General features: G+C 38.3%; 1 protein-coding gene across 1 annotated transcript; it reads right to left on the minus strand.

Moving 5' to 3' along the window:
• Positions 1 to 26,660: 26,660 nt before the first annotated feature.
• On the minus strand, positions 26,661 to 44,771 carry LOC107808091 (glucosidase 2 subunit beta). Its single transcript, XM_075237394.1, has 15 exons — positions 44,463 to 44,771; positions 34,556 to 34,678; positions 34,356 to 34,451; positions 31,976 to 32,215; positions 31,199 to 31,389; positions 30,420 to 30,515; positions 28,906 to 29,221; positions 28,721 to 28,825; positions 28,541 to 28,642; positions 28,403 to 28,460; positions 28,226 to 28,294; positions 27,643 to 27,730; positions 27,466 to 27,527; positions 27,318 to 27,369; positions 26,661 to 27,144 (listed from the first exon to the last, which is right to left on the minus strand). Exons 1-15 carry the CDS (start codon positions 44,566 to 44,568, stop codon positions 27,082 to 27,084), a joined length of 1,767 nt encoding a protein of 588 aa, XP_075093495.1. The 5' UTR covers positions 44,569 to 44,771; the 3' UTR covers positions 26,661 to 27,081.
• Between the last annotated feature and the right edge of the window lie 27,318 nt (positions 44,772 to 72,089).

A 72,089-nucleotide genomic window follows, 5' to 3' on the forward strand; every position in this document is an offset into this window, starting at 1 on the left:
CATAAAGGAGTTAAATTTGTACAAGTTCAAAGCTAAGATAAAAGCGCTTCGTGAAGAAAAAGAGCGGCCGCGGAAGGTCCACCGCTAGAGCGGCCACAATTACGTTGTCCGCGAAATTGAGATTCAGAGAAGGTATTTTTGGTACATCAGATACCGCTGACCGCAGTGAAATAGCGCGGCAATGGAATACCTGACGCGGCCGCGGTGCAAATTCCGCTGAGAGCGTCGATTAAAGTTCAGAGACCCTGCAAACCAAGCCTAATTGAGGAGTACGATCCACATCCAAATTGCGTGGGCGCGATTGATACTAATGCTAAGGCGGTACTTTTTACGCTCCCCGTGAAATCAAGTCTAGACCAAGCACAAAAGAGAAGAAACGTGGTCCGCGCCTGCTTTTGCGTGGCCACGAAAGTCAATGTGCTGAGGCGCCCATTATTTCACTGACAGCGCAAACTTCGTAGAGGTATTTTTGTCCAGTAATTTCAGTACAAATTAGTACAAATTTGTACTAGGCGGTTATACAGCTGTCCCAATAAGCTCCTTATTGTAAATAGAAATGTACCTTATTTAGGGTTCCCCTATTATATAAAGGGGACCCCAATCATTTGTAAAGATCATCTAATCATTGGTAAAGAATATACTCTCTTACTTTTCTTGCTCATTGTTCATCAGAATTGTCCTTTAGCTTTATTATTCTTGACCAATCTCGAGGTCACTTGGGCTCGAGGTTGAAGCTGGCTTATCTATTGGTTTGGTCTTGCTTATTTCTTTCATCTATACTTCAGATTTCTTGATTATTAATTAGTATTGAACTAAATCACGTATCTTTAAAACCACATGTTAAATTTAATTGTTACTCGTATTTTCGAGGTAAACAAATATATTATAACATAACATAAAAATTGGTTCCGAAAATGCTTGGCATTTATAGTGAATTACTGTTATATAAGGATGCTGTTATAGAGAGGTCTCCTTGGTGAATAAATAATGGAGCAGAAGAAAATAAATAATTAGAATTTGTAAGGTACAAATTGAAAGAAGGAAACATCGACTGCAGCTATATATAGAGACATTCGATCTTCACCCATTTCATGATCTTCTTCTCTCGAGCTTATTGTAAAGCTAAAATGGCTAAGTTTACAAAAGTACTATACATCATTAAAGAAAATTGTTGCACTTATTTGGCTACATAAGCCAACACTTCATTTAGAATTTCACAACCAAACTTGCCAAAGCTTGAGCTACGGAAATTGCAGGGAGATCACATTGCTGACATCAGAGGCGGACCTACACTGTGGTTTGAGGGGTCACGGACCCGTTAACCTCGGTAAAAACGCGGTATATATATCTTGTATAACACTGTACATATTGCTGGGACCTTAAATATTTTATTTCTGCCCCCAAGACAGAAAATCTGTATGGGAGAACTGGTTGTATGGGTCTCTTAAAATTGCTCCTTTGTTTTGGTGACTTGTGTTCGAAATCCTCGTCCAACGTTTCACATAATTTCTATTTTACGCTTTTTTACTTTTATCTTTGAATTTAATTTTATTCTTTTTTAAATTCCTCCTATAATAGTCAACTTAATTAATTTTATTTTTTTCTAAATCCCTCCCTTTTAAAAGCCTCAAGTTGCAACTTATTGCTCCTCAAATAAAAAAATACAAATCTTTCTCACAACCTTCTTCAACAATCACTTTGATAAAGTAGCATATATCTGTCAACTTCGACTCGGTAATGGCAATTAGTGTTAAAGATTTTTCTTCAGTTCTTTGACTATTAGCACACCCTTAATCATGATTTCTTCATTATGTTTTTATTATTTTTGAAGTTTGAATACCCCTTTGATTACTGGCCCTTTTTTATTTGAGAAAAAAATTAGAAACTTTAAAGTTTGAAACATGCTTAAACCAAACACCTTCTCTTTTCGTAGTACCCATTTTGAGAAGAAATATCTCTATGTTCGGTACTTTCTCTTTCTTTAGAACTTTATATTTATACTTGGATAATAAGGCATCATAATCATTAAGTATTCAAAGAGTTGTACGTCTAATTTTATCGATAGTAATTAACATACAGTGATGCTCCCGTCGTGCTCAAATGCCTCTGGCTGACATGCACCTAGAGCAATAAACATTCACATAGGCTACATTCACATAGCCCATAGCACAAAGACACCGGCTTTTTTGCAGCGATATAGCAATTAGTCCAAAGTCTGCAAAAGCACACTAATAATTTAGGGGTTACAAATTCTTGCCTGCCCTGAATACAAGTCATGTTTAAACCAGTACCTAAAATAGCATCACAAAGATAATATCTTTCGTGAAGCGAGCTTCTTTTTATATATTCTAACGTTTAGCGAACTGAAGAGGAATTCTCATATTAACATGTTTGTTGATCTTAGGTTAGAGTTTGTTGAGATCCTGAATTGGTATCAAAAGATATGAGTTAGCATCTGAATGAAACATCAGTAACTAAAATATGGTGGAGCAACTTAAAACAATGATTAAGAATTTCTAAAATTTACTTTATTTGAATTTATTCACCAAATGTTTTTGTGTAACATATAAAACATACCTTGTTTTGTGATTAAGAGCTCATTTGGATTAGCTGATTGTAAGTAGTTGATAAGCTTGAAGTGTTGAAAAGCATTTTTAAGTGTTGAAACTGATTTTTAAAATAAGCATTTACGTGTTTGCCTAGAAGTGCTGAAACTGATAATAAGCAGTTGATGTGTTTAGTAAAAAAAAAGTATTGATAAGCTATTCTTTTGCTAAAATGGCTAAATACCCTTGAAATTTTTTCAAAAGATTATAAATTAAAAAATTTCTTTGTGAAGAAAAAAATTAACGAGTATGGAATGAAGAGAAAGTCAAAAAATTTATTTTGGAAAAAGTATTTTGTGAACTAGAAAATATTATTAAGGATAAACTAGTAAAAGTATTGGTCAAACTAAAAGTGCTTATAAGTTGAAAAATCATAAGTTGGGGGTCACCAACTTATTACTTATGGCTGATTTTAGCTTATAAACAGTTTGGGTGTTTACCAAATGCGCAGATAAGCCAAAATATGTTTATAAGCCAATTTGACTAGCTTATAAGCTCAGCGAAACATCTGCTAAAAGGTGCATTCACTTTGAGCTCTTATTCCAAGTGTCGTGTGCTTTTTCCAACTGTGTAGAATAAACAGAGTTCGTTAGTACACACATTCACCTTAAAACTGACCATAACTGACGTAAAAAAAACCAGTAGCCTCACAAATTTAACTTACAAACCAACATAACAAAAAAGTGTGTCATTCTTAGCTCTTCAATTTTGAGGGCTTAACAAACCAATCACTGAGTGAGTCAATGTTGGTGGAATTCTCGCTAGATGATTATTATCCCTCTTTTTTGGAGATGATTAAAGGAGTCAACTTAGAATGCAAGTGTGGATTGAGTTAGAAGACAAGTTTTAACTTTCAGCTTCTCTCTGCATAAGATGAAGGTATGTTTCATACATTCAATTTTTTCACATATTCAATTGAACAAATGAAAATACTATTCTAAATGTTGCAAAACTCCCTGAATAAATAGAAATAGTAGTAGTTTTCTACATTGTTTTCTTATAACATCTTAAGGAAGCAGATGAATTATGACTCAAATGTATATCAGACAACACTGACTCGGCGTGATTTTAGAATAAAAAGAAGTGACATGAATGAGTTCTCCATGTTCTAACATAAGATGGCAATAGTGGCACCCACGTACTCGATTGCAAAGATACTGGAGTGACTTCTGGATTTTCAGTTGCATTTGCTCGCTATTCAACAAGCAAAAGACATAAGTACACCCAAAAACACCTTACCTTAGTCTCTAGCAGACCTTTTTTAAAACCCAAAAAAACAAAACAAGGGCATCTGAAAGCTAAAAAGATAATCTCTACAAGTTTTCTTCGGTGAAAGTTAAAAAAAAAAAAAAAAAAAAAAAAAAAAAAAATTACCGTCAAAATCGACAATAATAGTTGAATAGCCCCATTAGCCAACCTCGACGGGGAGAGAGAGAGAGAGCGCACGGGGTGAGATGAGAAACTGAAGACCGTGCTGGCGCTTACGTGTTGAACAAAAGGGATGTACACGAGAACAACTTTACGCCACTTAGAGGGCAAATTTCCGAAAATAACCCCGAAGGGGTGGATATTTCCAAAATTAAGCCCGAAGTAGGACGACGAAGAGCACCTCAACTCCCCCTTCTAAATAAGTAGAATTTAAGGAAAACAGCAAAAAAATCAAAAAACGTACATATTCAAATGATAGGAGAGGTAACAACTACAACAAAAGCGAATAAAATCCCAAAAGTAGGGTCTCGAAAGGACAGTGCTTACCCAGACCTTATCCCTACCTCGTGAAAGTATAGAGGATATTTCCAATACACCAAATTCAAATGATAGGAGAGGTCAAATGATTATCTATACTGATCGTGAATGATACTCATGAGCCAGATACAAAATAAATATATGAACCAAGAAGTGGAATGAAGATGAAAGTACACGCCAAACTATAAGCAAAATGTGTGGCGTACCATGCACCAACCAATATAACCAAGTTAAACTGGAAACAAAGTCCTCCACACAACGATCGCAGGCTTTAAAATATTACAACCAAGTCGAAAATTATAATGATTTTGCCCTCTTTTCCCTCAAAATTAGAACGATAATTCAATACCACGAAGAAACTTAAAGCACTCATCGTGTGATTTCACAACTTTTTTGTTGTCTTCTTTTCAAATTTTGGCACCTGCATGCACGCCCAATGCATTCAAGAAACTTCACGTCTTCTTTACTTTTCGTTCACTCTTGTTTAGAGCGGGTTTCTGATGAACCACCATCTTGGTTTTGCCCTAACTGCTTTACGCTAGCTTTGGCCTCTGCCAGGAATTTAGGATCAGGTTCATGTTTATCTGAGGGTTCTCGCATTGCCAAGCATATGTAAAATGCAATAACAACATTGACTGATATGACGGCAACAAATCCGCTCAGTAATGTCATAGAATGAGGAGACATGTCAGTTACACCTGCTCCAGATGGACAATGGTTAGTATAGAATCATAATCCCCCTGACTACAAGGGAAAAGAAAGTTCGGCCCAGAAAAGCATAGTAGCATGATATCTTATGAAGATATAAGCACTTTAATTTAAAATGGTCATATAAAAGATATTGATCTTGAGACTAATAGCAAGAAGAATGATAAAAGAACATAGTCTCCAGCACTTGGATCTACATATCGGGGGAATATGACCTTAGCAGTAAATGTAGTTGTGATATCAGATGACACGATTTCAGGACTCAAAAAGGTTTCTCTCTATCTCTCCAGAGCAATACATGCGACATTAAAGCGTTTTGCAAATCTGCCATCTAGGTGAAAATTATGGATTGCATTCACAGGTCGCTTTATGACTGTCCAACACCTGCGGTTAAAGGCCACTTCTATGCCCGGTGCTTATTCTTTACATTTTTCAAAAGAGTATAACCCAAAAAGGTCAGTTGGTCATTCGGATAGGAAAAATTACTTGGTTCTTAAACATGACATCAGAGTTATTTGTGTGACATGCAAAACCATACAACAACAACGACCAAGTAAAGTCCCACTAAGTGGGGTCTGGGGAGGGTAGTGTGTACGCAGACCTTACCCCTACCCCGATAGGGCAGAGAGGCTGTTTCCCATAGACCCTCGGCTCAGGGAGATGGAAATAAAACAAGAAAACAAGAAAAGACAATTCATCAGTAACGTCAACATAACCATAGAAATAATGACAGCATCCTAAAAACCATAAAATAGATGACATGCAATAACAATAACCCGCAACTAAGGTCCAGAGCTATGGAAAACAGTAAGGTTAGTGACATGCAAAACCATACAAGAGGCAAATATTATATAGAGAAACCTTAAAGGTCTGCATAGTTAACCCAAAAATAAAACATAGACTTGAGTTATTGTTGTGGTTAGTAAAGATAAATACAAATTCTGTCATTGACTCTACAGGTTTCAGTCACAAGTAAGTGGCATGCCTTACCTCCTATGCTGCCAATGAGAATTGATTGCGAAATCCAGACAATACTCAACAAATTAACTAGACTATGAGGATACACAACAACAACAACCCAGTGTAATCCCACAAGTGGGGTCTGGGGAGGGTAGTGCGTACGTAGACCTTACCCCTACCTTGTAAAGGTAGAGAGGCTGTTTCCGAAAGACCCTCGGCTTAAGAAATAGTAAACAGGAGGAAGCAACCAACCATAACAACAACAAGAAAAAACAAAGTCATCCGTGTAATAACAAAGATCCAGAAATAAGAAATGCAAGAATAATGCTAACAATACTGGTAAGAATGACACAACATGGAATAACAAAGATCTAGGAACACGAAACAATGACATCATCTGGAGTTGTTTAAAAGGACTTTCTTTAATTTAAGGATGCCCAGAATTCATACGAGGGACCCAATCCCCTAGTTTGGGATCAAGACATAGTTAAATTGATGTTAAACTTCAGCATTTAAGAGAAAAAAACAGCTTGACGATTCATCAGCTTCTAGTTATTCAGCAGATCAGTTGTGGATCTCATGCCACATCTTCTAGAAAACGAAGATCGACAGCTGATCTTGAGATCCCTGAAGAGCTATGCTATGAAATAAATCATCCATGTCATGTCTTGCCCTCTTTAGGAAGAGGGTTATCAAGATCTTGACAATGTTATCTGATCTATCAATTTCTACACTTCATTGATACACCCGATCCACCAAGTGATCCAAAGAACTAGGTGTCAGAGAAATACATAGGTGCAAAAACTCAATTACTAGATAAGGAGACATTTACCAAGGTTTTGCATGGACACCTGCATAAAGGAAAATACTTCGCTGCAATATTTGGTTGATGGATGAGCTTGGACTTTTTCACCCATGGAAGGGGTGAGTCATATTACCAATTTAGTGTAGTCTTTTACTAACGTTTCTTCCCCAAAAGAATAGACTTCCACATTCCACATACCCAAGTCAAAAGGTGAGGACTGAGGACTAGTACGATTCAATTAGAATATAATGTACTTTTCAGGGGTTTACAATTCTAGCTGAATAGTGCAAAGCAATATTCTTGACATAAGCTTTTTATAGTTACCAAATGTTAGAGCTAGTTCAGCAGCATAAACGAGTAAATGACAAAGATGTTTCTCAAACTTCAAGACGTATCTTTGTCCATCAGTTAAAGAGAAGCAGACGTAAACAAACTAAGTCATGGTAGATAATCTGGTCATAAATCCAGAATAAGCAATTGTATGTCAATGTGTCACAGAATCGGAGTGGGTCCAATTTAGTGTACCCATCTAATAGAGTTGGTCTAAATTGGAGAAAAAAGGGAAGATGATTGGGAGTCTGAAAATTTAAAAAAAAAATCTGAAAATTTAAATGTAATTTCCTAGCAAAAATTAAGGGCGTGCAGCCACTAGAAAACGTAAAGAATCACAGAAACAGTAACTTAGTAACCTTAACTCTACACAGAAAGACTAGACAGAAAATATACCAGCTTTCTTGGCTGCACGGAATAAGAGCTCTTCAATAAGATGCTGAACAGGATCCCCATCAGGGAATTTCTCCATGAAATGTTCAACACTAAAGCCTATAATTTTCTTCATGTTCTTAGTTTGATGTACTCATGATGAACAATATAACTTGCTCTTATTTTATGTCGATCCGAAGGCAACGAAAGCCCTAAAATTGTCCTCCATCAATGCTACTAAGTACTCTCTTCTAATTATTCAAATATAACGAACATGTTAAAGTGAATAGGCTATTTCACAGAAGGCTTTAAAAATCTGTAATAGAATAGACAATCTCAAAGGTTTGAAAAAGCAAGTTCAAGCCTGCTATCCCTGCACATGCAGATGAGAAAACTATCACAGGAGGGGCACCAACAAGGAAAAGATTATGAAAAAGTAATTACTTATGGAAGATCAGATATTCTGCAGAAATTGGGAATTAACAGGAGATGGAGCTGAGCCATCTAAACGCTCATATCTTCAACTTAATAATCTAAGATATCAATATGTTATTGTGGTTCCCTTATTCCAGCAGCAAAAATTTTACAAAACCCATCCAAATTCAGAACTTCACTTCAGAATAATTGCAACGAAATTTCCAGTAACTTTTAATTAGTATTATCCAAAAGTACTCCAAACGGTGAAAGGTTCTCTGGTCGACAAAGCATGGATATTACACTTGCCTTTTCCTACTCGTCAAATTGCAAGCTAATGTACCATGCGTTTATTTATTCTTTTTTGATATGTACAAATATCAATGGATAGAAAAGGAATCAGCAAGTATTGGTTGGGCAATCAACCAGATAAGTGTCCTAGAAACTCAGCACAGCTACACATGGCTGCACCAGGAGGCGAACTGGTCACAAATCCGTCATAAGTACCTGCTATAGTTCATCATCTTCCACTCTATCCAAGTTCTGACTTCTGGTCAATTAATACTTTTGAGAAAAAAATTCTGGCGTGCGATTTAATTTAAGACTAAATAAGCAAGGGGCACATTTGAGAGTGCACTCCTACCAAACCTACACCCCCCCCCCCCAGCCAACAAAACAAGAAGTCATCTTTTCTCATTTGAATATTTGAAAAGGGGTAAAAATATAGTAATTAAAATTATCTTCACAATTTCCCTATTTAACCATGACCAACCTCTCCCATTCTCAAGCAGAGCTCGACATCAATATAATCACATAGCAGTCGGCACTGAAAGATGACTACTACTGTCGCCCTCTCCAATATTCCATTAGTTCAAAAGACAGAACATGTTCTGAGGCCAAAACATAATAATTGTCCCAAGAACTCGGATAAAAGCATGAAGAGGGACTTCGGTCCCTGAGAATACATTGACTCAGATGGGTGAGGCAATTAAAATTTCAAGCAGCAAAGACTACAGGGAAGCACATAGTTGAGCAATTAATGGGCACAAATCTGCCACACTTTTCCTTATACTCCACTAACTGAATGTGAATACCGCCTAAATACAACTGTGATCAATTGCAAAAGCAGAAAAAAAGTAGGCAATGTTCTCAGGCATAAAAGTGAGAAAAACAAGGCATCCTCGCGTAGGTTATGAATAATGAGTTAACTAGAAGTAAACACTTCAGTTATCTAAGACCAATCAATGCCTAATTTAGGATCGTCATCAACTTCTGGCGTGTATAATAGCCTAAAATCATTGAAATCTTCTTTTATAAAGTAAAATTTTGTATTGGAAATTAGGGAAAGCTTACCAGGAACAAAGTTGTGGTTGAAGGCATACAAGATTGCAACAGGAGCTGCCCACATAACCAAAGATGTTATAAAGAACTTATTCACGACTCCCGACATATTGCCAGAAACCTGTGAAATAAAACAATAATTCAATTAAAAAGCACCTGAATTGTGGAAAAAAGGGAGTTCATAAAATAATTTTTTGCCGAACAGAACAAAATCTTCCATTGCAGGCTGATATTGCTTCTCCGGAAGCTAATGAATGCCTTACTTGCACCATTAGACAAGAGAAAGGAATATCTTTTGCAAATTGGAAATTTTGGGAAAGCCTATAATCCAGTCAATTGGAGTTTTTTTTGTTTTTTGTTTGACATGTGTCATACAGGCCTTGTAGATTAAAGCTAGTAGTTTCCCTCCAAAATTCCCAATCTTCATCAAAGGAACACCTGAAGAATTTTTCATACATCTAGGGACTAGGGCCCTCGGCAAGGCAACTGAATACCCCCCCCCCCCCACACACACACACACACACAATTCTTTGTTGGTTACGAAAGGCCTAGAGATTCGGATTAAGAAATGATTCGGATTAAGAAACCTCTGATTCAAGAATAATAATATTAGCTTGAAATAAAAACACAAATTTCTTTATTTTTCACAGAATATTTCCTTTACTTTCATCCATCATATGAGCAAATTATTAACCAAGCACAAAAATACTAGTGTGAACTAATACTCAAAATTCTGTTTTTTCTCTGGATTTCTTCCTCTTCTTTTCCTTCATACGTCATTCTCATCATGGATATAGACAGTCTAATGCAATACTGTCACATTTCCTTTTTCCGAGGGAAGGAGCTTTTCCACTTTAAGTGACATTATTGAAATGGGATTAATTATTTTATTATTAGAGTCGCCACTTGGAAGAATTATTAAGCAATTCCAAGTCACCGGTTCATTTTAAAATCTCAATCCAAGGAAAATTTGACTCTGTTAAAGTCTGTGAAACACAGAAGACAGGGTAAAGAATTCTGTTAACCTGGGAGAAGGTGTGAGGCACTCGCAGATTCCGTGATTTTGGCATGGTCGTTTTACAATTACACTTAGCTCGATTATCTGATTATTACATATTTTAAACATATGCGCATTTTATTCTTTACCGCCTTTGATTTTGCATTTCACGCAATTATGAAATTTATTCAAACAAGTTACGATGTCGTACACTTGTCATTTTTGTACACATTGCAAATCGAACACACCCGCGATTTACAACAAGTTTATTTTATTATTACTTTGAAGTTGGGGTCAAGTCACACAAGCGTGCACTCGAATTTGGGGTTACATATCATAGCTATGCCACGGGAACTGTACCCATAGCCATGATAATTTATTTTATTAATCACGCCTAAAGCAAACTGCGATTATTCATAAGTTGTTCATATTCCTAAGATTTGAAATTACTTGTGAGGCCATTGATTATGGATAAGCATTGTGAGAGAAGTATTATGATTGTTAATAATTTGACAACATGCCAACTTGTGTATTCGCTCTAAATACATACTAGCATTCGATATCTATTTGTTACGAAAGAAAAGTAGCCCAGTTCACTTGTTTTTTTTTATACGGGCGCAGTTCCCTTGTTTTAGGCCAAATGTTAATGGCCAAATAAGATGACAAAGGATAAGAATAACCTAAGGCCCAAAAATTATCATTTTCACATTATGCTTGTACGGCACAAAACTAACGCAACTATCATTTCTTCAGTGTTTTTTAGTTGCAGTTTTCAATGTCTAATAATAATCAAATCAAGACCATATGCTTACAAAATAAGAAAAAAGAAGAAAAGAAGAATACGAACACAAGCCTAATTGAGCAAAGCTTACTTGAAATCCCTTCCTTCATTTGGTTCATCAGACATCAACAAACTTATTTTACTAACCAAGAGAACATACAAATTACTTTGATGACTTATATTCCCTTGTTAAATTAAAGCAAACAGTGAATCCCAAAAATCTAGGAGTTCTATATATATATATATATATATATATATATATATTATCATAGCTTTCACAAATGAGCTCCCGGGACATGAACACATACTCAAGCTTTCACAGATCTAAACTAAATAAATGATTAAACTAAAAAAACTGATGCCATACTTTAAATTCAATAAGGGATAAACATCAACGAGAAAGAAAGGAAAAGACAGCGAATCAAGTAACTCAAATAAACTAAAATTATGCCCTCAATCGCACATAGTAATGAAGAGTGAACAAACCAAACATTCAAAATAAAGCTAAGTAACGAAATGGACCTTTGAATCTGAATTTTTTTATAAGAACTTCTGTCAACGCGATGTACAAAGAAATTCGGCAACTACGATTTACCGGAACTAAAATTAAACGAGGACCTTTGAACCGAGCAGAACCAGACGATGATAACCTCTACGACGACCTTGCATCACAGGATCGAGCAATCCGAAATCCAAAACAATTTTGAGAATTGGACGGAATTAACTCTTGTTGGCATTTTGTAGTATTAGAAGAAGATTTTGAAAATCGATCCAAAAATGCAGCTGCTCCCTAAGAAGAAGATTTTTCTTCTGTTTTTTCTTAGATCTGTTTTGCTCCCTCTCTTTTCTCCGGATCTCGTATTTTCCACCCCAGCCCCCTTTTCGTGCTCTCTATCTCTATCTGTTTGGTGAGGTGTGTAATTATATAATGTGTTCTCTAATGTTTTGAAGGGCCCAAGAGAAGAGTGCATGTGAGAGTCTTGTAAGGAGTAAAAAAGTGCAAAAATATATGCAAGATTGTGAGAGTGCCAGGGAGTTAGTTTTGAATAAAAATAAAAATAAGAAATATTAGAAGGGCCCAAGAGAAGAGTGCACGTGAGAGTCTTGTGAGGAGTAAAAAAGTGCAAAAATATATGCAAAATTGTGAGAGTGCCTGGGAGTTAGTTTTGAATAAAACAAAATAAGAAATAGGGATAAGTTTTATTGACTCTTGAGTTTCCTTTATCCTTTCTTTCTTTTTTTTTAGTTAATAAAATAAAAATACTACTCCTATTAAATAAAAAATAACAAAGTAAAATTACTACATACTCAACATTTGATTTGTTGAAAGCATCTAACTTAAAAATTGCATTAAACTAAATAAAACTATATTTTTGGGAACTTTTCTTTCACTTATACTAAAATGCGACTCTTTTATCATTTTCAATTTTCTTAAGTAAGACCTATAAAAAGTGAAACAAAAGTTAAGATCTAAAGATTAAACCTAAAACTATGTAAATACTAAAAAGTTGTGAAAAATCCAAATATGCTCAAAAATTAGGTACTCACAGCATGTCCCTCTTTGCTTGGAAACATGAAGAGTTTTCAGGCAAAGAAAAGGTGAGCTATGTGACTGATTTTTTACCATACCCTTATTCAAAAGGGAAGGAAAAAAAAGTAATTATTGAAATGAGAATAAATATTTTATTTTTAGAGTCGCCATATGGAATAATTATTAAGGTGTCCCAAGTCACCGGTTCATTTTAAAATCCCAATTCAAGGAAAATTTGACTCTGTTTAAGTCTGTAAAACACAGAAGATCGGGCAAGGAATTTTGTTAACCCGAAAGAGGTGTGAGACACTCCTAGATTTCGTGGTTTTAGCATGGTCACTTTACAATTACGCTCGACTTAATTATATGATTATTACATATTTTAAACATATGTGCATTTTAGCCTTTTTCCGCTTTTGTCTTTATATTTTACGCAATTATGGAATTTATTTAAACAAGTTACGATGTCATACACTTGTTGTTTTATACACCACGTGAAACGTACCCGCAATTCGCTACATCTTTATTTTATTATTTGAAGTTGTAAGGTCAAGTCGCGTGAACGCGCACTTGAATTTTGGATTTACGTATCATAGCTATGCCACGGAACCGTACCACATAATCATGATAATTTATTTATTAATCGCGCCTAAAGCAACTAGCGCATTTGAATTATTTTTCTACTTTGAGATTATTGTGAGGCCAAGGGTTTATGGAGATTATTTTATTGCGGAAGAAATACTACTTGGATTTATGATTTTGAGCTCGTCACAATTATGTCTTTTTGGATCATATCATTGAAAACCCAAATCCCTTGGCCCACGGCTGACTCCTCTAACTTACCAACAACATTCGAAGCCCACTCAATTAACTCTAGTTAATGTCCAATTAAAATGAAGTTTTACTCACCCAATTCATCTAATGTGAAACAGGTTTAGCAATTAGTCCCCCAATCAGCATAACTCAATGCAATATACCAACAAATACCAAGGAAAACGAGAAATTCAATTAAGAAAACATGCTAACAGAAAGACAATTACCAAAAATAATCGAGAGTTGCCGATATTAGTCAAACTACAAACACCAAATAAAATAGTAATGAAGAAGAGTAAAGATGGACCTTTAGCAAGCAACACTTTCTTTTATATCAAAGAGAAATTGAACAGCCAAAACAGATCCAGAAGATCCGAACAGACCTCGAACAACAAACGAAACCAACGATCGGTACCTCAACGCTGGCCTGAAACTCAAACTTTGGAGCTGCTGTTTTTGTGCGAAAAGGGCTGTTATTTTCTTCGCATCTTCGGGTGGTTTAGTGGCTATTTTTATGGTTAAAAAGTGTGAAAATGGCGGCTATTTCGCTGGGTCTTTAACTTGGTTTTCAGTGTAGCCACAATGGTTGTTTTTGAGGTGTTTTGGAGGCTGTTTTAGCTGGGTTTTGGCGGCGTTTTTGGAGCTGATTTTGGTGGGTTTGGCTTTTTCCCGCCGAGTTTCGTTGGGTTCAAGTGCCTTTTTGCTGCGTTTTTAGCAGCTTTTCAGCTGCGTTTTGAGGCCGAATTTGAGGTGAAAATGGATAGTCTTTTGGAGCTCTTACATGGTTGGAGATAGAGGAAAGAAGATGGTATTTGGGGTGATCTTTTTGAGCAGCAATTGCTTTGTTTTTTCACTTCCCCCTTTGTGAATGAGTATGTGTATTTTTATAGTGTGTGTTGGTATAGGAGGAAAGGTGAGTGAGAATCGTGCCAAAACATGACCAGGTGAGTGTGAGAAAATACTTTCTATTCCGAATCTTTTTGGTTATGTTTGCTATGGATGAATATATGTATGTACATGTGTATATGGTATGTGGGTGATGATGAATTGGAATAAATCATTTTGCAAAAATTTAAAGAACAAGAAACAAAATGGGGTAGGGGACCACGTGAGAGGGTAGGATTTAGAATTATCTGATTTCCCTATTTACCTCTTTCTTTTGTTTTCAAATGATTTTCTTCTTTTCTTTTCTTTTAATGGATATAATGAATACACAAAAATAAAAATACTACTTCCACCAAATTGAAAATAATAAAATAAATATAATAACTACTCAATATCTATTTGTTGAAATTTCTAACTTAGGAATCGAACTAAACTAAACAGAAAAAGTATTTTTTGAAACTTTTCTTTCCTTTGCAATAATAAAGGTACTACTTTAAAAATATGACTCTTTTTTTATGATTTTTAATTTTCTTAAGTAAAACCTATAAAAGGTGAAATAAGAGCTAAAATATGTAAATTAAACTTAAAATATATTTACATACTAAAAAGTGATTAAAAAAAAATTCAAGTATGATCAAAAACTAGGTGCTCACAAATACGAATAATAAGAATTTCTTTGATTCATTATTCTGCTTTCATGTTCGTATGTCCTTTACCCTTTAGGTAATATTAGGTTCGAGACGAGATTGTGTGGCCTTTACATAACCCCTCAGCCTTGGGGAAATATTCTTCTATGATCATGGTCCATTAAATGTCCTCTGAATAAGGACCATTGGATTCATATACAAGCTTTTTATTGATTTAAGAGACAAAAATACAAGAGCATCGATCTCATTTCCAACCTTTGGTCCATGGAACTAAAGCTATCCAACTACTCCCGTCTACTACTGATAAGCAACCAACTTACAAAATTATAGCTAAGCAATAGCCTTTGATTTTTCATATTTTACACCAGCAATTGCTAATGTTTCTCATACTATTCTCACCAAATACATCTCAACATTTTATGGAAAAAATGGAAATAGGATGTGGCCATTATGGTATTCCAATTCAAACCATTACGACATGAATCGTTCTATATTAATTATTACAAAGACCTAGTTATGTTTATCCAGTAAAGGTATACAGTGTAGGACCATCAACTTAGGATCCAAACAGTATACACATTCCCAGGTCTCACCAATTCAACACGGTTATGTTAGGTAGGCAAAATGAGTAATGCATGTAATATACCTAACCATAGATCCACAGCAAATCAACTTCACTAGTGTCTCTCAAAAGATCAACAGACCAACCCAATCAGCCCTCACAGCAAAGGGGAAGGAAACAATAACTACTGTAAACGGTGGCAGGCAACAGACCAATACATAGCATCAAGCTTTGAAAATCGATACCAGTTAAATCTCATAAGGAATTTATATTTTAGAATACCTACATGAATACAGGAACTTGTTTCTAGAGAAATTATGTGCAACAATGTTTCACATCAATGCTAATAAACAATTCTGAAAATTTTGAGCTTCCAATATCTCAATATACACCCAAAAGAGAACAAAGAAAATGCAAAACACAAAAGATATTTAGCTTACCTTAGACTGAACTTGCCAAGAAAGAGAAGACAGTCAAGAACAAGCGCAGCTTGGCACAGCACTAGCAAAGAGGAAAGTGGCACCAAGAGATTTGATACACATGTAGAACTGGGAGGTTATATAGCCATCTTTACCTGTTCTACATTTAGCCAGAGCAAAATATGACTCAAAAGTACAGCAATGTTGTTGAGAAAATGTTCAAATAACTTCAAAAAAAAACAATGATGGTCAACAAATGTTATGGCTAAAAAGCATGACATTGAAGAAAATGCAAAGACCAACTTAGTCCCATTACAGTTCAAACCAATACTACAAACAAATGCGGCAATTCAAGGGGCAAAATTTATGAATAATAAACAAAGAATTAGGACTTAAGAGGGATCAAGATGGTTACTAAACATCTCAATGCTACCAGGGCTTCCTTTAGCAGTACAGATTAATGACTAGAGATATTAATTACTCCAGTTAAGCTCCTAAAGCATGATTCTGATGCTTAGGTTGGGTATAGATTGGTAAATTTCAAATCCTTAGATTTCAAATATCAAATTTTCAAAGCCTTTCTTGACAACAAAAAAAAAATAATCTAAACAAAACTAAGGGAAACAATCAAAACAAAATGGCAAAAATGGAATTGCGGGAACAACAACGAGACAGTGAAAAGACAAAAGAAGAGGGAACTTACAAGTTGAAGAGAGAAAGAGATGCGATAAGAGTTAAAGTAGAGCAGCAAGTCGTTTGATCTAAAGGAGAATTGTCGGAATTGGGATCTATTAAGGAGAATCTAGACGAATGAGCTTTGCTATTTGGGCTTTAAAGACCTATTTGGGCTTTAATAAATATGGGATCGGAAGGGGATTTTTTCATCAAACTATATTACCTTCTCTACCAAGTTTTACTATAATTACATTTTATATATCCAATTATCATTTATGTACATTTTAAGGGAATTAATGATATTAATTCGTATCCTAAAATAACTCTACCGTATATTCTCACTCTCCCACGTTTCTCTCTCCACATCCCACCCACCCCCCCCCTCACCCACATATCTTGCACTCACCAACGATTTTCTCTTCACAAATCTCAGAAAATCCTCCATTAACGCCTATTTCATCTTCTTCAAAAACCAGACAAAATTTTTACTATTATTCAAAATTCCTACCTCCATTAACGTCTCTGATTAGCTTGATTTTAAATGAAGAAGAAGATATTTTCAAAGAACAACCCTACAAAAGACAAAGGAGCGGATATTCCTTCATTTGATTTGGGTTTTCGAAAAATATTATTTGTTTGAATTGGGTGTTGTTGCAAAGAATTGTGATTCTCTCTACGTCTCTTTCTATCTATCAATCCATAATTTCAGTAATGTAAAGCAAAGGAAAAGAGAACAGCAATTTCACTATTGACAGCCATTAAAAAGCATTAAAACTTTGAATTCGAATTTGGGTTTTCAAAAGCCATTATTTGTTTGGATTGGGTGTTGTTGCAAATAATTGGGTATATGGTTTGGAGTTTATATCTCAATTTTGAAGGTGTTTTGGTGAAGATTAGACTTGATTTTGGCTGAATTCCATATTGAAACTCGAAGACGGAGAAGAAGAAGAAGAAGAAGAAGAAGAAGAAGACGACATGATATACATTATATTTACGAAATTGTAGAAAAATTGTATTCTATTGTTTATATATATATTTTTTATTTAACTATTGTATGAAAGTTGAACAATATTGTATAAAAATTATATTTATGTTGTATAATATTGTAGTTGTATAGAACTAAGTAGAAATAATTTATGAAAATTGTAGATAAGTTATATATGAAAATATTAGATAAGTTGTAAATAAGTTGTATTAAATTTGTTTTACTATGTATGAATTAGATACAAAAGACATATCGTATAAAATTTATATTTAAGTTGTATGTTATTTTAGTTGTATTTAACTGAGAGAAATAATGTGTGAAAATTATAAATATGTTGTAGATAACCATTTGTCTGCTAGACCATGTAGAAGAAGCAAATAAATGTAAAACATCTTGCTCGCATTTACGATTTTAACCTATGCAGCACACATATATGGCCAAAATTCTAATTTATCAATTATTTATTGAATATACTTAATCCCAAATCAATTGACAGCAACTAATCAACTTTAACAGTTTAGAGGATTTATCCGTGGTTTTGTGTCTGATTAAACTGCATATTTATTCTTGTATTAGCCGTATATTTCAATGCAAAGTAGCTAACATAAAATAGCACTAGTTGAGGAAAGTGATAAATTCAGAGATCTTACAAAAAGTATTCCACGACACCAAAAATTCAAAATTACAACAATTCAGTGTTGGAAAACAACATATGGCCAGTCGGCTTTGATAGAACCTGAACTAGATCAACATAGCTTAAAATACTCCCCGTTCTGACTTTAAGCTATGTGAGTATTTTATGAGTGAAATAGTTTAAAATAATGAAAAATCTTGAGAGAAAGGGGAGAGAGGAGAGAAAAAAATGGTGTAACGAAATCCTTTGATTAAAGGCACAAATAATGAATTTGGGAGTCTTTTAAGATGAATTGTATATATTTTGTAAACAAAACTTGTTTATGCCGGGTAATTAGCTAAACATGAACATTAAGGGTAATAAAGTTTCAAATAGTGTATAGGAATGAAAAAATCCCCTTTTTGATTCCTATACTATTGGAAACTTTATTACCCTAAATATTCATGTTTAGTAAATCACCTTACCTACACAAGTTTTATTTACAAAATATATACATTCCACCTTAAAAGGCTCTCAATCCATTATTAGTGCCTTCAATTAAGGTATTTAGTTACACCCTTTTCCTTTTTTTTCTCCTCTTCTCTTTCAATATTTTTTGTCCGCCTTAAAATACAGTAATCTTCCTATACGACTTAGTTATGTACATTATCATCTGTTTAACTTTTGGTCAATTAGCCAAAAGCCTTATTTTTCCTATAAGAAAATTTAGTCAAAAATATTTACACAAAAGAGAAACAGAAACCCATCAGGAAATTAAAGTCAAAGTGCACATGATAGAAATCAATATCATACAAAACAGAGCATCTCATTAGAGACCAGAATAAACTTCCAAGATTCATACATAAAGATGGCCATTAAATCGTTTATAACTATCAACGGTTTGCGTAAAAAGAAGAACCCATGAAAGAGACATTCTTATAATCACACCGAAAAAGGAGGAGAAAACAAGGGAATCAAAAACATATTACATACATTGGAAACGCATAAATACAAAAAGAAAACACAAAATTAAGAAATTATTGATAGCGAAAACGACCAGGAATCGAATCAAAGTTACACATGCAATCACAATTACATGATCTTAAATGGGCATAACATAATCTTAAATGCAAATTTTATACAATATGTCTTTTGTATATTATGTATCTGATTTATACATAGTAAAAATAAATTTCATACAACTAATTATATATTATACATCTATAACTTTCACACATTATTTCTACCCTGTTAAATACAACTATAATAACATACAGCTTAAATACAAATTTTATACAATATGTCTTTAGTATATTTTATATCTGATTTATACATGGTAAAAATAAATTTCATACAACTAATTATATATTATACAACTTATCTACAATTTTCATACATTATTTCTACTCAGTTATATACAACTACAATATCATATAACTTAAATATAATCTTATACAATGTTATTCAACTTTCATACAATAATTAAAAAAATAAAAGAAAAATATATAAATAACAAGATACAATTTTACTACAATTTATGTTGTATAATGTATGTCATGTTCTTCTTCTTCTTCCAATCTGAAATTCAACCAAAACCAAGTCTAATCTTCACCAAAACCCCTCAAAATTGAGATATAAACTCCAAACCGTATTCCCAATTATTTGCAACAACACCCAATCCAAACAAATAATGAATTTTGAAAATTCAAATTCGAATTCAAAGCTTCAAAGTTTTTTAATGGTTGTCAATGGTGGAGTTGCTGCTCTCTTTTCCTTTGCTTTACATTACTGAAATTTGGGATTGAGAGATAGAGAGAGACGTAGAGAAAATTCTCAATTCTTTGCAACAACATCCAATCCAAACAAACAATATTTTTTGAAAAAACAAATTTGAATTCAAAACTTCAAAGCTTTTTAATGGTTGTCAATGGTGGAATTGCTGCTCTCTCGTGCAAGATACGTAGGGAGGGGGCGGGATGTGGAGAGATAAAAGTGGGGGAGTGGCAGATATGTTAGAGTAATTTTATGACACTAATTATTATCATTAATTCCCTTAAAATGCACATAAATGGTAATTGGGTATATAAAATGTAATTATAGTAAAACTTGAGTAGGAAGGGTAATATAGTTTCATATAGTGTATAGGAATGTAAAAATACCTATTGGAAAAATGACACTATATAACCGTTGTAAAAATAATAGCCGAAAAATGTATAAAATTTATATATTTTTTGTGTATATATACATTATGTATGTTTTACAAATTTTATATACTTTTCAGCTACTAAGTGTAAATAGTTTCTAGCGCGGGCTAAAAGTGATAATACCTACAAAATACAAAATTGACCAGTCGATCGAAACTATTTGCATCTATTAGCCAAAAAATATATAAAATATGCATATTATATGTGTATAATACATATATATATATATATATATATATATATATATATATATATATATATATATATATATATATATATATATATATATATATATATATATATATATATATATTATTATTATTATAACAGTTAAAAATATAAATTTCTCAGGAATATTTGAGGAATATAGTCTTTTTGCAATGAAAAAGTGGAATATGGTTCCTAAAAAAAGATTTGCTTACCATAAATCGTACAATAATCTGAATATTAACTATCTTTCTTTTTTTTTGGGGGGGCGGGGGGATAAACCAAGTGTTATTAAATCAATTGAAAGTTTGAAACATTATATGTCTCTTGTACATAAATTGTTACCATGTTTTATTTAATGGGACATAATTATAATTTGAGGAGTTCAAAAAGGGATTTCTTTAATCATGATTTTTTTTAGTGTTTGGAGTTGGAAGATAGTTTAGGATTACGTGTTACAAAAGTAGGCATAATTAGGGGTGTACAAAGGAAACCGACAAACCGCACCAACCCGATAATCCGAGTCAAATCGAGAAAAAAAATCCGACTATGGTTTGGTTTGATTTGGTTTGGTGTTGGAAAAAAAACCCGACCATAATTGGTTTGGTTTGGTTTTAACTAAAGAAAGTCAAACCGAAACCAAACCAACCCGACATTACATATATAGAAATTTTAGATATATTTAATATATAAATATACTTATTGTGATGTAATTTATAAATATTTCTTAAAAAATTTCATAATTTTATCTTTTAAGGTATTATTTCAAGGTTGGACTTAGAACTTTTGAATGTTCCAATAAGTTTTATAGCCATTAATATTAGTAAATTAAATAATGCTAACAAAAGCCCAAACCAAAATCAAATCAATACTAATGCTAACAAAAGACATTCAATTCAATATTACGAACGAGAATGTATTGAATATCTATTTTTTGTTTTGCAATAATTTAGATAAAAATGCATAACCTATTTTTATTTTTCTTTAGCGTTTAGTCATGTAATTAATACTCACTTATTAGTCTACTTATTTTAGCATGACTTAGTACTTTTAGATTATGTTTATTTTTATTATGGCTTTTTAATTAGCAATATTTATATTACATAATTTTATTGTCTTTATTGTTGAATATTTTAGGATAATGCCATGACACATCTCATATTTTGTATTATTTTCTTGGAAAATACTTTATATAGTTGTATCTTACTAGGATTAAAGAATATTTTGAGCATATGTTATATGTTTTGTTCTACGAAGATTTTACCGGAAAAAAAAACCCGAAATACCCGAGAAAATCCGAGAGTGAAAAACCCGAGTTTTATTGGTTTGGTTTGGTCTTTAGATTTAATAACCCGACACAATTGATTTGGTTTGGTAATTGTAAAATTCGAACCAACCCGGCCTATATACACCCCTAGGCATAATATAGAGGAATCTTCCCATCAGCCGTTGAGATATTTTTTTTTTTTTGGTTTCATATTTGGTGTTCAGTACCCGCATTGGAGCTCGACTATATCCGGATTCGCGCCCCATTCAGGGGGAAGCGCTCCCAACCAAGGATTTTTTATACTCAGGGCCTGAACCCGAAACCTCTGATTAAGGAAATAACAGTTACATCCACCACATCACATCCTTTGGTGGTAGCCGTTGAGATTTCGTAGACTACTTGTCCGATTAAGTATGCATTAGAAAGGTCAATCTCCCCTACGAAACCACAAATACTTTATCGAAAGCGTAATCTTTCAATTCGAGGACTGAAATAAAGAATTTTAAATTGCCTTTTTTATCCTCTTTTTTTTTTTTTTTTTTTTACCATTCTAAAGGAAAAACTAGAAGAGTTTTTAGTCTGAATTCATACTAAAATTAAGTAATAATTTGATATTCCTACTCCGAATCCCACCAGATAAAACGAATTAAATGGAGTACTATTTGATCAATGATTAATTAACACCTGACTTTGCAACTAATAGTCCTAATTAACGTTAATTATCTTGCTCTGGCACAAACATCCGCTGAAAACAATTTTAGGGCGAGGCTACAAAGGAATGCGCCTCCTACTAAAAAAAGAATAACTAAATGAAAATTTAAGAAATTGACACAAAATAAAATTGTATGGTTGCGATCATTAAGTCTTTTTCGTGAAAATAAAAACTCGTATAATTTATTATCAGCGGATATTCTCCTAATTCATTAATTCTAAGTAACAAAATAATGATAGTTTCGAACTAAAGCAAAAGTATAAAATTTATCCTTAGCTTGTTGGATTGTAGAAAACCCAAATACCGAATAATAGCTAAGTACTATTTCTTATTCACCATCTGTAAATATAATCATTTGCAAATAGCCAAGGGGATTTGTTCACATCCTAATCTTGCATTCTTAGAAATCAAAATTAATAGATAATGCAAGAGCCCCTTCTTCAAGTTTTGAAGCAATTGCTGCACATAGTTTCAGACATTCAGAGACAATATCTTTCTTTAGGGGGGGAAAGTCACTTTAATCAACAGTGCACTTCCTACCTACACCATGTCTCTCAGTTTTGAAAAGATTGAGACGAAACTTCCTTTGGCAAGGAAATCAACAATCCAATGCTTTCTGCCTTAGTTGTGAATTGGAAATTAGTCACTGGAGATACAAGGAAAGGCGGTCTTGGTATTAAGAACCTAAAAGGTCACAATGAAAGCATGTTGATGAAATGGCATTGGAGATTCAACAAGGATGTAGAGGCGCTATGGAGGAGAGTGTTGGTGGAAAAATTCACACTTGAGAACCCCTGGAGTACAAACATATCTACACCCTTTCATGGTACCGGAGTATGGAAAAATATCAGAGGTTATTGGAACAAATTCAAGTCAAATATAAGCTTTATTCTTGGTGATGGGAGGAAAATCAGATTTTGGGAAGATGCATGGTTGGGTCACACCCCACTAAAAGACCAATTCACGGACATTTTCAGCTTATCTTCTCAACAAAATGGAGAAATTGCAATATTCTTTTCAACACAAGGGTGAAATCTTTTTCCAAGAAGGGATTTTAATGATTGGGAAGTGGAAAGACTATGCATTCTGCTTCAGAGGTTAAACAACATAACCTTGGATCACAACAAAACAGACTCCATAGGTTGGAAAAGCGATCAACAGGGTCTCTTTTCAGTCAAAAGTTGTTACTACATGCTGGATTCTAGCAGCGTCGGGGTATTATGTCCTTGGGAAAAGGTTCGGAGAAGCAAGGCTCCTTTGAAGGTTGCTTGTTTCTCTTGGATTGTTGCTCGGGAGGCTTGTCTTACGCAATCAAACCTCCAAAAGAGAGGGTTTCAACTGTGCAGTAGATGTCCATTGTGTGAAGAGCATCCGGAAGAAGTTGGCCATCTCTTCTTCCATTGTAGGGTCATTAGGCAGCTGTGGAATATGTTTCTGGTAATTTTGGGCATGAGTTGGGACCATGCCAAAATCAATTGTTGAGCTCTTGCAAGGTTGGAGCAGAAAGGGAATTAGTAAGAAATCTCTAAGACTTGGAGTACCGTACCTCAAGCTATCTGGTGGACCATTTGGCTTGAAAGAAACAATAGAATTTTTGAAGGCACTGTTATATCGAGGAAGAGGCAAACCCGAAAATAAAGAAGATAAAGAACACCAAATTTTAATGTGGAAAACCTTTCAAATCGAAGGTAAAAACCACGGGATCACAAAGATCCAAAAAACTCCACTATAACAATAAGAGGGTTACAAAAGTTCTCCAAATTGACTACACAACAAGTGCCAAACACGGAGCAACATAGCAACAAGAGCAACAACTAATCAAATGAAGAAAGAGGAGAATCCACAAAAATGAAGCTGTTGTTCGAGGCTCGAAATCAGATCCTATGGGCTCCAAATCCGATCTCCACCGTTCAAATCAAAGACCAAGAGGTTACGAACACTCAGTCAAAATTTTAGCACAATCCAACGATTAACGAATGGGAAAACGTGATTTGAAGTTGGTTGATCGGAATAAAAATCTGCAGCAAAAACAAATATTTGTCTTCTCTCATCTCTCTTAATGAAAGCTCTCTCAAAAACCACTCTTATGTTCTTAAGTATTAAAAAGACTTGTATCAATGATCATAGAATAATTCTCCAAGGTTGTCCTATTTATAGATCATGAGTGGTACTTTCTCTTAAAGCTAAAACCCACTCAAAATAGGAATAAACACCGAATCCAATTCCGAATAGGAATGGAAACCAAAAGAGAATAGGATTAATCCATTGGGCCTTTGGCTGGACAATATGGGCATATGCCCAACAAACTCCCCTCCAGCCAAGGGGCCAAATATGTCTTCAAGTAGAGGAACTATTGATAGGCTTCATGCCTGCCGATTTTCTGCAAAACGCATGCTTATCTGCAAGCTTAACTACGAAGTTCTCAGGCTGCTCCATATAAATCTCCTCATTTAAATCAACATGAAGAAAAACAGTCTTGACATCTATCTGCTCAACCTCTAAATCTAAACTTGCAGCTAAGCCTAGAACCACACGAATAGAAGACATCTTCACAACAGGGGAGAAAATTTCATCAAAGTCAACTCCCTTATTCTGGCCAAAACCTTTAACAACTAACCTCGCCTTGTATCTAGGCGCAGAGCCGCAACATATTTGACGAAATTGTTAGGTGTTTGTCCAGATTTTCTTACCATAATTGGTTTTCCTATCTCATGAAGCAAAGGACAACATATTTACCATAATTAGATTTTTTCCCTAGAAGGAAAATATGGTTCTTCCATATTTGGCTAGTCCCTTTTCTTGTAGGAAAATGTTTGGAGCTCTATAAATTGAAGATCCATCATTCTCATTCAGTAGCATCCACAATGTAGCCATATGGGATTTGAGAGTCGTGTTTAGGAGGAGAACTTTACGGGACAAGTGTTAGTGTGTCACTTGTGTTTGCCTCTTCGTGAGGTTGCTCTCTCGGTATTTTGTACTCTCTTTTATTATAGTGGATTGCTCATCTCCGCCGTGGACGTAGGTCCATTGACCGAACCACGTTAAATGTTTGTGTTTCTTTTGGTAAATTTCTCTTTTGTTGTCTGATATATCGTCGTTGAAGGTTTGTTTTACTAACTTCCGCATGACACATGATTTTTTCGGTTCTAACAAGTGGTATCAGAGCAAGATTCAAGACAGGTTCATCTTGGCGGGTTTACATATTTGACGATAATCGTGATTTTTGTCTGAGAAATTTGACCGGTGTGCTACGCACGTTGAGACAAACTTTGTGGCGGAGATTTGGAAATGCGACCCGTTGAAGGCCATGTGAAGAAGGTGGATCAAGTTTATTTTCTCGTACCTTGAAACAGAGGAGGCAGAGCAGTTCAAATCCTAAGAGCCAATCTTTCTTACCATAATTGGTTTTCCTATCTCATGAAGGAAAGGACAACATATTTACCATAATTGGATTTTTTTCCCTAGAAGGACAATATAAATCTTCCATATTTGGCTAGTCCCTTTCCTTGAAGGAAAAGGTTTGGAGCTCTATAAATTGAAGATCCATCATTTTCATTCAGTAGCATCCACAATGTAGTCATATGGGGTTTGAGAGTCGTGTTTAGGAGGAGAACTTTACGGGACAAGTGTTAGTGTGTCACTTGTGTTTGCCTCTTCGTGAGGTTGTTCTCTCAATATTTTGTACTTTCTTTTATTATAGTGGATTGCTCATCTCCGCCGTGGACGTAGGTCAATTGACCGAACCACGTTAAATATTTGTGTTTCTTTTGGTAGATTTCTCTTTCGTTGTCTGATATATCGTCGTTGAAGGTTTGTTTAACTAATTTTCGCATGACACTTGATTTTTTCGATCATAACAGGCACATCGAGCAATATTCACAGCCTTAAACAGATATGTATTTTTTTGTTAGCTTTTTGGTGCAATCTGGTAATTGAACATGATGTAGATGGAATGCTAGATACAATAGAGGGTTTGCACAACCTGTAATTATGCCTGATGCACTGGCTTAGTGCATAAATTTATAAGATCTTTAATTACTTATCCAAAAAAAAAAAAAGACAAATAAACAAAGATGGCACAGTCAAAACTATGATAGAATATTTCTCATTGCAAAATCTGTATGTTTCCATTGTCATCCCTTTAATCTCTAGCCCCATTTAGACAGCCAGGGCTAGACTTCTTTACTAGATCACTTTTGCGAAACAACAGCAGAATAAGATCAGTATAACTAGTCTGAACTAATTCAATGATGTGTAACAAGGGATAATGGCATCCTAAAAGCTTTCAAGCCATCCCTTTTCTAATTCCTTGATAGAAGCCTAGTTCATGTTTTGGAAACATTGATAACCACGTGAGCGACGTCCAGAGAAAAAAAATGTTTAGGGGATACTGCTGCAAATTAACTAAAAACTCTTTCTTTGAGACAGCCCAACTCTAACCTCGGTTGCCTTTGTGTCCCTTGAGGCCTTTGCAGCAATCTCGAGCAGTTCGTCCGGAAGATCACAGTTCATCATGACTCTGAGGTTGTTCTTTGCTCATCATATCTAGTTTATCTTGGAGCTCCTATAACATTTCATTATTACACCATTAGAAGTTTTACAGAAAATATAGGTAGAGAGACTCGAGATCATAAGAGGGAAAAGATAGTTTTTCAGTAAGAAATGTTAGAAAAAGATTTGATATGGAGGGATAGGGATGAAAGACGAGGGTAGCTAACACAGGGTTTAGGAGAGAACCTTCAGCTTTTCTTCGATACAAAGAGCTGGGGTAGACAAAAATGCCATATATCTGTCATAACAAACTTAGTCAGATGGAAATGCACAAAAGCAACGACACAGAGAGCACGCAAAAGACATACACAGGTCGGAAGAGAACGGTGCTTACTCGCAGCGGCTGGGCTCATCTACATCAGTCAACTCATTTTTCAGGCCACATCTTAATTTGACCTGTACGAAAAAACGACGAACAAGAATATTTATAACTGAATGCTATAATTGAAGTTATGGGACAACATAAAAGGACAGCTGAGAGAACACAAACAAAAGAAGTTGGGAATCCTGCCTTTAAACTTCTATCTGGCCCATTCCAGCATTTGTCCCCGCTTGAGAATTGCAAGGTTCTATAGGAATCCTCGAATTTATCCCAATTCCTTTGATGTAGCATATAAAAAGAAAAAAAACCAAGAGAACGAGAAAAATGATAAGTCACAATCTTAGAGCATTCAGGCGACAGGTAAAGATTAATAAAGCAACCCCACATCGTCATTTTCCAGGAGCCACAAGTAAAATGATATGAACCTGTCTCTTTTGCTATCTGACGAATTTAAACAATTTAGTACTTATTATCTATTCACCTCTTTTTCGCTTCTACCACAGAATGTGGGTCTAAAACCAAGATTAGAAAAGAAGGAAACCCAATGCATGAGACTCCAGAACTGTGACGATTTTCACAGCACCATTCATATATGGTTGCCACTTCACAGGAAATTGACTATCATCCTCAGATATATAGAGTGACTCAAGGAATGTACATGCTTAAGCTGTGGAAGTGCTTATGGTTGCCACTTCACAGGAAATTGACTATCATTCTCGGATATATAGAGTGATTCAAGGAATGTACATGCTTAAGCTGTGGAAGTGCTTACCCCAAACGAGTTGTACTGTAGCCCTCGACCTGGGTTGCTTCTTTGAAAGGACAAATCTTGTATGTGTACCTGAAGCAAATATTTATCAGTGACAGATGACGAAATAACAAAAGAATATTTCATAAAAAAAAACCATAGGCTTAACAAAGGTCAACAGGACAATGAAAGATTCATCACTTGTTCTGTTTGCTCTCGAAGCATTGACCATAGAATGAATAGAATTCCTTCTCTGGGCCTGCAATTGAACCTGCAGATCAGCATATCGAAAAGGACAGAAAAAACAGATAAACATAGAAACATGAATTCAATACCTACCAAAATCCTGTTTGAGCTTTTTCTCCAAACTAGATATCCTTGATAGGACCTTTGACAACTTCGCACTTGACTCATCATATTCCTTGCGTATATGGGCAGCATCTGTGGAAGCAAAACACCAAAGACATAATTCATTATTTCTTTCTGAAAGGAGTTTAAGAGCAGGAATTCTATTCATACCAGAAATGTTCACTGGAGTTTGGAACAAATTCACAGAGCGGAAAATGCTCTTCATTGTTCGCTGTATCTTCTCCATCCATGAAGGATTACTTGTGGCCGTAACATCTGCAAAATTACATTGAGAAAAATGATATATCTATGTCATTTACCAGCAGTTAGCAACATATCATTCTTATCCTGCACACCTGAGAAATCAGAATCATCATCAGACTCAGCCTTGTATGAAGAACTTGAATCGTGGTCCTCTCCCCCAAGATCTTCAACTGGGTCCTCCGTTTCGTCATCTTCATACTTGTGCTCATCATCCTCCGAATCATATCCATGGTATTCCTCTTCATGAGTATCAGTCGGTCCTTCATCGCTGCTGTCATAGTTGCTCTTAGTTCCAGCATCAACCTCCTCATTTGCCTGCTCACTTTTTTTTCCCAGCCAACGAGAACCAATAACACGACCTAACTCTTCTTTTGACAATGATTCGGTATTTTCAGTAGTATCTTTCTCCTGGAAATGTGAAAGAAAATCACAAAATTTAGGTTACCAAAATGATGAATTTCTTGATCACTAATTTCCATGTCACTTAATAGACATAGGGCAGCAATACAAGCACCTAAACCGTCAATTAGGCCTTGCTGAGTACCCAAAGAATAAAGCTTATCTTTTCATCTTTCAATCAAGGATATCAAATTCCCACAATCTTCATCCTTTTGGATGTGTAGTGCTACATATAACAATAACTAGCTGAAGGCAAAGAAACATATAGAAAAAGTTCCAGGAGCATTGATGTTGCTGCGGTCAACATTGCAGAAGTACCACCAATCTTGAACATTAAGCAACTCATGCATTTTGATTAATCTTTTTGCACCTCACCCGTCCCTTCATATTTATTGGGGGAGTTGAAGAATGTTTTACCAAAGATTTGAGTCACACAGTAACTTCAATTTTGCCAAACATACAAAATTCCATTGAAGTAGCCCTTTTACTCTCTGGCCAGGTTTCTACGAATTCCTTTTTAAGCTCCTCGTACTTGAGTGGATTAAATATCCGTGCACTTACATTGAAGGTTTGTTCATCAAGTAGTGCAAACATCACATAAAATGGCCAAACCAATGTTCAATTGATTCAGGAAAATCAGAGTTCAGTTCTGGCGAAATGCATGTAATAACTACATGATATCATATAGTTCACAGAGATATAATCCAATACATAATTGATCGACTTTGTGTAGGCTCTCTAACTTTCTGGTATACTTCTTGTATACAGTAGTTTCTTCCCACTGTAAGTAAAGTTAGACAAAAGAATGGATAGTCATGCACTTTATATTTAGCAGTCTATGCCAGGTTTCCATCCTGAAATGGCACGGGCTCTGTATCCAAATTCTGGACAAAGTTCAATTTATCTAAGTACTTATTACATGTTCACAAACTGGTAAAAGTGTGCAATGGTAGTTACATTTGCAAGTTAAATGGCAGTGCAAGTCCTCATTTTTTCAACAAATTGCAGTGTCCTACAAGGAAAAAGCAATTAACTCCAAAGTTCTATTGTTTCCAACAACGAACACTGAGCGCAATTTTGGCTGTATGGAAGGAGTATGCATGCATGTGATTAAGGAGACATTTTTCTTATGGTGAAATTCTAGATAGCCATCAGTCATACACCAAGACAAGTTGAACTATCACATCTGAAGGAGCTTTTGACAAACCTGAGAATCCTCAGGAACCTGCTCAATTTCATCCTTGTGGGACTGGTCATCATGCTCGATTTTGTCCATATCTTCGTCAGGGCGTTCTACCACATCCTAACAAAATATGAAATAAGCACCAGAACAAGCAACATATACGATACAAGATGATTTTACAATGATAATTGGTAGATTGCAGAGAACACTGTTCTCCAGTAAGATCAAGAGCATTCACTACAACCAGACCGCTTGAGGATCTTAAAGAGAGACAAAAGCTAAGAGGATATTTAGATAGAGAGGAATAGGTAAATGAATCAAAGAGCCTAACAATATTTATTCACTTAAAGTTAACTGAACTTTCTTCCTATCCTCTTATTCACTCTGTGAGCAATTAACTACCCCCAGAGGAGGAGGGGGTAACATCTAACAGGAAACATGAAGTATTTAAGTAATATCCTCCTACATCAATTCCAGTTTGTTGATGATTGTATTCTTTTTATTTGGGTAATTCTGCTGATGTGCCCCTTTGTCAAGATCAGTTTATCATATTCTCAGTGTGGAAAAAACATTGTAACATTACTCCCTCTGGACACATTTCTGTGAAAATATCCTAGGAAAGAAAATTTTAATTTCTGAAATTCATAAAAGTTTCAATAAGTTTGGACATCCTGAAGACGGAAAAATGTCGGTCAATGTAGATCGCAACCTATATGTGTTGACATCATTTAATTAGGTGAAATCTCTTAACATACAAACATTTTCTTTAGAAAGAACTCTCAACATAAAACAGTTAACCGTACAGATGGAGAGCCGTTGAGTAGGCCAATCTTATCGTGGACGTCGTTCTTCACAGCATCTTCTTGAACTTCAGTTTTTTCCTCAGATTTAGTTGTCTCTACTTTAGCATCTTCAGATTCCTTTTGATCCTTCTCTTCTTTTTCTCTCTTTAACCGTTCTTCCTCCTCAGCCTTCTCTATTTGTTCCTTGCGCTCTATATGAACAGAAGTAAATGTAAGAGAAATTTAAAGAAGCAAATTATTCAACTGCTCATAAGCTCTCACCTTGCAAAGGGAAAACACATCTTAGTGACTGAAATATTTCATACTACAGGATATCACTTTGTAAAAATGATTAACAAGAGGTGAAAGGGATACATATAAACAAGAATTCATCATGAAGGTCTGTTTGAGCATAACAGTAAGCACATTGTTGCAAAATGTAAGAGTCTTCCTTTTGTATAAAAGATTCTAGATAAAAACTATAAAGAAAGATATATAATTACCATAAATAGTTCTAGCTTAACGTAAGGTAACTTGTAATACTCAAAACCATCTAATTTTTTTATGCTTTTCGGTATCTTATTCACTTCAAAACCTTTCGGTCCCTATCATAATTTGGAATTTATCAATAAAATTCCGTATCCTTTGTTATCTATTCTTGCTTCATTTATACCATAACGTAGAAATTATAGACATTACGTGGAACCACTTCTACAGATGTTCAAAGAGGTCCTTCTCTAGAGTAGACACAATAATCCTCTCAAGAACAGTCCCGTTTAGGGGAGAAGAGAAAGTTACCCTTAAGCTGCTCAACCAACTCTTTAAGTATCTTCTTCTCGTTTTTCAACTTGGATAGTTCAGTTTCCTCTTTCGCAATTGCCAGCTTAGCTTCTTCAACCTCCTTCTTTCTAAGAGTCACACCTTCCTGATATGTAGCAATCTTTTTATTCAGTTTTTCTCTAGCTACTTTGCCAGCCTCCCAGCACGTATTTGGGCACTTGGTTTTGCCATCATACTCGTCACTCCCATCACAGCAATCTGCCCAATTGTGCCATTAAGGTTGTTAATACTCAATAGGAGAATTCAAAAGTCAAAAACAACAGCAGCATACATGAGATTCCCCGTTTGGATATTAAACCATAGGCATTCATATATTTGAGAAATTGTATACAAATGCTTTATGGAAACCATAAGAAATATAGATAGATATGACTTCACCAACACAAGGAGATTGGCAAGTGAAGACCAGAGGCAAGAAAAAATGATCTACAAAGGAAAAGAGAGACGACAGGGCTAGCATTTTACGGAAGAGTTAGTGACAATATGCGCGTTAAGCCTCTTAAAAGTAATCTCCTTATCATAACAAATATAAGAATAGAAGAGTAAATGGCTTCTCCCCAATCCGTAAATCCCTCATAGATCAGTTCTTCATAGTGCTTTGGAAATAAATGGCATTCTTTACATAAGCATGGCACACATAATCTGGCAAAGAATATGGCATATCAACCTATTAGCATCCTCGAGGTATGTATGTCTTTCATTCGACAAGCATCCAATCACCCCCTTATGTACAGAACCTTTTGCCCACCTTTTATGCATAACGATATGCATGATGATGATCAATTGAAATCTTAAATCTTCAGAAAATATGCGTGCAACAGATATCTTTGGCTTAATTTTACAAAGCGATGTGGTGGTGCACTTTTTATTTGTTTATTTTTGAGGGATAGTTAGTGCAGCAGAACTGAAACTAGAAATATGAGTTACTTTGGACCGCAGTGGACCTAAATTTCGATTTATTCTACATTTCAGAACTAGCAAAAGGAAGAGAAATGAAGGGAACTAGAATGAGAGAAACTGGAAGAGAAAACAGAGTAGAGTGATTTTGTTTACTTTTTGGATGGCTGGTAAACAAGAAAGCAAAAGAAAATAGTTGACCTTATTTTCTCATGAATTTAGATTAGTGAATCCAAGAGGAAAATGATTTGTCTTCATAGAGGTTCCTCATGATTCATAACTGTAAAATGGGTCAGTTAATGACAATGAAGTAGTCAATCAAATAAAAAGGAAGGCGTTAAGAGACCTTCCAGGCCCAACCCCAAACACTAAGATCAGAAAAAATAGATAGTGAAAGACCAAGAGGTAGAATGGGACTCTCATTACCAGTTTCATAGGGCAAAGGAACGCGTTTTAGGAAACCATTATCAGGCTCAACTTATCAACAACAAACCATTATCAGGACTAGAGTCACCCTAGGCGTATAAGGGGGGTCAAGAAGAGACTAATTTTCCTCATTTTCATTTGCCATTGTACTATACTTTGTAAATGCAGCCCAAGGTGATAATTGCTTTTTCTATCCATCTTTTCAATTAGGAATTTAAATCATAACATGCATTTGTAGCCTTTCACAGATAATAGTCCTTGCTTTCATTGAGTAAGAGAACAATAAAGTTGGGTATGCTCCTCGTTTTCATACAATAGAACTCAAACAGGTGCTATGAACAGGTCAAGCTTTATCCACATTAAGAGCAAATATTTTTCATAGACAGAGGCGGCCCCAATGTTTGAAGGTAGAGGGGCACATGAGCGAACTGCTCAACCAGTGCGCCCATCGGACTTTTCATCTTAGGTTCCAAGCAAAATATACGACCGTTTTCAATATATATACACTTAAATATTCAGAACTTTTGCCAAAGTTAACGGGGTCCGGTAACCCCTCTTCTCCAATCATAGGTCCACCTTTGTTCATAGAGGAAATTTGAGTTATAACATAAATACTTTTTGGACAACTAGAGCTAATTAACAATTATATTTTTGATTTTACACATTATTATGCCATTTGACGTAAAGGTCACCAATTAACCAACATTTCAAACAAGGGGTAGGGGCAAATATTCAGCTAATTAATAGACAATGACCTGTGCGAAAAGGACGAGTAAGCGTCAATGCTGATAATAAATTCTTCAGGAATCAAACTTCGCAAAAAATAGCTTCTCCTCAACTCAAATGTCCAACACACACAGATGATAGTGACAATAGCCAGTATATGCAGTGCAATACATGTCATTCACATATCTGCTTAGTTAGGTAAAGAATAAAATCATACAGCTGCGGACCACACTAAGCACTTTGATGCTGATCAAATACTACAGAAAAGCAAGAACACGAGGATTCATACCACAAATGCGATCATTCACCCTTGACGAGTATATTGAAAGAGGAATATGTCCTGCATTTTTGCAATAAAATTTTCCATTGGGGCATGCTGAGGTCCCTGCAAACCCAAGTCTCTCAATCAAACACACACATTATAGCAAAGAAAAGAAACTGTTAAACCAAAACCAGATCTTAAAACCATTTAGTCACTTAAATCCAAACCTGGCTCATCAGAACCATCTGGGCAGTCACAAAAATCATCATTGAGCTGATCCTTGGTGAATTTCTTTGATCCATCTTTACATTTTATAGCACCCGAAGACAAACCCTTGTAGTAATTCTCATCTGCAATCACAAACAAATCATTTTCATCTCAAATGCAAATGTAAATGCCAAAAGCATAAGTATTTTTTATCTAAAAACCTCGAAAGACCGAGATCAAACGGGTAAATCAAATGCAAAATCCATAAACAAAACATTTGGTTTATTCACTAAGCAAAGCTATCAGTATCTCCACAAGAAATAACAACAACACAACTCAGTAAAATTCCACTAGTGGGATCTGCGGAGGGTAGTGTGTATGCAGACCTTACCCCTACCTCGAAGGAATAGAGAGGCTGTTTCTGAAAGACCCTCGGCTCAAGAAAAGAAAAAGACAAAAGGAGACAATAGTAGTATCACTACAGAAATCATATGAAGAATAGGAACAACATGAAATCCAGAAGAAAGATGCAAAGCATAAGCGATAGCTAGTAAATATGTCCTGCACTGAAAAGCGAAATAGTAAATAAAATAATAAATAAAACCTATCATACCAGTCTCACAAAAATACTAAGGCAAGACTCAACTAGCTCCTAACCTATAACCCTAATACTCGACCTCCATCTCTTCCTATCAAGTGTCATGTTCTCGGAAATCTGAAGCCTCACCATATCCTGCCTGATCACCTCTCCCCAATACTTCTTAGGCCGCCCTCTACCTGTTCTCGTGCCCTCTACGACCATCCGCTCGCACCTCCTTACCGGAGCATCTGGGCTTCTCCTCTGAACATGCCCGAACCATCTGAGTCTTGCTTCCCGCATCTTGTCATCAATAGGAGCCACGAGCACCTTCTCCCGAATATCAACATTCCTAATCTTATCCATCCTAGTGTTCCCGCACATCCACCTTAACATCCTCATTTCTGCTACTTTCATCTTCTGGACATATAAGTTCTTAACAGGCTAACACTCAGCCCCATACATCATGGCTGGTCTAACCACCGCTTTATAGAACTTACCTTTGAGTAATGGTGGCACTCTCTTGTCACACAGGACTCCAGATGCTAATCTCCAGTTCATCCATCCTACCCCAATACGGTGTGTGACATCCCAATCGATCTCCCATCCCCCATGGATAACCGACCCCAAGTACTTGAAGCTACCTTTACTTGGGATGACATGTGATTCAAGCCTCACATCCACGCTCACTTGCCCCGGCTCAGCGCTAAATTTACACTCCATGTATTTCGTCTTCGTCCTGCTCAGCTTAAAACCCTTAGACTCAAGGGTGTGTCGCCAAACCTCCAACCTATCGTTGACACCAGCTCACGACTCATCAATCAGAATTATGTCATCGGCGAATAGCATGCACCATGGCACCTCTCCTTGAATATGGTGTGTTAACGCGTCCATCACTAGGGCGAATTAGAACGGACTGAGTGCAGAGCCTTGGTGTAACCCCATCACAACCGGAAAATGCTCGGAGTCGCCTTCTACTGTCCTGACCCGAGTCTTAGCCCCATCATACATGTCCTTAATCGCCATAATGCAGGGACCTGACACACCTTTTGCCTCCAAGCATCTCCAGAGGACTTCTCTAGGAACCTTGTCATACGCTTTCTCTCTAGGTCAATAAACACCATGTGCAGATCCTTCTTCCTCTCTCTGTACAGTTCCACCAACCTCCTAACAAGGTGAATAGCTTTTGTAGTAGAACGACCCGGCATGAACCCGAACTGGTTGTCGGATACAGGCACTGTCATCCTTACCCTCGCTTCAACCACCCTCTCCCACACTTTCATTGTATGACTCAGTAATTTGATACCCCTATAATTGTTATAACTCTAAATATCACCTTTGTTCTTATACAATAGAACCACTATACTCCACCTCCACTCATCTGCCATCTTCTTTGCCTTAAAAATAACATTAATAAACTCAGTCAACCATTCCAAACCTGCTCTCCCCACACACTTCCAAAATTCCACCGGAATCTCATCTGGCCCGATTGCTCTGCCCCTACTCATCTTATGCATAGCTCCCACGACCTCCTCAACCTCGATACGCCTGTAGTGCCCACAGTCACGATGACTCTCGGAATGCTCCAATTTGCCTAGCACAATATCCCGATCCCCTTCTTCATTCAGAAGTTTATGAAAGTAAGTCTGCCATCTCCACTTAATCTGGGCATTTTCCATCAATACTCTACCCTCTTCGTCCTTGATGCATCTCACTTGGTCCAAATCTCGAGCCTTCCTCTCTCTCAACTTGGCCAGTCGGAATAACTTCTTCTCCCCGCCTTTTCCCCCAGTTCCTCGTACATACGACTATAAGCCGCATTCTTAGCCTCCGTGACCGCCAGCTTAGCTTCCTTCCTAGCTTCCTTATACCTCTCCATACACGCTCGCCTCTCCTCCTCACCTATGCTCCTCACTAACTTCAGGTACGCCGCCTTCTTCGCTTTTACTTTACCTTGGACCACTTCACTCCACCACCAGTCTCCTTTGTGCCGACCAGAGACGCCCATCGAGGCCCCTAGCACCTCTCTCGCAACCTCCCTTATACAATTTGTTGTCGCTGACCACATATTGCTTGCGTCACCACTGCTCCTCCAAGCTCCCATAGCCGACAACCGCTCCTCCAACTCTTGGGCTTTATCCTTAGTCAAGGCTCCCCACCTGATTCTCGGTCTTCCTCGAGCAGACTTTTTCCTCCTCTTTAACATAATACCAACGTCCATCACCAAGATCCTATGCTGCGTCGCGAGTATCTCACCCGGAATGATCTTGCACAACCCTCTGTCACACCTCCTGAGGAGGAGATAGTCAATCTGAGCCTTGGCCACTGCATTTTGAAATGTAACCAAATGCTCCTCCCTCCTCGGAAAGTTAGAGTTCGCAATCACCAACCCAAAAGCCTTAGTGAAGTCCAACAACGAGGTACCTTCTCCGTTCCTCTCCCCAAAACCGAAGCCTCCATGCACCTCGCCATAACCACCTACGGTCGACCCAATATGACCATTGAAATCACCTCCTATGAATAGCTTCTCAACAGGCGGAATGTGGCGTACGATCTCATCTAACCCCTCCGAGAAGCGTCGTTTAACCTCCTCATGTAGGCCCGCATGCGGCGCATAAGGCGAAGAAGATGCCGGAAGACTTTGGGCACTGCAGGCGTATCGAGGTTGAGGAGGTCGTGGGAGCTATGCATAAGATGAGTAGGGGCAGAGCAACCGGGCCAGACGAGATTCCGGTGGAATTTTGGAAGTGTGTGAGAAGAGCAGGTTTGGAGTGGTTGACTGAGTTGTTTAATGTTATTTTTAAGGCGAAGAAGATGCCGGATGAGTGGAGGTGGAGTACGGTGGTTCCATTGTATAAGAACAAAGGTGATATCCAGAGTTGTAACAATTATAGGGGTATCAAATTACTGAGTCATACCATGAAAGTGTGGGAGAGGGTGGTTGAAGCAAGGGTAACGATGACAGTGTCTGTATCCGACAAGAAAGAAACATGAAATTAAGAAATGGCCAAATCAAATGCTGAAAACTTTGCTTATGCAGCAGTAATAGTTACTAAAACCTGGGGAAAAAAACACGAAATGAGCACAGCAAATGCAAAATCAACACCAAACAAAATATCAAAATCTCAAAGTCCATGAAATCCAGAAATGGACATATCAAACGCAAAGATCTTCCAAAAAGGCAGTACAAATGACAAAAATCTCCACATAAGAAAACGATATCACAAAATGGGCATTTCATTTGTCAAAGAAACTTCTATTCACGCAGAGCAATAATCAGTACTATAATCTCATTTGTGAGAAGGCACGAGAGAAAATATGATATATTGATATTGTATGTGATGCAATACAAGAGGTGCTATTTATAGCTACTCTATACAAAGGGGATACTACTCCTATTCCAATGTGGGACAATTACATAGCTATCTCTAACACTCCCCTCAAGCCGGAGCATATAAATCATATGTACCGAGCTTGTTACATATATAATCAATGCGAGGACTAGTGAGGGACTTGGTGAAAATATCTGCAAGTTGATCATTCGATCTCACAAACTTCGTAGTAATATCTCCTGAGAGTATCTTTTCTCTGACGAAGTGACAATCAATCTCAATGTGTTTAGTTCTCTCATGAAACACCGGATTTGATGCAATATGAAGTGCAGCTTGATTATCGCACACAAGTTCCATCCGACTGATTTCACCAAATTTCAACTCCTTGAGCAATTGTTTGGTCCAGACTAGTTCACATGTTGCCATAGCCATTGCTCGGTATTCTGCTTCTGCACTAGACCGAGCAACTACATTCTGTTTCTTACTTTTCCAGGACACCAAATTTTCTCCTACTAAAACACAATATCCAGACGTAGAACGTCTATCAGAAGGTGATCCTGCCCGATCAGCATCCGAGTACCCAACGATTTGCTCATGACCTCGATCCTCAAACAGTAATCCTTTACCTGGAACCGATTTTATATACCGGATAATGCGGACAACTGCATCCCAATGACTATCACAGGGAGAATTCATAAACTGACTTACAACACTCACAGGATAAGAAATGTTGGGCCTAGTCACTGTGAGATAATTTAATTTACCAACCAGCCGCCTATAGCTTGCAGGATCGCTAAGCGGCTTCCCCTGTCCAGGCAGAAGTTTAGAATTCGGATCCATCGGCGTGTCAACAGGTCTGCAACCTGTCATCCCTGTTTCCTCAAGAATGTCTAACACATATTTCCTTTGAGAAATAACAATACCTGAGCTAGATTGAGCAACCTCAATACCTAGAAAGTACTTCAATCTGCCTAGATCCTTAGTTTGAAAGTGCTGGAAGAGATGCTGCTTCAGATTAGTAATACCATCCTGATCATTGCCCGTAATAACAATATCATCAACATAGACTACCAGATAAATACATAGACTTGAAGCAGAGTGGCAATAAAACACAGAGTGATCAGCTTCACTACGAGTCATGCCAAACTCCTGGATAACCGTGCTGAACTTACCAAACCAGGCTCGAGGAGACTGCTTTAGACCATAAAGTGACCGACGCAAGCGACATACAAGGCCACGAGACTCCCTCTGAGCAATAAAACCAGGTGGTTGCTCCATATAAACCTCATCCTCAAGATCACCATGAAGAAAGGCATTCTTAATGTCCAACTGATAGAGGGGCCAATGACGAACTGCAGCCATAGATAGAAAAAGGCGAACTGATGCCACTTTAGCCACTGGAGAGAAGGTATCACTGTAATCTAGCCCAAATATTTGAGTGTATCCTTTGGCAACAAGACGTGCCTTAAGTCGATCAATCTGGCCATCGGGATCAACTTTGACTGCATAAACCCAACGACAACCAACGGTAGATTTACCTGAAGGAAGAGGAACAAGCTCCCATGTACCACTTGTATGTAAAGCAGACATCTCGTCACTCATAGCCTGTCGCCATCCTGGAAGAGACAATGCTTCACCTGTAGACTTAGGGATGGAAACCGAGGACAATGAAGATATAAAAGCATAATGGGGAGATAACAGACGATGATAACTCAAACCAACATAATGAGGATTAGCGTTTAGTGTGGTCCGTATACCTTTTCGAAGTGCAATCGGTGTACTAGGAGCAGGATCCACAGTAGGAGTCGTGTCAGGTGCAGGACGAGAACCAGATGGGCCTGATGTAGGGCGCGAACGACGATGATAAGTCAAGAGTGGTGTTCCTGTGGCTGGGGAACTAGGAGGGATAACACTGGACTCCTCAAAAGTTGGTATGGGTGAAACCTCTGTGGTTGAAGGTGGAGGAGGATTACTAAACTCCTCAAAAGTCGGTATAGGTAAGACCTCAGATATGTCATGGTGGTCAGCAGAAGTGACATCAGTTGTGAAGAAAGGTTTAGACTCGAAAAATGTGACGTCAGCTGACATAAGGTACCTATGAAGATTAGGTGAATAACAACGATATCTCTTCTGAACACGAGAATAACCAAGGAAGACACACTTGAGAGCACGAGGAGCTAACTTATCTTTCCCCGGGGCTAAGTTATGAACAAAACATGTGCTCCCAAAAACCCGAGGTGGAAGAGGGTATAAGGCTGACTGGGGAAACAATATTGAATGTGGAATCTGACCCTTGATGGGAGATGAAGGCATCATATTAATCAAATAACAAGCTATGAGAACTGCATCGCCCCAAAAAGGCAGCGGAACACAAGACTCAATTAGAAGTGTGCGAGCAGTCTCAATAAGGTGCCTATTCTTTCTTTCTGCAACCCCATTTTGCTGAGGGGTATAAGGACAAGATGTCTGATGAATAATTTCATGAGAAGACATAAACTGCTGAAACTGAGAAGATACATATTCTAAGGCATTATCACTGCGAAAAATGCAGATAGAGACACCAAATTGGTTTTTGATTTCAGCACAAAAACTCTGGAATATAGAGAATAACTCAGAACGATCTTTCATTAAGAAAAGCCAAGTACACTTGAGTAATCATCAATAAAGCTAACAAAATAACGAAATCTCAAGGTTGAACTGACTCTACTAGGAACCCATATATCAGAATGAACCAAGGAGAAAACAGACTCTGCATGACTCTCAACACTACGCGTAAAGGAAGCTCGGGTATGTTTCCCAAGCTGACACGACTAACAATCTAATCTAGACAAACTGGATAAACTAGGCACCACCTTTTGAAGTTTGGATAAACTCGGATATCCTAAACGTCTGTGGATTTGATCTGGAGGATCTGTAACTAGACATGTTGTGGAAGGACTGAGCGAGTTAAGGTAGTAAAGACCTTCTGATTCACGACCTGTACCAATTGTCCGTCCCGTACTGCGGTCCTGCATAATAAAAGAATCATCAATAAAATATATACCACAATTGAGGGCACGAGTCAAACGACTAACAGATGCAAGACTAAAGGACAACCAGGAACATAAAGAACGGAATCTAGGGTGATAGAAGACAATGGGTTGGCTTGTCCAACTCCTTGTGCCTTAGTTTGACATCCATTGGCTAAAGTAACAGTAGGAAGATACTGTGAATATACAATATTCGACAAAAGTGATTTATTACCAGAGATATGATTAGAAGCGCCTGAGTCCATAACCCATGGTCCAAGAGTACTAGACTGGGAAACACAAGCAAAAGAATTACCAGCAATAGGAGTGTCAGTCTGGGCAACTGAGGCTACTTGTGGAGATGTTTGCTTACTTGCTCGATACTGAAGGAGCTCATTATATTCTTCTTTAGATACAGAAAAACCCTGGTTACCTGTAGTCTCGCTTTGAGCAACGTAGGCATTTTTGGGTGAACGGCCATTTAAGGAATAACACATTTCGCGAGTGTGTCCAAGTTTGTGACAATAAGAACATTTGGGTCTAGATCTCCCAAAACGACCGCTTCCTCGTCTATTCTCCATAGCTTGAGATGCCCGAACATCCACTGTCTGGGATGCAAGAACAGAGGAATCAAGTATCTGTGATGAAATCACTGGGTGACTTGGTGTTGCAGCAAGGCGAAGTAGTCGAGAGAATAATTCATCAACTGTAGGGACAGTCGGACTCGCCAAAATCTGGTCTCGTACTAAATCAAGATCATGAGGAAGTCCAGCGAGTGTAAAGAACTAGAAACATTTTCTGTCGTTGCTCTTGTTGTTTTGATACACTAGCAGAAACTGGCATCAATGTCTCAAATTCCTCCATGACTGTCTGTACCTGACCCAAGTAAGTAGACATATCTAATTCTTGCTTCTTTAAGTTTGTCATCCGTGATATCATATCATAGAAGCGAGATATATCATTAGTGTATAACGTACGAGCCTTTTCCCAAACCAAATAACATGTTTGGAATGGCCGAAACAAAGGCATCAACTTAGAATCAATAGAACGCCACAAGATGCTACATAATTGAGCATCAATTTTTGCCCAAAGCGCTATCGCCTTTTCATCTCCTTCGCTAGACTGTTTAATCAGATGATCTTGCACACCTTGACCTTTACACCACAACTCGACAGATGAAGCCCAAGCTAAGTAGTTTGAACCTCCCATTAAAGGTTCCGAGGTAATCATAACATTAGAATTACCAGAACTCATGCTTTTAGACCCAAAAACATCAATATTCCCAAAGACATCTTGTAAATTATTACCAAATAAGAGAAATAATCAACTGTAATCCACTGAAAATAGAGTAAGGAACACTGAACCAGAATAGTAAACTACTGTAGCAGTTGGAAAGTTACTGTTGCAGCCGGAAAATATTCAAAGTGTTCGGAATGAAATAAAAACAGTAGGGGTAGGATCGGAATTACCAGAAGACCCAACTGTTCTGAAGGAACTTTTTCAAAAAATGGCCGGAAGTCAACTTTTTGAAATCACTATTCACGCCGGAAAAATAAAAAAGTGGTCGGAATTTGGTGTAACCTGGATGGATAGGCTCGGAATTGCAAGGGAAACAATCTGTCCTGAAGAGTCGTCGCCAAAAAATGGTCGGAAGGTGGCCCACGCAACGTTGGAACTTCGCCGGAAAATTTTCTTTGGACAGCTACAGTACCGCCGGAGATTTTCACTGGGATTTGGTTGCCGGACAGTGACTACTCTTGTGGTAGTGTTGGATTTTGTGCACAACATTGACCCAGACAAAGCAGACGCAAAACAACTTTGAAAGTCGCCGGAAAAAAGGGTTCCGGTGACTGATTTTACTTCCCGGAATCGCTGGAATTTATGCACAGCGATAAATCTCTCACGATAGCTCTGATACCATGTGAGAAAGCACGGGAGAAAATATGATATATTGATATTGTATGTGATGCAATACAAGAGGTGTTATTTGTAGCTACTCTATACAAAGGGGATACTACTCTTATTCCAATGTGGGACAATTACATAGTTATATCTAACATCATTAAATAGGCATGTCAAATGAACACAACAATAATTACTATTTCCCAGCAAAAATTAAAAATCACAAATGGCATACAAACTCCAAAATTCATAAAGAATAGACTTTGTTTATCACATCCAACAAAAAGAACGACTATTAAAATCCCAAAAATTGAACAAAATCGGCAAATGGACATGTCAAGTGCAAAAGTACATAAATAGAATATATTGCTTTCCACTAAGAAGACTACCAAATTATCATATACATGAGATCAAGAATTTACATATCAAAAGAATTTACGTTATATGCATATAACGTAAATTCTTTTGATATGCCCATGTCTTGTTTTCATGTATATGATACATCTATCGAAAACAGTCTCTCTACTCCCAAGACAGGGGTAAGGTTTGCGTACACACCACCCTACTCATACCCCACTTGTGAGATTATACTGGGTGGTTGTTGTTGTTGTTGTTGTTGTACACTAACAATCTAAAGATTTTTTTCTACTATTAGTGAATTTTAACCTATGATTGCAGGTCCCAACATTTTACCAGATTACTAACTAATGTTTATCAAGAAATTTACTCGTATTTACCTAATAAGTGATCTGATTGCATAAATATTTCTCAAACTGTCAACGCAATAAAACTTAAACTCATATAAAATGCAAATGCCATAGCAGAAAATCTTGTGTACAGTGCAATAAAGCTTTTCTAAAATCCCTGAAACTAAAATGAACAATCACGAAATGGGCATATAAAAATGCTATTGCCTTAACAAAACATTACTAAAATCCCAAAAAATGAAAATTCACCAAATTGACATAACAAAAATGCAAATGCAGTAACAGCAAATCGTCTCTATACATCAATAAAAATAACTAAAATCCCAACAAAAAGTTGAAAAAAAATAATGAAATGTGCATATAAAGAGCGAAACCCATAAAATATTTTATTATTTTAATACCTTGAGGGGAAAATCCGTTGGAATGAAGAGATTCCGATCTATCAATCAAAGCTAAACAAAGAGCATAACACATTAACAACAAGAGTGGCACTGCTCGTATCTCCATCTGAATAATAGTAATACAACTTTGAGCTGCTTTTTTCTCTCTTTTCTTTTATATACAATTCAAAGTAAATAGTAAGGGTCAAGTTTGCAATTTTGCTAAATACACTTAATTTGGAAATTCAATCTGAAGGAGAAATTGAGTTAAAGGGTTTTAGGTTGGGTTGGGGGGGTTGTTTCTAACGTTGTGATGCCCATTGGTGGCACTAAACGCCGTCGTTTTGGTTCTCATTTTTTATGAAATCCACTTTAGAATTATGAAAACTATTAGGGCTCGTTTGGTACGAGGGATAAGAAATAATTAATCTCAAGACTAAATTAATGGCTTCCTGGCCACTTAAACTTGTATCGGTTTGTAAAGCCGATACATGAACTTATATTTTTCTCATTTGAACACTTCAATTTGACGGAATGTATACTAATAAACACTTTCTGTTGAACGTGTTCGACAATCGCTTTGACATGAATGTCAGTCACATGTTTGATCTTTATTATATTACATGTGAATTTGTGGGTCCTATATTATTAGAAGAAAAAAATTAATCTTTAAAAAATTTAATTTCTTTTTTCTTTCTCTTTTTTCTCCACCATACACAACCAATAGTCTACCAACAACTCCAAACCTCAGCCATTTTCAACCATCATCATCTTCTTCCTCCTATATGAAAACTTCGTCCAAACAACAATAAAGTCTACTGCTCTTTTCTGCTTTGACAGCCTGTGTTATATACACACTATTCACAAGGTAGCAATGGATGACAGCTTCAGAGTACGGGTGGACAAGGTCATCGACTCTCTAACTTCGACGGCGACGGCGACGACGCCCTCCTCCAATTTGAGTTCTCTCTGGCGTTTAACCGACGACGAGATTCACAAAAGAGAATGGGGCAGGGATAGTCCCTTCCGAGAAATACTCGACTTTGATTCCAAACCCTGTCATCCTTATATTGACGGCTTCTTCGCTAAGCCCCACCAGCAAACCCTAGATTTCCCCAAAACAGCTCCAGTCCGATCTGGAAGAGCTCAGTAACGGCCAAGAAGAACCAAATGATGATGATGATGATGATGAATTGGATATCTGGTCTTCCATTTCTTTTTTCAGTAAATAAACGCATAACAATTTGGACTATTTTTAGATTTGTGTTTGTCATCCTTGTGCAGGAGCCATTTAGCGAATGAGGAAGAGAAAGGGAAAAAGAAACGGGGAAGGGAAGGGAAAGTAGGATAGAAAATGAAAAAAATTTACAAGACGAGAGAGTTGCTTGGGAAGATGAGAGAGGTGGGAGGGGAGGGGGAAAAAAGGGAGAGAGAAAGGTATTTTTTTCTTTTTCTTTTTTCCTTCTTATTTATATTTTATTCTATTTCTAATATTTTTTTAATAAAAATAAAACTATTCACGCGCCTTGGCAACATGATTTGCATACAATTTAGCCATGTCACTATGCCACTTCCGCATAGGCTTGGTCATAGGTCAAATGTGTTTATTAGTATTCATTCCATCAAGTTGAAATGTTCAAATGGGAAAAATATAAGTTCATGTATCGGCTTTATAAACCGATACAAGTCTAAGTGGCCAGGAAGCCATTACGCCTTTAAAAAAAGATTTTTCCATGTTTAGTTGGTGAAAAAGTGCGGTATAATTAATCTTGAGATTAGTTATTCCGGGGTTGTAGTATTTTTTTATCCCCATAGAAAAGTGGAATAACTAATTTCGGGATAACTAATCCCGAAATAATTAATCCTGGGATAATATCTTTCCAACCAAATGACCCATTAGAGGTCATCGGATAATAATAATCCCCGGATAAAGTTTGAGATTAACTTTATTGTTTGGGGTATTGGCTAATCCCGTAACTTTTATCTCATGACTAATTATCCAGGGATTAGTTATCCCCGGATTACTTATCTCATCCTCCCATGTAGATAAAAAAAATACTGTAATTCCTAAATTTATCCCTATATTAGTTATACTACGATTTTATCCCAACAAAATGTGGGATAAACTCATCTCAAATTTAATCTCGGGATTAATTATCCCTTATCCCTTGTACCAAACGAGCCCTAAAATTGAGGGATTAGATATGGGATAACTAATTCCATGGGATATCCCACAACAACATGGGATACCACGAGATATCCTACCATTATACCAAACGGCCCCTTTAGGACCCGTTTGTCCACACAATACTTTTCTTTTTTTCCAAAAATTATTTTTAAAATATTGTTTGATTATATGCTTACCTGAATTTTTAAGGATGAATTCCAAATTTTAAAAAATAATCTTTACCTCTTTTTCAAGTAAACAATACTTATAAAACTGTAATATTTTTTAAAGTACTATATATATATATATATATATATATATATTCTATTTTGAAAGTATTTTGCATATTGAAAATATTTGTTCTTATCCGAGTATGACGTTAGACATTGATCAAACTATCTATGACATGGATTATATATGATTGTATCCTTATTAGTAACACCACACTCTTACAATTAAATTCTTATATTTTAGTATTAAATTCTATCTTCCGTCCAATTAACAGCTCAAATATATGTCTACCTTTCCCAAAATTTAGAAAGAATGTAGGGTTTGATGCACTTCTCCCGCTTTTATTTAAAAAAAATAAATAGAAATGTTTGTAATTTGAATGATTTGTAGTATTCTTTCTTTGTAAAAATTAGTTGAAAAGGGTGATTGACACTGAAAATCTTTTTACTTGGATTTGATGTAAGCGCCAAAGTATTTTAATTATTACTATGATTAACTAAGATTGAGGCAATACATATTAATTAACTATTATTAATTGACACACATAATTCCTTTCAACCATTCGGAGATAGAAATATTCACAGTTGTTGAACAAAGAATGGAAGGATCTTATAATTTTTTTTGGGTTCAAACTTTGATCTTGTACAAGGGCGGAGCTAGAGCACGACTTACGGGTTCGGTCAAATCCAATAGTTTTTGTCCAAACTACGTATTTGTTTTATGAAATTCATGTATACAATTTATAAATCTAAAACTCAATAACTTAAACAAATTAAATTCCTGAGTCCATAAATTTCAAATCCTGACTTCGCCTCTAAATTGTACTTGTCTATACTCTGATTACTAATAACGGAGTCGGGGTTTGAGAGAATTACACAATAATAAGAGATGGCAACTACGTAGTACTAATATCAAAGGTAAAACTTCTTAATCAAGATGATCAATATAAGAATATGTAGACATTTATAGCCGGTTTGGCCAAAAAAAATTTGGGCCAAAATTATTTTTTTTTTTCAAAAGCACTTTTGGCCAAAAATTGAGATGTTTGGCCAAACTTTTGGAAGGAAAAAAATGCTTTTGAGGAGAAGCAGAAAAAAGTAGCTTCTCTTCAAAATCACTTTTCTGAGAAGCACTTTTATGAAAAATACACTTAGAAGTAGTTTTTAAAGATTGGTCAAATACTAATTACTGCTCAAAAGTGTTTTTCAAGTTAATTAACCAAACACAAACTGCTTCTCACCAAAAGCACTTTTTTTAAAAGTACTTTTGAGAAAAGCATTTTTTTTAAAAGTACTTTTGAGAAAAGCACTTCTCAAAATAAGCTGATTTTACAAGCTTGGCCAAACAGGCTATTAATCTACAAAACATTTCAGGGAAATAAGTTTTAGAAAAAAGAATTGATATTTTGCCTTTTTTTCCTTCCAAAGAGGAAAAAAAACAACCAAAAAGGCTAATTAAGCAGGCGAGCCATCAACAGCATGCAAGAAATGCTATCATATCTCGCATCATGCAACAAAGGCCAACATTTCTCGTAATATGAAAAAAAAAACTAAAAAACACAAGTACATGTCAAAACAGACCTTGACTAAACATCAATTTGTTGGCTAAGCAATCTGTAGAAATCATTAGCTTAATATAGTTGTACTTAATGCTATTTAAGTGGTATTATTCTATAAGGTGTACAAGTGTAGTTAGAGTTAGTTAGGTCGGTTAGTTGTTATATATGTACAGTACATTTCATTTCTTCTAGTTAGTTAAGAAAATGAGCAGAATTCTCTCTTTATCTCCTCTCTTTATCCTTCCTTCTTCATCTCTGATGACGATGTTCATAAAGAGCTCAACAATGGCGCACTTAGGGCCTAATCTTGACATGGTATCAGAGCTCGGCTCCACGCGATTTTGAAAGTCGAGCTTCAGCCTCACATCTTTTTTTCCAAATCTCTAATTTTCCCCAATTTTTTCGTTCTTCTTCTTAATTGTTTACTGCTTGTGAAATCTTCCAAATTCATCGACTTTTTTGTTGAAATGGCTATCGATACTCCTGATACGAGTGTTGGATCATCACATGCAAATACTCAAGCAATCGATTGCAATGATCCACTATATGTACATCCTTCGGACACACCAGACATCTCTTTTGTGCCAGAATTACTAATTGGAACAGAAAACTATTCAGAATGGAGTAGATCTATGGCAATGTCACTATTAGTGAAGAATAAGCTAGGTTTTATAGATGGAACTTGTACTAGAGAACAATATGACAAAGATAATTTCAGGTTAAGGCAATGAGAACAGTGCAATGCTATGGTCCAGTCATGGATAAGAAGTTCAGTAGCATCAGAACTTAAAAGAGGAATTGTGTACTCTTCAGATGCACAAAAGGTGTAAAAATCCATGAAGGATAGATTTGATAAGGTGAATGCCACAAAAAATTATCACATGAAGTACCTTGACACAAGGAATCTCTAGTGTGTCCGTGTATTTTTCTAGGCTGAATGATTTATGGGATAAATTTGAGTCGATTATCCCTCCTGCCAGTGATTGTGAGAAGTCTAGACAATTTGTTGTGTTCCTATACTAGCAGAAATTTATGAAGTTTTTAATGGGATTGAATGAGACTTATGCACCAAAAAGAAGTCAGCTACTGATGATGCACCTAACACCAACACTTGATCAAGCATATTCCAATGATTGTTCAAGAGGAAAGTTAGAGAATGAGTAGTGGATCTGCTACACCGAGTGAAATTCTAGGAGGTGCACCTGTAGGTATGGACAACAATGCAATGGTAACTGTCAATGCTTCCAACATGAGACCTAGGAGGAATAATATATTACTATGTGATTATTGCAAAATGAAAGGACATATAAGGGACACTTGCTACAAACTCAATGGATATCCACCAGGTTTTAAGTTCAATAACAATAAAAGGAGAGGAACACAAGACAATAGTGGACCCATAGCTCATAATGTGAATGCAGGGGATGAGGCTCAAAATGCAGGAAATGTATATGCTATGCAGAATGTTCCAATTGTTCCAACTGTGCGGGGCTTCACTCTAGAAAAATATCAACAGATTCTCAAACTCTTACGTAAAGAACCCTAGCCAACAGAAGTTGCCAACATGGCAGGTAAGTCACTAACTGAACATTGATGTTGGATTATTGATTCTAATACTTCAAATCATATGGTATCATCCTTGAATCTCCTGTCAAGTATTACCCAAATACCTGAACCTAAATCTTCCTCAGTACATCTGCCTAATGGCAATAGCACCAAAATTACTCACACGGGCTCTTGCAATCTATTTAACTCAGAGACCATTCATAATGTACTCTATGTACCTGAATTCAGATATAATCTGTTGTCTATCTCCAAATACACTAAAGAGTTAAATAGTAATGTCCCTTTTATCCTGATTTTTGTATCTTTCATGACCTTTCCGGTGGCATGGTGAAGGGGATTGGTAGACTCAAAGGAGGGATCTACATCTTCAATCCTTCAGCACTTGCTACTGCCTCTTCTTCCTCAAATTGTATGACAGTTTCACATCAACCAAGTTCAAGTTTCCTGTGGCATCAAAGACCGAGTCATGCCCCTATGACAACCGTACAAATAATACCTGAAATAAATAAATATTTGTCTAAGTCATCTATTTGTAATTGTCCTGTTTGTCCTCTTGCTAGGCAAGTTAGATTGACATTTGCTATTAGTACTTCTAAGTTTATTTGTTATTTTGAGCTAGTCCATATGGATGTTTGGGGACCCTATAAAGTATGTACTTACAATGGCTTTAAATACTGTTACACCCCTTAAGTTTAACAATCTTGATACCGTTATATATATATTTGATATGGTATTTTGAGTGGAACATTTTTTGTAAAGAAAAAAAATGGTTTGAAAAATATAATTTCATATAGTTATTAATATTACTACTTTCGAATATGTTTTTGTGATGACACTTGTTTTAAAAGTAAATTCTGTATTCCAAGGCCTTAAAAACCTCTTTCGGTATCACCTCCATTTGTGTGCGCAGTCCGGGCTCGTAGCCGGAAAGTCAATATGTAAAAATCTGCGGAAAATAATAAATTTTGCCTTTAAAATGAGTTTAAGTTTACTCCGGTCAACATTTTGGGTAAACGGACCCGTGATTTGACTATCCCGGAGGGTCCATAGGAAAATATAGGATTTAGGCGTGTGTCCGAAATCGAATTCCGAGGTCCCAAGCCCGAGAAATGAATTTTTGAAAGAAATTGTTTTGCTGAATTAATTATGAAGTAAAGCAAAGAATTTGTATTTGAAACCCTTGGTATCGGGCCCGTATTTTAGTTCTGGATCCCGGTACAGGTTTTATATATGATTTGAGTCGAACTTGTGAAATTTGGTAAAAACGGACTTGAAATGACGTGAATCGGACCTTATTTGAGAAAAATTGGAAAATTGAAGTTCTTAAGAAATTCCATGATTTTGATACTAAATTCATAGTTGTTGATGTTATTTGAGTGATTTGAATACACGAACAAGTCTGTATGATGTTTTTAGGTTGGTGTGCATGTTTGGTTTGGATCCCGAGGGCTCGGGTGAGTTTTGGATAGGCCACAGAGTGAAAATTTTACTTAGGAATTTGCTGGTATGTTGAAGGCCTGTAGGCTTCGCATTGCGAAGGCACAATGCGAGAAGTGACCTGGGCTGCCTTATTCGCAAATGCGACATCGCAAATGCGAAGGCACAGTCGCAAATGCGAAGAGGCCTGGTTTTCCTCAGGGTTCGCACATGTTCGCAAATGTGAAACCATATTCGCAAATGCGAAGGTAACAGACTTTTGGGTTCGCAATTGCGGCATCTGCAACCTGCAATTTTATAACTTAGCCGAAAATCTTTCATTTTTAACACTCTTTCAAGACCAAAACACTCTTGGACGATTTTTCAAAGACAACTCTTCTTCCAAATCGATTGTAAGTCAATTTTAACTCGTTTTCTTCAATCATTAACATCTTTTCACGTAATTTAAACTCAAAATCAATGATTTTCATGGGCGAAATCAGGTATTTTAGGTAGAACCTAGGTTTTTCAAAAATTGGGGATTTGGACCTCGATTTGGGGTCCGATTTCAAAACAAATAATATATTTGAGTTTGTGGGGGAATGGGTAATCGGGTTTTGGTTCGAACCTTGGGTTTTGACATGTGGACCCGGGGCCGATTTTTGGCTTTTTGGGTAAAACTTTAGAAAACTCATTTTCATGCATTAGAATTGATTCATCTAGCATTTATTGATGTAATTAAGTAACTTGTGGCTAGATATGAGTGAATTGGTGGTGGAATCAAGAGGTAAAGCGACAGTAGAGACTTGAATTGTGTTCGTGGCATCAAGGTAAGTATTTGGTCTAACCTTAGCTTGAGAGATTAAGAGTCGAGTCCTATTTTCTATGTGGTATTTGTCGAGTACGACGTATAGGCATGGTGACGAGTATCTATATGTTAGTGTCAATCATGCCTATGAGTCTTATATTGTAGTTATTATGACTTTGTTGTATAACTCAAGCTTTGGTGACGATTTTTATTGTTGGGCAATGTTTGTGGACGTAATTGTGACGTTTGAATATTGAGGAGCGTTGGCTCAAGTTGTATAATAAAATGTGAAAGTATAAGTGGTAATTGACCCCTTTTAGAGCGTTGGCTCAAGTTGTGAAGTGGGTTGAGAAGTAAAAGTGAAAAAGAGAAGGGAATCACTATATTATCTCCCTTACCGGGAATTTGTTGCTTTTAATGTTATCTCTCTAGCCAGGATGTTGGTGCTTCTTATAATATTGTTCCCTTGCCGGGACTTGATTATTGAACTATTGTTCCCTTGCCGGGATTCTTATTGTAATTTCATTTATTCCCTTGCCCTATTATTTGTGATTGTTATTTGGGTAAGGAAGAGTGTTAAAGCACGAAGGGTGATGCCGTGTATTGTTTTGGTGAGAGAGTGTTAAAGCACGAAGGGTGATACCGTGTGTGATTTGCGAGGAAAGAGTGTAAAGCACGAAGGGTAATGTCGTGCCGTACGATGTACCATTTCGTACCGATTATATTGATTATATGGTGAGGATGAGAGCAAAAGTACGAAGGGTGATGCCGTGCACATTTTCGTTACTTGATTGCTTTGGTGAGGACGAGAGTAAAAGCACGAAGGGTGATGCCGTGCACTTATTGATTTCTGATTCTTTGTTGATATTTGAGATATGTTGTTTCTTTCAATTACCTATTGTCTTTCTATTCTAAATTGATAGTTCCCCCGCACCATGTTACCCCTCCCATACTTAACTGTATATTATTGTTCTTCTTTTCCGCTGTATATAGTTAAATTACACAGGTTTATTTGGTAGTTTAGTCCTAGCCTCGTTACTACTTCGCTGAGGTTAGGCTAGCCACTTACCAGCACATGGGGTCGGTTGTGCTGATAATACACTCTGCACTATGTGCAGATCCCGGAGCATCAACTTTTGGACTGTATATTGGGTGACTGCCTTCAGTCCACGCGGAGATCTAAGGTAGTCCTGCAGGCGTCCGCAGGCCCTGGCATCTCCCTTTATCCCTTTAATCCTGTTTCATTTACTTAGTTCAAAAATAGTATATCTTTTATCTTTCAGACTTTGTATGTAGTATTCTTAGATCGTTTGTGAAACTGTGACACCAGTTATGGGTGGTCGAGGCTCAAACAGTTGTAGTAGATACATATTTCAGATAGTTTACTGTATTTCTTCCGCTTATTGTAATTTCCGTTGTCTACACGTTATTGCTTTTATAATTGTTAAAGAATATAAAATTGGTAAAAAGGAAATTTGTTCAAACAGTCCGCTTGCCTAGCTTACATTAGTAGGCGCCATCACGACTCTCGAGGGTAGGAAATCCGGGTCGTGACAAGTTGGTATCAGAGCTCTAGGTTACATGGGTCTCACAGTTCACAGACAAGCTTAGTAGAGTCTGAGGGATCGGTACGGAGACGTCTGTATTTATCCCCCAGAGGGTACAGAGTTAAGAAAAGCTTCACATTTATTCTTTCTTGTCGTGCGGTCTGGTTTCTCAAAGCTTCACATTTATTCTTTCTTGTCGTGCGGTCTGGTTTCTCAAAGCTTCACATTTATTCTTTCTTGTTGTGCGGTTTGGTTTCTCAAAGCTAATTGAATTTCTACTTTGTTCTTTCGCAGATGGCAAGAACACGCACTTCCTCATTCACTAACCAGCAGCCCGAGCCCCCAGCAGTAGCTCCCACGAGGGGCAGAGGGCGAGGCCGAGGTAGGGGCAAAGCTCAGCCCAGAGCAGCAGCACCAGCGGCGAAGCCTCATGTTGACTTTGATGATGAGGTTCCAGCCCACACAGTCCCGGTAGGCCCAGCTCAGGTCCCAAAGAGGTTTATTGCTACCCCGGTACTCCAGGATACTCTAGTCCGTCTAGTGGGCCTTATGGAGAATGTCACCCGGGCAAGCTTGTTTCCTGTAGCACCAGCCGTTTCTCAGGCTGGAGGAGTAGCCTAGACTCTTGTTACTCGCACTCCGGAGCAGGTAGCTCCCCAGTTCCAGACTCCAACAGTTCAGCCTGTTGGAGCAGTTCAGCCGGGTGTGGTAGCTCAGACCGGTGATGGATCAGCTATGTTTGCCGATGCTTTGTGGAGGTTGGATAGGTTCACCAAGCTCTTTACTACTACTTTCAGTGGTGCATCTTCTGAGGATCCCCAAGATTATCTCGACAATTGTCATGAAGTTCTCAGGAACATGGGGATAGTGGAGACTAATGGGGTCGATTTTGCTACTTTTCACTGTTTTGGATCCGCCAAGACTTGGTGGAGAGATTATCGCTTGGCTAGACCAGCCGGATCACCAGCTTTGACTTGGGAGCAGTTTACTCAACTACTTATAGAAAAATTTCTCCCCATCACTTAGAGAGAGATCTATCGGAGGCAGTTTGAGCGTCTCCAGCAGGGTTCTATGACTGTTACTCAGTATGAGACCAGATTCATCGACTTGGCTCGCCATGCTCTTATCATACTTCCCACTGAGAGAGATAGAGGGTGAGGAGGTTCATTGAGGGACTTATCTAGCCTATTCGGCTTCAGATGGACAAAGAGACAAGGAGTGAGATTTTTTTCCAGAAGGCGCCCAATGTGGCCAGGAGAGTTGAGATAGTTCTATCGCTGGGAGGTGGTCAGGGGGATGACAAAAGGCCTCGTGGTTCAGGCCGATTTAGTGGTACATCGTCTGGAGGCAGAGATTTGTATGGTAGAGGCCATCCTCCTAGGTCTTTTCAGTCAGCACTTCAGGTTTCTCACGACTCTTCAGGTGGTTGTGGTCCCCATATGCAGTATTTTGATCAGTAGTCCTACAGTGCACCACCAACTCCTGTCAGTGCACTGCCACTTCAGCGTTTTCGGGGTGGTCATTCAGGTCGTCAGGTCAGCAGTCTCAGTAGCCGAGGGCTTGTTACACTTGTGGTGATATGGGTCACATTGCTAGGTTTTGCCCTCGAGCACCAAATAGCTCTCAGCATCAGGGTTCTCGTGCCATGGTTCAGGCACCGAGTGTTCCACAGCCCGCCCAGCCAGCTAGAGTTGGGGGTAGAGGTGCTAGAGGTGGAGGTAGAGGTATTAGAGGTGGAGATCAGGTCGCTAGAGGTGGAGGTCAGCCAGTAGTAGGCCGTCCCAGAGATGTAGTTCAAGGTGATGGGGCTCAGCCCCGATGTTATGCTCTTCCAACCATACCCGAGGTTGAGGCTTCTGATGCATTCATCACATGTACTGTTCTGGTTTGTAGCAGAGATGCTTCAGTTTTATTTGATCTGGGATCTACATACTCCTATGTGTCATCTTATTTTGCACCGTAGCTGGTCATGCCTAGTGATTCTATGAGTGCTCTTATTTATGTATCTATACCGTGGGTGATTCTATTTTGGTAGATCGAGTCCATCATTCATGTATAGTTGTGATTGGGGGTCTTAAGACTCGTGTAGATTTGCTTCTTCTAGACATGGTTAATTTCGATGTCATATTGAGGATGGACTGGTTATCACCTTATCACGCTATCTTGGACTGTCATGCCAAGACTATGACCTTAGCCTTGCCGGGTTTACCTCGTTTAGAGTGTAGAGGGACTCCTGGTTATTCTACCCATAGTGTTATATCATATATGAAAGCTCAGTGTATGGTCGAGAAGGGGTATTTGGCCTATTTGGCCTATGTTCGTGATTCTAGTGCTGAAGTTCCTTCTATTGATTCTATGCCCATTGTTCGTGAGTTTCCTGAGGTATTCCCTTCAAACCTACCGGGTATATCGCCCGACAGAGATATTGACTTTTGCATTGATTTGGCTCCGGGCACTCATCCCATTTCTATCCTACCGTATCGTATGGCCTCGCCTGAGTTGAAAGAGTTAAAGGAGCAGTTGCAAGACTTGCTTGAGAAAGGTTTCATTAGACCGAGTTTTTTTGCCTTGGGGTGCACTAGTGTTGTTTGTTAAGAAGATGATGGATCGATGAGGATGTGTATTGATTACCGGTAGTTGAACAAGGTTACAATCAAGAATAAGTATCCATTACTGAGGATTGATGATTTGTTTGATCAGCTTCAAGGTACCAAGGTATTTTCAAAGATTAACTTGAGATCTGGCTACCATCAGTTGAAGATTAGGGCATCCGATGTCTCTAAAACAGCTTTCCACACTCGGTACGGGCATTATGAGTTCTTGGTGATGTCATTCGAGTTGACAAATGCCCCAACAACTTTTATGGATTTGATGAACCGAGTGTTCATACCTTATTTAGATTCGTTCGTGAAAGTCTTCATTAATATTTTGATATATTCTCGCAGCTGGGAGGAGCACGAGTAAGAGTGGTTCTTCAAACCTTGAAGGATAGTCAGTTGTATACCAAGTTTTCAAAGTGTGAGTTCTAGTTGAGTTCAGTGGCATTCCTGGGTCATGTTGTATCAGCAGAGGTTATTCAGGTTGATCCGAAGAAGATTGAGGCAGTTAAGAACTGGCCTAGACCAGCATCAGCTACAGAGATCCGGAGTTTCTTGGGATTGGTAGGCTACTATCATCTATTTGTGGAGGGGTTTTCATCTATCACAACCCCGATGAGCAGGTTGACCCAGAAGGGTGCCCAGTTCAGATGGTCGGACGAGTGTGAGGCGAGCTTTCAAAAGCTCAAGACAGCTCTGACTAAGGCACCGGTGTTGGTTTTGCCCACAGGTTTAGGGCTTTATACAGTTTATTGTGATGCATCTCGTATTGGACTTGGTGTGGTGTTGATGCAGGATGGCAAGGTCATTTCCTATGCTTCACGGCAGTTGAAGATTCATGAGAAGAACTATCCGGTTCATGATTTGGAGTTAGCAGCCATTGTTCATGCATTAAAGATTTGGAGGCATTATCTGTATGGCGTGGCATGTGAGGTGTTCACGGATCACAAGAGTCTGCAGTATTTGTTCAAGTAGAAGGAGCTAAATTTGAGGCAGAGAAGGTGGTTGGAGATATTAAAGGACTATGATATTATCATCTTATATCACTCGAGAAGGGCAAATATGGTGGTCGATGCTTTGAGTAGGAAGTTAGCCAATATGGGTAGTCTTGCTTATATTCTAGTCGGTGAGAGATTGATTGCTTTGGATGTTAAGGCTTGGGCAAACCAGTTCATGAGGTTGGATGTTTATGAGCCCAGCCGGGTGTTAGCTTGCACAATCGCTTGTTCTTCCTTATTGGAGCGTATCCGAGATCGGCAGTATGATGATCCTCATTTGTGTGTCCTTAGAGACATGGTGCATCACGGAGGTGCCAAACAGGTTACCTTAGGAGATGATGGAGTTTTGAGATTGCAGGGTTGAGTTTGTGTGCCTAATGTGGATGGGATTCGAGAGTTGATTTTAGAGGAGGCCTATAGTTCCCGGTACTCTATTCATCTGGGTGCCGCGAAGATGTATGAGGATTTACAGCATTATTGGTGGAGAAGAATGAAGAAGGACATTGTTGCATATGTGGCTCGGTGTTTGAATTGTCAGCAGGTTAAGTACGAGCATCAGAGACCTGGTGGTTTATTCCAGAAGATTGAGATTCCTGAGTGGAAGTGGGAGCGTATCACTATGGACTTCATTGTTGGACTCCCATGGACTTAGAGGAAGTTCGATGCAGTGTGGGTTATTGTTTATAGGCTGACCAAGTCAGCACATTTCATTCATGCGGCAGTCTCCTACTCTTCCGAGAGGTTAGCTGAGATCTATATCTGGGAGATTGTTCGTCTTCATGGTGTGCCCGAGTCTATCATTTCGAATCGAGGTACGCAGTTTACCTCACATTTCTGGAGAGTAGTCCAGCGAGAGTTGGGCACACGGGTTGAGTTGAGCACAATATTTTATGCTCATACGGACGGGCAGTCCGAGTGGACCATTCAGATTTTGGAGGATATGCTCCGAGCTTGTGTCATTGACTTTGGAGGCTCGTAGGATCAGTTTTTGCCTTTAGCGGAGTTTGCCTACAACAACAGCTACTAGTCGAGTATCCAAATGGCTCCTTATGAGGCTTTGTATCGTAAGCAGTGTCGGTCGCCAGTTGGATGGTTTGAGTTGGGGGAGGCTCGGTTGTTGGGTATGGATCTAGTACAGGATGCCTTGGACAAGGCCAGAATCATTCAAGATAGGCTTCGTATAGCTCAGTCCAGGCAAAAGAGTTATGCTGACCGCAAGGTTCGTGATTTGGCATTCATGGTCGGTGAGCGAATATTGCTTCAGGTGTCGCCTATGAAGGGCATGATGAGATTTGGGAAGAAGGGAAAGATTATCCCTAGGTTCATTGTCCTGTTTGAGATTCTTGATCGAGTGGGAGAGATGGCTTACAGACTTGCGTTGCTGCCGAGCTTATCAGCCGGGCATCCAGTGTTTCATGTGTCCATGCTTCGGAAATATCACGGCGATCATCCCACGTGTTAGATTTCAGCACTGTCCAGTTGGACAAGGACTTGTCTTATGAGGAAAAGCAAGTAGCTATTCTAGACCGATAGGATCGTCAATTGAGATCGAAGAGTTTTCTTTTTGTTCGTGTTCAGTGGAGAGGTCAGCCCGCTGAGGCATCGACCTGGGAGTCTGATCGAGGCCAACCCTGCACTACTATTGAGTAGCGAGAGAGGGTCGAAGCAGCTTTTACCCGATTAAAGTCGGGATCGATTTCCACAAGGAGTTAGAAATTGGTGTCATGTGTCTGTATAAAGTGGAGTTGTGTATGTGTTCCAAATTGCACTTCTTAACATTTTTGGGTTTTTGATTTACTTCTAATTTTATCAAACTACAATGCTAAATTAAACTAGAATAAGCTAAGAGTAAAATATTATGGGTTGTTCAAATGGTTAAAAAGGCACTAGGGTAGTGACCTTCACCTAGGTGGTTAATTGACGGGTACTTGAGTTTAAGGCATGATCGACATATTTGGGGAGTATGATATAACCGTTGCATGATTTTACCCACTCTACACCTCTCCATGGTTCGAGTGATTTTATCCGAATTGACTTTCTCAAGACCAATTGGGGTATGCAAATTTGCACAAGCAATCAAGGTTCAAGTCGGGTATTATTCTCTCGTTTAGCCCTTTAATTGGGGCTATCAATCTCTTGAATACGCCCCAATTTCTTGTTGGACCAATTTCATAGACTTAGGCTCTCTTTCTCAAGAAGAGCTCAAGTCAACTAAACACAAACTAGTGTTTGCAACCACTAATTCAACAATTAAACATGCAATTAGCCCAAATATCAAACACCCATAGCCAATCTAGCCCTAAAACACAAGACTCATCAATTACCCACACTAGGGTTGAGCCACAACCCTAGGTTATGAGTCTATCTACTCATAATTAAAGAAGAAAAATAAGAAATAGATGAAGAAAAACTCATATTAATTAATTACTAAATGAAACAAGAAGATTCAATGCTGAAATATAGCTAAAATTACTCAAAATAGCTAAAACTATGAAGTCACGAGCGCAGCTCTGAAGAGAAAACTATTTGATGACCTAAAAATGGGAAAAGAATCTATTTATACTAAGCTAAAAAATCTGGACAAAAATACCCCTGTGGGGCTAGTGTGGACCGCACAAAATCACGTGCGGCCGCACTAAGGCTCTAAGCTTGAGAATCCAGCTCTCTGAACTCGGGCAATGCGGACTGCACAGAATGGACTGCGGCCGCGATGACTTCCTGTGCGGTCCACATGAAATGGAGCGCGGACAGCATTAACTTCTATCTCCAAAACTGGTACTCTCTGATCTTTGGTTCTGCGAACCGCACTAAATCAAGTGCGGCCGCAGTGACTTCAGTGTGGACCGCATTAAATCTCATGCGGCCGCATTGCCTGTTGGCCTGGAAATCACTTTCTCTAAACCTCACTTGTGCGGACCGCACAGAATGGTGTGCGGCCGCATTGGGCCTGCTTTGCCTAAGCTTTGTCTTGTCTTGGTGCTTGTGCAAGTTTCACTCCTTTTTGAGCTGATCTTTGACATCTTGTCACTTTGTTGATCAAACCTGCAATCAAGCACAACTTGTGAGCCTTTTGGGACTATTTTGTACAAGTTTCTAATCAAACATAAGCAAGAAGGAGTATAAAATGCATCAAAATCCCTAGTTATCAACTCCCCCAAACTTAAGCTTTTGCTTGTCCTCAAGCACACAAAATAAGACCCACCCCTTAAGGGAAAATCCAAAAAAATTCAGTTGTCCTAAAGTAACCTCATCTAGCATCAATTGAGACTAACAATTGCCCTCAAATGAATCATTAACAATATTTACTCTTTGAAACACCATGGATTAAGTGCGACACAAGAGCATCAAGAGTTGACTCAACACATCAAAGAACTCTTTCTATTACTTTGGTCACTGTGGAACCCAAACTCATACATCCTCAACTCTCTCTAAGCTAACCTCACCTTTAGAATAGTAGCACTCAGAATGAGGTTAATGAAAAATCACTCCTCTCTTCTCAAAGAAAAGTCACAAGTCCGGCTCTAAGTACCATATGCTTGCCCCTTATGTGAGTCACCACTAATGTAAGTTTCATTCAACTCAAGATCATATAGGGCTTTTGCGAAGACATAGTGAAGGCTTTTGGTTCAGGTAGGCAATGTATGGTCTAAGTAGGTTCCATCTTCCCTTAAGCACTTCTATTGTTTCATTTTGGCATACATTCACTTGACTTTTTGAGTCTTTTCACTTCTTTCTAAGGGGTTAGAGAGACACACTGTCACTCTTTATTATTCATTTCAAATCATTTCTCCTTTTTCAACCTTCCACACCTTTCATTCTTTGCTTTCTTGAATCCCTTTTTATTCTCTTACATAATGAACATTCTTTTTGTCTTTTTGCTTTTCTTTCTTTTTCATTGTCTTTCTTTTTCTCCATTTTTGTGCCTTTTTACCACTTTGTTGCAATCCTCGTTTCTCCCCCCAAACTTATACTTTTGTCATGTGCTAAAAAAAAGATTGGGTGCCAAGATAGGGTATCTTTTAGAATGGGTAAAGGCTTGTATCATAGTTCTTGAAGGAGAAAGGTCTAAGTCTCAAAAGGGTTGACTAGGGATCTTATCATTGGTAGGTTATGGAAGTGTTCAAACTTATCATTTGGACCAAGGAGAGCCTATAATCATGTCTCAAGTCAAAATTCACTTAGGATTTCGTCTCAACAAACATTCAGGGCAAGTTCTAAACCAATGGCTCGGAATTTGGACTTGCAATGCAATTTCTCACCACACCAGCTATGGGATTGCTAAAGACACAAAGTCGGGGGACCCATAACGACCTTAAATAAGATTTGAGCACACAATGGTACCGAAAAGCCACTTGATGATTATCGGTCAACACAAGAGTCTCAAGGTCACGACTTTCACCATCCTAAACACAACAATTTATTTTTGACCATGAGATTAAAGGCAAATGTGCTAGGTCCAAGTGAAACTTTGCTTGAGGTAACCTTACCACTAACTACTAAAAAGCAAAAAGAAAAACAGACTCAAACCCTTAAGAAGATTGTCACTCCATCCACCATTGGGAAGAGCCACCCGGTTCATACAAACTCCAACTTTGGAAAGAACCATGACATTAAGAAACCAAAGGCTTATTGCAAACGTTCGGAGCAAGAAGCTACGAACATAAATAAGAAGCTAAGAAAGAAAAATTGCGGAAAGTAAAATGAATATATACAATAGGGGATTTAATCGAATATACAATAGATGAGATGAATATGTATAATATAACATAACTTTATATACAGACCCAAAGTAAAATAAAAGTACGAGAAACAAAATGTTAAAATTATATACAAACCAAAGATGAAAAATAAAGAAAGCATAAAAACTGTCAAATATATACAATAATTCAAATCCATAAAAGTAGGGCCTACCCCCTCAAATGAAAGCTGGCATTGTCCACAATGCCAACTAAACCAAATATGCACCAAAAAGAAAAGGGGGAAAAGGATATAGAGACTCCCTATGGCCCGTCTGTATGCATGGGCTCCTGAGTGGTCCCTGGGTTCTCAATATGCTCAGGAACCTCAGACTGGTTCCCTATAGCCTGCTGCTCTGCTACTGGACCTGGGCCTGGACCCGGACAGGCTCCTGAGGTGCATCCTGTGGCTGACTGGATGAAGTCTCCGGTGGGTCTGCCAACTGGATGATTGCATCGCCTGCTCGGGGAATTATTCTCTTCCTCTTGAGAGGCCTATGGGACTTCTCAGGCTGGGGATGAGTTGCTGGTACCGGGTTTTGTAGCAATAAGTCCAAAGGCAGATGATCTGCCTTCATCTTGTCAACCTCATCCCTCAGCGCCTTTACGGACTCCTTAGAATCCCGTGTCTTCCTCAACTTCTTGTGCTCCTTAGCAAGCTCCTTGAGAGCCTTGCTGTGTAAATCAACAGTATCCGTGAGCACTTTCTAGGTGTCAAGGATTTTCTTCTGGTTGGCTAAAATCTCCTTGAGGGCATCCTCGATAGACTGCAAGACCTGCGTAGGGGGAGGTGCCGACTAAACTTCCATAGTAGTAGTGATGATAGACAACTTGGATGAAGTTGTCTGCATCCAGTTGTTGATGCTGAAAAGAGCCTGGCTCAGTTGGTGTGCAGTCACTGGGTAGGCTCGGGAAAAGGTTATCTTGGGATCTACTGAAGTGGATGGACCAGGAGGAATGTCTGCGGAGGTGGAGGCAGGCTGAGTAGGAGCTACTACCACAACTAGCTCTTTAGACTGGCCAGTTAGAGCAGTAGCTGTTCCCTTGAAGTTCTTGCTCGTTGGGTTGTCATCACCCTGCATACTGTACCATGAGAATGGGGCCTTCTCTTTTACCTTTATATCGAATGGCCTCTTTTCAACTTTGAGATCCATAAAGTACATAGTCAAGAAGCTGGGAAGGGGGTAGTTTCTGTCACCCTCACTGACTACCTGCGTAATTACCCGAGACATTACCTTCCCGACATTAATCGGGTACCCCGCCATAATCGATGCTACCAAAACTGCCTGATGAAGAGGGAGGGAGTTGTCATGAGTAGTGGGGTCCAATCTGTTGCACACAAATTTTTCCCACCCCTTGGCTTCGAAATTCAGACTTCTTCTCAAAATTTTCACTCCCGCATTTAGCCAATCGGCGGTGGTACCTGGGATTGCCAGATACTGTGTCAACCAAGGATGGACCTCCTCTCCCAATTCCATCTTTGCCATATACAGTTCCTCATCCTTCTCATCAAAGCCGAGGTAATCATTTATTGTTTTCCCGTCAAAAAGCACCTTCAGATTTCGCACATTGGTCACTTTTGTGCCCTTTTTGATGTGGGCAACATTGGTATAGAATTCCTTGACCAGGTGCTCATTTTTATCCTTACAGTTGTTCAAGAAATACTCTCAGCCAACTCTCTCTCTAAACTGCCTCTTCTCATTGGGATTGTGAGGTAATAAGTCTCTATCAACAAAGCTCATCTCCGGGATCAACTTCCTCACCTGCCACCATTCCCTAAATTTGTGATAAGCTACCTCGCTCACAAACCGGTCTTGCCACACCTCCGGGTTTCTAGTTCGTTCTACCCCGTCAACCTAGGGCTCACCCCCTTCTCCTACTACCTCTTCTCCTACTGCACCCTCTCCGGATAATGAAGCTGTGGGAGAGGTGGAGTATTCATCCCCACTGCCTTCAGCTGAGCCCTTAGACGACCCAGAAGATATATTTACTGACCCTTGGGTAGCGGGGGAAGTGGGAGGAGTGTCTCCTAGTCTGTTGCTCTCTGGCCAGTCAGGGATGTACTCTGGGATTGAGTCTGAAGATATCTCTCGGGAGGGATCGTACTCACTCATAGACATGTCAATGGCCCTATCAGTAGCTTTAATCATCTTCCTCATATTTTTAATCTTTTGCCGGGCTTGAGCAGTCAATCTTACCATTTTCTGTTTCCCTCCCCGGGAGGATTCACCTCGACCAGCTTGTTTAGAACCCTTGCCTCTTTGTTTCACCATTGTCAGATGTGAGATGAAATGAAGATTAACAATTCCAAGCAATTAATTATGAGCAACAAGACAGATGAACAGTGATTTAAGAGTTATAAGAGTCAAGGGATCGAAAAGTGTAACAGGAGGTCTTCAGGCCCTATTTATAGAAAAGGGCCTAGGGCCCAGTCTTACCAACCCAATACGGACCGCACAAAATGGACTGCGGTTCGCACTACAGCTTGTTTCAAGTTTGAGAAGGCAACCCACTGCGGTCCGCACAAAATGCCATGCGGCCGCAGTGGTCCACCGCGAACCGCACAAAATGTAATGCAGCCACGGTGGCAAACTTCAGAGAGTTGGACATTTCATCCTTCATCAGTGCGGTCCGCACTAAATGTAGTGCGTCCACATTGAAAATTTCAGAGATCTGACACTTTTTCCACTATGTCCTGCACTACATCAACACAATCCTGTAGCATCTCACAACCATTTAGCCCAAAAATAAATCCTATACTACCATGAAAATCAAAGAAAAATAAAAAGAAAAACACACGGGTTGCCTCCCAAGAAGCGCCTGATTTAACGTCGCGGCACGACGCAGGTTACCATCAAATCATTTGAGATGAAGAAGTTCCACCACGTGGCTGTCATCAATTTTTCTGAAGTAGTACTTGACCCTATGCCCATTCACTCTAAAAACTTTCCCATTTTTGTTCTTTAAATCAAGAGCACCAAACGGGGTCACACACACCACTTCAAAAGGTCCACTCCATTTTGACTTGAGCTTTCCCGAAAACAGACGTAATCGAGAGTTGAACAAGAGAACCAAATCACTCACTTTGAACTCCTTGCTACGAGCATATTTATCATGAAGGTATTTCATCTTGTCCTTGTACAAGGACGAACTAGAGTAGGCATGAAATCGGAATTCATCAAGTTCATTAAGCTGCTCCACACGAAGATTTGCTGCAATATCCCATTCAAGATTTATCTTCCTCAAAGCCCACATGGCCTTGTGCTCTAATTCGATCGGTAGATGGCAAGCTTTCCCAAACACCAACCAATACAGAGACATACCAATCGGAGTCTTGTAAGCAGTCTTATAAGCCCATAGAGCGTCATCCAACTTCTCTGACCAATCAGTCCTATTTGCATTGACTGTCTTTGACAATATTCTTTTGATTTTCCTGTTGGAGACTCCAACTTGACCACTTGCTTGAGGATGATAGGGAATAGAAACTTTGTGATTGACTTTGAAAGCAAAGTGTCAAAAGCTTTATTGCAAAAATGAGACCCCCATCACTTATGATTGCACGAGGAGTACCAAACCTTGTAAAGATGCTCTTCTTGAGAAATGCAACAACACTCCGGGCCTCATTGTTGGGCAAAGCCACGGCTTCAACCCACTTTGAAACATAGTCCACCGCCACAAGAATGTATGTGTACCCATACGAGCTAACAAACGGGCCCATAAAATCAATGCCCCACACATCAAAAATATCAACCTCAAGAATGGTATTGAGAGGCATCTCATCTTTCTTCGAAATTCCACCCGCTCTTTGACATTCATCACACCTCTTCACAAGTTCACTTGCATCTTTGTACAAAGTTGGCCAATAAAACCCGCAACTAAAAACTTTGGAAGCCGTCCTCGCCCCGCCATGATGACCACCATAGGGAGAGGAATGACGAGCCTCCAAGATACTCAATTGATCTTCCTCCGGGACACACATTCGGATCACACCATCCGTGCAAATCTTGAACAAGTATGGCTCATCCCAATAGAAATCCAAACTATCTCACTTGAGCTTCTTCCTTTGGTTAGAAGAGAGCTCACACCGGATTATACCAGTCACAAGGAAATTAGCAATATCGGCAAACCATGGCATATCATTTATCGACACCAAAAGGAGTTGTTCGTCGGGAAATAAATCATTGATCTCTAGGCCATCACGAGGCCCCCCCTCCTCCTCCAAGCGGGACAAGTGGTCCGCCACTTGGTTCTCACTACCCTTCCGGTCCACAATCTCCAAATCAAACTTTTGAAGTAACAAGACTCATCGCATCAGTCTAGCTTTGGAATCCTTATTCGTCATCAAATATCGGAGTACGACATGGTCGGTATGAATAATAACCTTAGCACCCATAAGATACGGCCGGAAATTTTCATTGCGAACACAATAGCCAAAAGTTCTTTCTCAGTCACTGTGTAGTTCACTTGAGCGTCATTCATTGTCTTGCTCGCATAGTACACCAGATGAAACATTTTCTTCACTCTTTGACCCAAAACCGCCCCAACCGCAACATCACTCACATCACACATGAGCTCAAAGGGCAAGCTCCAATTAGGTGCGGTAATGATAGGAGTGATGGTCTACTTATGCTTGAGAAGTTCAAAGGCTTGCATACATTTTTCATCAAACACGAACTTAGCATCTTTTTCCAACAACTTGAACTAGGGATTCACCACATTCGAAAAGTCTTTGATAAATCTCCGGTAGAACCCCGCATGCCCAAGAAAACTTTGAACTCCCTTGACAGATGTAGGGGGAGGGAGCTTTGAAATTACATCGATCTTTGCTTTATCTACCTCAATGCCATGCTTCGAAATTTTATGCCCAAGAATTATTCCTTCTTTCACCATAAAGTGGCATTTCTCCCAATTAAGTACAAGATTGGTTTCTTCACAACGGGCCAAAACTCTATTAAGATTCTTCAAGCATTCATCAAATGAATCCCCCATAACACTAAAGTCGTTTATGAACACCTCCAAAATGTCTTCCACCATATCGGTGAAAATGGCAATCACCGCTGAAATGTAGTTGGTGCATTACACAACCCAAAAGGCATCCTCAAAAAGGCAAAGGTGCTATATGGACAAGTGAATGTGGTCTTCTCCTGATCTTCTGGAGCAATTAAGATTTGGTTGTACCCAGAATACGCATCCAAGAAACAGTAGAAGGCACGTCCAGTAAGTCGATCTAACATCTGATCAAGAAAAGGCAATGGGAAGTGATCCTTGCGGGTCACTTTATTCAACTTGCATTAATCCATGCATACCCTCCAACCGGTGACGGTTCTGGTAGAAATCAACTCATTTTGTGAATTTGCAACCACGGTCATGCCACCCTTTTTCAGTACACATTGCACTGGTGAAGTCCAAAAGCTATCAGAGATAGGGTACACAACCCCGACATCCAACCACTTGATCACCTCCTTTGATGCTCCAAGGAGGGCTTTGCATCATCTTCCAGAATAATCTTGTGCATACAGAATGCAGGGCTTATCCCTCGAATATCAGCTAAAGTCCATCCAATTGCCTTTTTCCGCTTTTGAAGCACCACTAATGTGGCATCAACATGCATGTTAGTAAGACAAGAGGAAAGAATCACTAGCAAAGTAGAATTTGAGCCTAAGAACTCATACCTGAGTTGTGGAGGTAGTGGTTTCAACTCCAACATCGGAGGCTCCTCAATTGAAGGTTTAGTTGGTGGAGTCTTTCTATTCTCGAGGTCCAAAGACAATTTCCTAGGCTCATAGGAGTAAGATCACATTCCATGTAAAGCATTCACGCACTCCACTCGGCCCACATCATCATATACATCAAGATTCAACAATATGGCCTCCAAAGGGTCCTCCACATTGATCATTGTACTGGTTTCATCAATTATCACTACTGTGACGAGGTCCACAAAATAGCATACCTTGGTACTATTGGGCTGCTTCATCGATTTGCAAACATGAAAGACCACTTTTTCGTCACCCACCTGGAAGGTGAGTTCCCCTGCTTCTACATCAACTAAGCATTCCCTATAGCAAGAAAAGGTCTCCCCAAAATGATAGGAACTTCATAATCTACCTCACAATCCAAGATCACAAAGTCAGCTGGCAAGATAAATTTGTCCACCCATACAAGCACATCATCAATAATACCCAATGGTCTCTTCATCGTTCTATCTGCCATTTGTAATCTCATGGAATTCGGCCTCAGCTGCCCAATACCCAAAGTCTTGAAAATGGAATAGGGCATCAAATTGATACTAGCCCCCAAATCATATAGAGCTTTAGCAAAATCCGCACTCCCAATGGTGCAAGGAATGGTGAAAGCACCAGGATCTTCAAGCTTCGGGGCCATTGAATGCACTATTACACTAACTTGGTGAGTCATCTTTATAGTTTCACAATCCATAGACCGCTTCTTTGTTACCAAGTCCTTCATGAATTTAGCATAGCCCGGTATTTGTTCAAGAGCCTTCACTAAAGGCACATTGATGGATAATCTCTTCATTATGTCAATGAACTTTTTGAACTGATTCTCATTTTTCTGCTTAGCAAGCCTTTGAGGATAAGGTGGAGGTGGCTTTGGCAAAGAGGTCTTGGCTTTAGGCACAACCGGCTCTGGCATGTTTATTATGTATTCCCTAGATGGGTTCACATCATTTTTGGTTTCCACCTCGACATCTTGAATATCAATCCTCACTTCTTCACTCATATTTTCATCAGTCACATTTTCAACCACCAAAAGAACTTCATCTTCTTGCAACTCAACATCATCATCCACAATTTGCTTTTGTTTGGAGGCATGCACATCACCGCCTCTCCCACTTCTTGTTGTTACCGCCATAACATGATTGTTCCTACCCTCCGGGTTCACTACCGTATCACTTGGTAGCGCACCCTAGGGCGAGTATCTATAGACTGTGAGATTTGGCTTAACTGCACCTCCAAGTTTCTGATAGAGGTATTGTAGGAAGCCAACTGAGCATCCGAGTTCGCATTCTTCTTCATCATCTGTTCGAACATCATTTCAATTCTACCCATATCATTTCTAGAAGAACTAGGACCTTGAGATGGAAATGGGGGTTGCTTGTTCGGTTGTTGGTACATTGGGGGACTTTGAAAGCCTTGCCCCCGGTTTCCTTGGTTTCCATTGTTCCATCCACTTTGATTGTTATTACTACCCCAATTGTTGTTATTACCATTCCAATTTCCTTGGTTGTTTTGATTGTTGTTCTGATTGCCCCAGTTGTTGTTTTGATTGTTGTTCCCCCAATTATCATTGTCTTGTTGTTGATTGCCCCAATTGCCTTGGGGTCTCCTTTGTTGTTGGTTGGAAGAATTGCCTCTTTGGCCTTGATAATTATTCACGTATTGCACCTCTTCACTTTGTTCATCATAACCATCATTTTGAAATCCACCACAATCATTGTCAAATTGCTCTGAATTCCCTTGGTTCTGTTGACCCTCTTTGTCTTTTATTGTTGACAAGCATGTTAACACCCTCTATGGCATTCACTTGGCGAGGATTTTGAACTTGTTGCAACTGTGCCTTCGCTAGTTGGTTCATCGTGGTTGTCAACTCAGCTATAGCCTGCCCATGATCATGTAATTCCTTATGCAAATGAATAACCGTGGGGTCACCCTGGGGCACATTGGCTCTACTTTGCCAAGCGGAAGAAGTGTTAGCCATCTCGTCAAAAATGTCACAAGCCTCATCATAAGACAGCTTCATGAAGTTGCCCCCAGTAAGTTGGTTCACTATGCATTGGTTTGTGGTGTTAATGCTCCGGTAGAAGGTTTGTTGGATAATCGCCTCAGTCATATCATTGTTGGGGCATTCCTTCACCATTGTTCTATAACGCTCCCAAATCTCATGCAAACGCCAAGATCTCATCTCTCAATGCATCCATATGCCACGGTGAGAAAAATTTTGCAATGAACTTATCCGCCAACTCATCCCAAGTAGTGATGGAATGGTTGGGAAGTCGCTCGAGCCAATCCAATGGCTTCCCTCTAAGTGAGAATGGGAAGAGTCTCAACCTAAGAGCATCCCCGGACACATTAGTTATCTTGCTCCCCTAACATGTATCCACGAACCCCTTGAGATGTTTGTAAGCATTTTAATTTGCAATGCCCGTGAAGTACCCACATTACTTTAGTAAGGTCAACATCACATTGGTTATTTGAAAATTTCCCGCCCGGATTCGGGGTGGGACAATAGCACTTGCATAGCCTTGGTTCAGAAGCACTCTAGGAGCCAATCTTGGAGGTGGCGGGGGAGGGTCTGGGATATTGTCATTAGCATTAGCATTAGCCTGGAGGCCTCTACATTGTCATTGAGGTACAAGAGGCACCTCATCATCTCCGACATCATCTACCTCCTCCCCCGCAATCACATTTCCAAGAGGGTCATTGCGTTGTTCGCTGCCATTTGGTACCTGAGTTGTGACACAAACAAAATTAGTAATAAAGAAGGAAATAAGAACAATACACAAAACTATTTAGATAGATAGCCAAAACCGTTAGCTCCCCGGCAACGATGCTAAAAAGTGATCGAGGCCAACCCTACACTACTATTGAGTAGCGAGAGAGGGTCGAACCAGCTTTTGCCCGATTAAGGTAGGGATCGATTTCCACAAGGAGCTAGAAATTAGTGTTAGGTGTCTGTATAAAGTGGAGTTGTGTATGTGTTCCGAATTGCACTTCTTAACATTTTTGGGTTTTTGATTTACTTCTAATTTTATCAAACTACAATGCTAAATTAAACTAGAATAAGCTAAGAGTAAAATATTATGGGTTGTTCAAATGGTTAAAACGGCACTAGGGTAGTGACCTTCACCTAGGTGGTCAATTGACAGGTACTTGAGTTTAAGGCATGATCGACATATTTGGGGAGTATGATATAACTGTTGCACGATTTTACCCACTTTACACCTCTCCATGGTTCAAGTGATTTTGCCCGAATTGACTTTCTCAAGACCAATTGGTGTATGCAAATTTGCACAAGCAATCAAGGTTCAAGTCGGGTATTATTCTCTCGTTTAACCCTTTAATTAGGGCTATCAATCTCTTGAATACGCCCCAATTTCTTGTTGGACCAATTTCATAGACTTAGGCTCTCTTTTTCAAGAAGAGCTCAAGTCAACTAAACACAAACTAGTGTTTGCAACCACTAATTCAGCAATTAAACATGAAATTAGCCCAAATATCAAACACCCAAAGTCAATCTAGCCCTAAAACACAAGACCCATCAATTACCCACACTAGGGTTGAGCCACAACCCTAGGTTATGGGTCTATCTACTCATAATTAAAGAAGAAAAACAAGAAATAGATGAAGAAAAACTCATATTAATTAATTACTAAATGAAACAAGAAGATTCAATGCTGAAATGTAGCTAAAATTACTCAAAACAGCTAAAACTATGAAGTCACGAGCGCAACTCTGAAGAGAAAACTATCTGATCACCTAAAAATGGGAAAAGAAGCTATTTATTCTAAGCTGAAAAATCTGGACAAAAATACTCCTGCAGGGCTAGTGCGGACCACAAAAAATCACGTGCGGCCACACTAAGGCTCTAGGCTTGAGAATCCAGCTCTTTGAACTCAGGCAATGTGGAATACACAGAATGGACTACTGCCGCGATGGCTTCCTGTGCGGTCCACATGAAATGGAGCGCATACCGCATTGACTTCAATTTCCAAAACTGGCACTCTCTGATCTTTGGTTCTGCAGACCGCACTAAATCAAGTGAGGTCGCAGTGACTTTAGTGTGGACCGCATTAAATCTCATGCGGCCGCATTGCCTGTTGGCCTGGAAATCACCTTCTCTGAACCTCACTTGTTCGGACCGCACAGAATGGTGTGCGGCCGCATTGGGCCTTTTTTGCCTGAGCTTTTTCTTGTCTTGGTACTTGTGCAAGTTTCACTCCTTTTGAGCTGATCATTGACATCTTGTCACTTTGTTGATCAAACCTGCAATCAAGCACAACTTGTGA

This window comes from Nicotiana tabacum, chromosome 18 (genome assembly GCF_000715075.1).
Source record: "Nicotiana tabacum cultivar K326 chromosome 18, ASM71507v2, whole genome shotgun sequence".
NCBI classification, from domain to species: domain Eukaryota; kingdom Viridiplantae; phylum Streptophyta; class Magnoliopsida; order Solanales; family Solanaceae; genus Nicotiana; species Nicotiana tabacum.

Bases quoted from the DNA above. Each gene is read 5' to 3' on its own strand.
- LOC107808091 (XM_075237394.1), bottom strand. From the start codon at position 44,568: ATGGAGATACGAGCAGTGCCACTCTTGTTGTTAATGTGTTATGCTCTT. The intron at 31,390-31,975 runs GTAACTTTCTCT...CTGTTCATATAG, and splicing joins GTTGGTTGAGCAGCTTAAGG to AGCGCAAGGAACAAATAGAG. The intron at 27,528-27,642 runs GCAGGATTCCCA...TTTTTCGTACAG, and splicing joins GGCCAGATAGAAGTTTAAAG to GTCAAATTAAGATGTGGCCT.